Source organism: Henckelia pumila, chromosome 1 (genome assembly GCF_033568475.1).
Source record: "Henckelia pumila isolate YLH828 chromosome 1, ASM3356847v2, whole genome shotgun sequence".
Classification (NCBI taxonomy): Eukaryota; Viridiplantae; Streptophyta; class Magnoliopsida; order Lamiales; family Gesneriaceae; genus Henckelia; species Henckelia pumila.
The window spans coordinates 78,699,019-78,763,208 of record NC_133120.1 but is presented as its reverse complement, the minus strand read 5'-3'; the positions used below and the strand labels follow the sequence as shown (position 1 = coordinate 78,763,208).

General features: G+C 34.8%; 5 protein-coding genes, 1 long non-coding RNA gene and 2 other non-coding genes across 9 annotated transcripts; 4 read left to right on the top strand and 4 right to left on the bottom strand.

Moving 5' to 3' along the window:
- Positions 1-11,078: 11,078 nt before the first annotated feature.
- On the bottom strand, positions 11,079-12,411 carry LOC140887809 (uncharacterized). The gene is made up of 3 exons (XR_012152018.1): positions 12,124-12,411; positions 11,971-12,048; positions 11,079-11,854 (listed from the first exon to the last, which is right to left on the bottom strand). It is a non-coding gene; the product is annotated as an uncharacterized lncRNA (long non-coding RNA).
- Positions 12,412-15,106: 2,695 nt separating this feature from the next.
- LOC140875463 (uncharacterized) lies at positions 15,107-19,604 on the top strand. 2 transcript variants are annotated; one of them, XM_073279150.1, is made up of 5 exons: positions 15,107-15,271; positions 16,001-16,056; positions 16,170-18,491; positions 18,577-18,667; positions 18,827-19,604. In XM_073279150.1, exons 1-5 carry the CDS (start codon positions 15,160-15,162, stop codon positions 19,441-19,443), a joined length of 3,198 nt encoding a protein of 1,065 aa, XP_073135251.1. In that variant the 5' UTR covers positions 15,107-15,159; the 3' UTR covers positions 19,444-19,604. The 2 variants fall into 2 exon arrangements, with proteins under 2 accessions (XP_073135251.1, XP_073135250.1); XM_073279149.1 differs by having other exon boundaries at positions 15,998-16,056.
- A 236-nt stretch (positions 19,605-19,840) lies between these two features.
- Positions 19,841-19,913, top strand: TRNAK-UUU (transfer RNA lysine (anticodon UUU)). Its single transcript has one exon. It is a non-coding gene; the product is annotated as a tRNA-Lys (tRNA).
- A 21,879-nt stretch (positions 19,914-41,792) lies between these two features.
- Positions 41,793-42,683, bottom strand: LOC140865885 (uncharacterized). The gene has a single exon (XM_073270716.1). It carries the CDS (start codon positions 42,681-42,683, stop codon positions 41,793-41,795), a length of 891 nt encoding a protein of 296 aa, XP_073126817.1.
- A 1,769-nt stretch (positions 42,684-44,452) lies between these two features.
- On the top strand, positions 44,453-47,346 carry LOC140891557 (glucan endo-1,3-beta-glucosidase 7). The gene is made up of 5 exons (XM_073300113.1): positions 44,453-44,621; positions 44,712-45,376; positions 45,467-45,790; positions 46,143-46,437; positions 46,953-47,346. Exons 1-5 carry the CDS (start codon positions 44,564-44,566, stop codon positions 46,988-46,990), a joined length of 1,380 nt encoding a protein of 459 aa, XP_073156214.1. The 5' UTR covers positions 44,453-44,563; the 3' UTR covers positions 46,991-47,346.
- A 671-nt stretch (positions 47,347-48,017) lies between these two features.
- Positions 48,018-48,089, top strand: TRNAE-UUC (transfer RNA glutamic acid (anticodon UUC)). The gene has a single exon. It is a non-coding gene; the product is annotated as a tRNA-Glu (tRNA).
- A 2,506-nt stretch (positions 48,090-50,595) lies between these two features.
- LOC140865874 (uncharacterized) lies at positions 50,596-52,281 on the bottom strand. Its single transcript, XM_073270706.1, has 4 exons — positions 52,112-52,281; positions 51,938-52,029; positions 51,663-51,838; positions 50,596-51,558 (listed from the first exon to the last, which is right to left on the bottom strand). Exons 1-4 carry the CDS (start codon positions 52,279-52,281, stop codon positions 50,596-50,598), a joined length of 1,401 nt encoding a protein of 466 aa, XP_073126807.1.
- A 7,599-nt stretch (positions 52,282-59,880) lies between these two features.
- On the bottom strand, positions 59,881-61,448 carry LOC140876110 (uncharacterized). The gene is made up of 3 exons (XM_073279979.1): positions 60,980-61,448; positions 60,271-60,495; positions 59,881-60,087 (listed from the first exon to the last, which is right to left on the bottom strand). The coding sequence occupies exons 1-2, from the start codon at positions 61,265-61,267 to the stop codon at positions 60,271-60,273; spliced, it is 513 nt and encodes a 170-aa protein (XP_073136080.1). The 5' UTR covers positions 61,268-61,448; the 3' UTR covers positions 59,881-60,087.
- Between the last annotated feature and the right edge of the window lie 2,742 nt (positions 61,449-64,190).

Here is a 64,190-nt window from a genome sequence, read left to right as displayed (position 1 = left end):
AAATCACCCAGCACAACACTGAGTCCAACACTGACTATGGATGAACAGAATACAGAAGATCAGGATGATTTTGAAGATGAAATACAAGATGCTGGACATGATGTACCTAGAAAAATTCAGAAAAACCATCATACTTCACAAATCATAGGAGATGCACAAGGAAGGATGCAGACCCGAAGAAAAGAAAAAGTTGATTATCGAAAGATGAGCGGGTTAGTGTGCATGACTTCCGCATACTCTCAGGTAAGACATTCTTGCTTTGTGTCTAGTATTGAACCAAAAAATGTTGGTGAGGCTTTAAAAGATGAGTTTTGGGTCAATGCTATGCATGATGAACTTGAACAATTTGTTAGGAATGATGTGTGGATCTTAGTTCCTCCACTTGATCATAGTAATATCATTGGAACAAAGTGGATTTTTAAGAACAAAACTGATGAATCAAGAAATATTGTAAGGAACAAGGCTAGGTTGGTAGCTCAAGGGTATACACAAGTTGAGGGGGTGGACTTTGATGAAACCTTTGCACCTGTAGCCCGTATAGAATCTGTTAGATTATTGTTGGCTATTGCATGTCACATGAAAATGAAACTTTTTCAAATGGATGTAAAAAACGTATTTTTGAATGAAATTTTGAGTGAAGAAGTTTATGTAAGACAACCTAAGGGATTCGAAGATCCACATCATCTTGATCATGTTTCTAAATTGAAGAAGGCCTTATATGGATTGAAACAAGCACCTCGTGCTTGGTATGGAAGGCTCACGGAGTATTTGCTTGACATTGGATTCAAAAGAGGTGAGGTAGATAAAACATTTTTTGTTCAAAAAGTACAATGTAACATTCTTATCTGTTAAATCTATGTTGATGACATAATTTTCTGTGCTTCATCTCAAAAACTTGTAAATGATTTTGTTGAAAGCATGACTGCTACCTTTGTAATGAGCATTGTAGGTGAGTTGAATTATTTTCTAGGATTACAAGTGAAACAAATGAGTGATGGAATCTTCTTGTGTCAAAGCAAATATGCTAGAAACTTGATAAAGAGGTTTTGTACTGATCATGTTAGACATATGAAAACACCAATGGGAACTAATGAAAAAAAGTGCAAAGACAGTGTTGCTGACAGTGTTGACAACACTCTGTACAGAAGCATAATTGGAAGTCTGCTGTATTTAAGTGCAAGTCGATCTGATATTATGTTCAGTGTGTGTTTGTGTGCCCGATATCAATCTGATCCTAAAGTCACACATATGAAGGCTGTAAAACGAATTTTGAAGTATGTTGCAGGAACTTTAGACTTGGGGCTATGGTACTCTAACGAAACCAATACTAATTTGGTAGGCTATAGTGATGCTGATTGGGCAGGAGATGTTGATGAAAGAAAAAGCACCACGGGTGGTTGTTTTTATTTGGGTAACAACTTGGTGTCATGGTATAGTAGGAAACAGAACTGTGTGTCACTTTCCACTGCTGAATCCGAATATGTGGCAGCGGGAAGTTGTTGTTCTCAATTAATTTGGATGAATCAAATGCTACAAGACTATGGTCTTAAAAGTGAAACACCAATTGTGTACTGTGATAACTCAAGTACTATAGATATATCAAAAAACCCAGTACAACACTCTCGAACTAAACACATAAGACATCACTTCATTCGAGATTTAGTTGAGAAGGACATGATCCATATGGAGTTTGTTGGGACCAATAACCAACTGGCCGATATTTTTACAAAAGCATTAAACTTTGAGAGATTCTCCAGTTTAAAGAAATCTCTCAACATGTGTTCTTTATAAGCACTCACAGTTGTTGTCCTGAAGTGTTGCCAACACTGAAGGACAACACCAATCATGCATGTGCATTTTTAGGACTTTAGGCATACTGCATATTCATAATGTTCTATGTTTTGCACTGTTTGATATTACTGACTAACACTTTGTAGTTCTTCTGCCAAAGTTATTTTCAGATCACACTTGCCATGAAAAAGTGCGTTAAACCACGAAGTAGTTGAGGGATGTTCGTGTATTCCATGATCTTGTCTCATGTGAAAAGTGGTTTTAAAAATTAAAAAGCATGGTTTGATAAAATTTCAGTGACCAATGTCTTGAAAATCAAACAAAAATCGGAAGAAAATTGGAAAAAGCTACCTAAAAGAGTCCAATGAAGACCGTTCTTTTAGTGTGCAGGCTACCACTTCTGAATCAAAATAAAAAGAAGAAACACATGGCTCTGGAAGTGTGAAAAAGTTCAAAATATTTTGAAGACTACTGTGTTGTTGGGAAGTGTTGCCAATACTGGTGCTTAACACGTGCTGCACACACTTTGCATGCATCATTTTTGATCTAATCTCATTACATTCTATTTTAGACATAAATTAGGTCATGCATTTTGCATTTATTGTGATCATATCGTGCTCAGGGTTAACAGTTCAAAGACGAACAAAAATTGAAAAAATTGCCCAACTTGCTGAAAATTGAATTGATTGAGATTGAATATGTTTCAGTGGAGTTCAAACTCCATGTGGAGTTATTTATTTTTGGGGAATATTGATATATTCTTAAGTAAGAGTTTCAGGGTATCTTTAATTAATTAAATTTAATTTTCTTAATTAGAGAGATTTTTTTTACCCGTTGGAGAATTGTTACCGTTAGGAGGAGATTCTTAGTCTGATATGAGAGATATGGGCTTTTGATTTTTTTTTTTTTACCGTTTGAACCCCTTATCCCTATATATTTCTAAGCACTGTAGAAATTGATCTTATTGTCTTCAATCTTTTCTAACTCTCTCTACAAAAATTCTCTGAAACCCTTAATTTCTATATTGTTTATAATGGCAGGCAAAGCTTTCGATTCACATGATATACGATCGGAGATGGGTTATCAAGAGGAAGACAAGCCTTCGGAGCTATTTTCTGATCCTATTCTCTCGATTGTACCTGTTGCCATTCAACCTCCACCGTTGGCAGAAATTGCTCCAGGAGAACCCGAGAACGAAATCGACCTTGAGAATCCTCCTGATTTCTCAGTGTTGAATCGTGTGTTCCCAACACAGCCAATAGAGAGAAGATCAAAGCGTCAAGCGGGCTTCAACCCCGATTTCACTACCAATAAGAGATTTCGTGGTAAGGGGGAGACTTCACGTCCTATTTTGGATGATCCAGATTTCTCATCTGGAGATGATTCTGCAGATCAAAATTTTGAGGTGGTTGCTAGGACAAAAACCTCTGTTGCTGAAAAGGCCAAATCGAAGAAAGGAGTTTCGTCTAGTGGTGATGATTCTTCTGATGAAATTTCTACTGACGTGGCTTCTACTGAGAAAGAGCCATCTAGTGCTGCTGTTGCTGATGATACCACAAAGCCATCCACAGAGGCTCCAACTTCTACTGATGAGGAAATTTCACTGGCCACTTTCATGGCGAATATTCGGAAAACCAAGGCTAAACCAGTTGCACCTTCACAAGTTCCATTTGATGGTGATGAACCAGATGCTGAAATGTTGCAAGAGTTTGAGAATAACCGGCCCCAGGAGTCTGATAGTTCATCTTCTTCGAGTTCTGAGGAAGAAGACTATGAGCATGCTGCTTCTGATGGTTCTGGAAGTTCTGAGGAATAAGCTTCTGATGACAGTGTTGCCAACACTGATGACAACACTACTGCTGAATCTGACTCTGATATTGATCCTGCTAAGGCATACAATATTCAGTTTTATTCAAAGGAATCTGCTGATGAATGGGAAGCTCTGTCTGGAAAAGACTGTTGGGAAGAAAGAAATATTGATGAAGTGTCTTTCGAAAAGCAGAACTTGGTGACTTTCTTGAAACAGCAGAATTTATATTCTACTGTCACCACTGCCGGACCATTTTCAAGAAGATCTGTGTTAGAATTTTACTGCAATCTGAACATGAAGACTGGAGATGAAGAATCATTTAAGTTTGGAAGAGTGTACATCCGAGGAAAGGTGTATGATTTTACTCCTGTTTTGATCAATGAGCACTACAATACTCCTGATATCGATGATGATGCAGTTACTGAGGATATTGATCAAGTGACTAAAGTGATCACTGGAGGGATGGTTCAAAAATTTTCACTGCACCCAGACAGGTTGTCAGCTGCAAAGCTTACTTCTTTCTTTTCTGTGCTTCACAAAATTGCGATCAGGAATTGGACGCCATCTACCAATACAACAGTGGTAACTAAGCCACAAGCCCTTGCGCTGTTTTCCATTGGTACTCAAGCTCCTTTGGACTTTGGTAATTTGGTGTTTGAAAATATTATGACCTTTCGAGAAGGTGGTTGGAAAGCAACTAAGTTTCCGTTTCCTTCATTGATCTATGGTATGCTGGAATCTCAAGGCTTTCAGAAAGAGGATGATGAAGAGCTGTTTGGAGGAGATGAGCTTATCAAGATCGCACCTGGTTTGCTGAAAGGAAATAGGATGATTGATCTACCATGGACTGGTGCTGTACCCAGTGTCGCCAACACTGACTCTGTTCCACCTATGACCATTCATAACACTGCTGTGATTATGTTGAATGCTACTGCTATTCACTCTCAAATGGCTCATGCTGAACAGAAAATTGCTCAAGCCAAAGCTGATCTCGAGTATTATGAAGCCTTAATGGCTGAGTACAGACTTAAACTTGGACTACCAGGGCCCTCTGGACAAAAAAGGGGAGTAGGATCAAGTGCTGATCAAGCTGAAGAGGAAGCTGTTTAGTTATTTGGTTTTAGGATTTTTTTTCTTATCCTTATCTTTTATTTTTGTTATTTATTATTTTGCTCTGAGTTAGTAATATTTTTCTGAGTTGATTAGGATGTGCTCCTTATTACTCTCTGATATGATATTAAACTATTTGCTACTCTGATCTAGTAAGTGTTGAGAGTTGGTGTTGCCAACACAATCACACAACACTGTGTTCTGAGATGATTAAATTCAGGGGGAGCTTTAGTTACATAAGATAGGGGGAGTTATTTGCACTTGTTTGTGTGTTTTGTCCAGAAAGGCAAAAAGAGGGAGTTTCAAAGATCATGTTGTGCACATGTCTTTTAAATTATTTCCTTATTACATTCGATTTCTATCTTTGGGGTTTTGCCTTTCTTAGACAAGTATTAAAGTTGGTAATATTGATTAAATCTGATACGAAATATTCAATATCTAATGATATTTTGTTTCTCTGATATGTAGGTTCTTATTTATGGAAATAATTTGAAGTTCTATTTAAAGGAGTGCATAGGATCGATCAAAGACGACAATCAAGAATTAAGATAGTGAAATATAGAGAGCAAAATACATAGAGAAAGTGCTGCAGAAATTCTAAAGTATTGAAGATCAATCGTTGAAGAATTTCTGAAGTGTTCATCGCTACTACACTGTGTTGCCGAGTAGTGTTGAAAACACTGAAGAACACACGAGTGAAGTGTTGTTCAGAAAGTGTTTCTTTGGGTTTTCGTTTTTCGGCTTAGTACTTCCTATTGATGTTTTATTCTAGTTCTTACTAGTTTTTAGAAGTCTTTTATTTTCTCAATTTGTTGAGAAAAATAGTTTTTCATAAAACAATCACTAGTTGGTTTTTGTAAATTGATTTTATTTTTCTAATGATTATTTCACCATGAGACATCGCGCAAGTACTTGATACTTGTGCATAATTATCTATGTTATTGTTTACTTTTGCTATTAGTTAAATAATCTGCTGCACAGTGTTATCGTGAAGTGTTGACAACACTAACAGATAACACTCACTCAAAAAGTTTTCTGGTATTTTTGTGATTTTAGACTGTCCAAACCTAACAGTGTCCCTTCACTCACTCCGCTGGCCGAAGCTTGAATGCAATATGTAATGTCTATGTAAATAGAACAATTACGATTTTTCTCTATATCAACCTTCCGATCTCCTAAAACTCGTATAAACTTTTTTTTCGCATTCTTCAATGAGAGGCGAAGGTTCAAGTTCTTCATCACGAAATGATCAACTTGTCGAATCTTTCAACATCTCCATTTAAAGACTGAGAAAAAGATGTACGAAGACTTTATCTTTGAAAAATGTTTACATGGATGAAAATCGATGATATATAAAGAACATATACCTCCACGGAGAATATCATACGTCACAAGACTGGCGTCTACAAAGAAAAAATTTATGCTCAAGATGGGCACTTCAATTTTCGGAGATCCGTTTGTTGTTAGTGAAAGAGATTAAAGCTCTTAATTTAATCACCACCTCTGATGCATTTATTAAGTCCACATACAGACCTAGTCTTGTTCTTAAAAATAAGTCCACATGCAGACCTGATGCAAATAGACCTCAGACTCAAAAATGTTAACCTTCGATAAAAAAAAATTAAATTTCAATAAAAAAATCAATCAAAAATTAGATAAAAAACCTTTCTAACCCTCGTAGACAAGGTAATTGATATCTTTATCGTTGAACGAGTTAATTCACTCGTTTGCGATTGAAAAATGCGACATCTATTTGCCGAAATAAAAACAAGATCAGGTCTGGATGCGAACTTAATAAATGCAGAAGAGATGATTGAATTAAGAGTTTAAGATCTTTCATTATTAACATTAAAAGAACATTTTCTGACTTGAAAATGTCTCCGACAATGGTAGTGCCGATCCTGAGTATAAATTTTTTCTCTATAGACCAATCTTATGACGCCAAACATTCTCCGTGGAGCTACAGGCGTTTGTACATTTTCAATCTTCACCCATGTAAACAGCTCTAAAAGACAAAGTCTTCGTACATCTTCTTCCTAGCCTCTAGGATGGAGATGTCGAAGGATTCGATAAGTTGATCCTTTAATACTAAAGAACTTGGAACTTTCGACTCCAATTAAAGAATGCTAAAAAAAAGCGTACAAGAGTCTTAAGAGATCAAAAGATTTAGATTTGATTCAATGGTATCCGGATGGTATGTTTGTTAGACAACTCCAAATCAGAGAAGGAAATGACATTACTAGGGGTGAGAAATAATATCCAAATGTCGAAATACAATATATATCATATCGAAAAAAAATCGTATTTATCAAAAATTTCGGTATGGTATATGAGGTATTTCGGCATTTTCGATATTGGTATCGGTATACGTTTTTTTATAAGTTCGGTATATAGGTATATACCAGAATACCGAACATCATAATTAAATTAAATATTAATTAAATCGGTATAAACGCTATAAGCGATTTAAATTTATGGTGTTTTAGTTTTTTTAAATTAATGTCGGTGTAGATGGTATTATTTTGATATCGTATGAAATTTCGGTATTCTGAAATTTTTTGGGAAGAACGAAATGGAATTTATGTTACCGAAATGTCGGTATGATATCGGTTTTTTCGGTACCGAAATAATTGGCACGGTATGAGGTATTTTTTTAAAAGATAGGTATATCGGACCTATGGGTGGACACGAGTCGGTTTATTCGGTTTTCGGGTTATTCGGATCGGGTAACCAAACACTACCCGGTAGTGTTGAAACTGAATAAGAATGAAATTACAAATTTAAATAAACAAGCCGATCGAATTGCGTAGGTGGAGGAAGAGCCAAGAAACAAGGGCAGCGGCGAACTCCAGAGATAAAAGCTTCGAACTCCAGGAAACCGATCAGAGCCGAGGAAAAAGGAACTCGAACAAGGGCTTCGGCGAACTCCAGAGATAGATTGCTTTGAATAATTGAATCGATGGTGTCATTGTGTGTGTATTATCGTGGATGAGTGAACACTCCAAGTACCATGGAAAAACAGGGGCAGCGGCGGCTCTCTTCTCCTCGAATCTCACTTGTTTGTTGCGTCTAGTCTAGGTTGCAAAGCTAATGGGCCATATAAAATCAACAAATATTAACAATAACGGACTAACAGGCAACATCCCATATATTTTTTTAATATTATATTATGTTATATTATATTATATTATATATATAAAATAAATGGATACCCGATCGGGGTATTCAGGTAGTGTTTTACTACCCGAAACGAATAAATATATATCGATTTCGGTTATTACCCGAACTCGATTAAATACCCGTTCTACCGTTTTAGCCATCCGATCAGTTTTGAGTAGGAACTCAAATAACTCGATCCGATTGCCAATCCCTAATCGGATTGAACCAGCCCTAGTATTACTTTTGTAAAGGATGTTAAATCTCAATTAAAGCATTTGGATTTTGGCTTCTGATATTTCATTTCTATCAATTTTTTGGTTAATTTATATTTTTTGTTTTTTGTTATGGACGTAATTTTACGTGTTCAAATTTAGATGTAGATTTAAGTATGTTAAATAAGATCATATTCGTTATAATAATAACTTATAAATATAAAAATTGTAAAGAATACATTATAATGAATTATTAGAACATTGATCAAGAAAAAAATTATTGTTAATCAAAAATATTTGGGGAAAATATTCAAAGTAATCTAACTAAAACAAACAAACAAAATAAATTTGTGTAATTATTACTGATTCTCGAATGCAAAAAGAATAATGCGCTTGACGAAAAATATCAACCTAGCTCATGGGTATTATCCCATGGAACAAGTGTATGCATCTTATTTGTTCAAATCATGTTGGTCCCATATAATTCAGTGAAAACCACATGATTTGAACCAATTAGTGATTATCATCTACTCCATGGGATAATACCCATAGGATAGAATCTAACCTACCGTGCTTGACATACTAATTAATATTCTCTTTTAATATTATTATTATTTTATTGCGTTACTATATTCTAATATATATCATAAGCAATAATAGTGGTTTTTGTTGTTGATATCATAATAATGATGAATTGAACAGGCGCGCTAATAAATATGCGTCTTTTCACTCACTCCCAGTAATGTCATTTCCTTCTCTGATTTGGAGTTGTCTAACAAACATACCATCCGGATACCATTGAATCAAATCTAAATCTAACAGTATAAAAACTAAAAAAATAAAGAAAACTAGAAATAAAAAAGTGATTTGGGCTTGTAAGAAACAAAAGCGGAGATGAAAACGCATGATCCGATGTCTATACACAAATAAGACTCCTCTAATATTACCAACTAATTTCATACAGATGGAAACAATGTAAGAAATAATTTTAACATTGTATTTCGAAATATTTGAATATGAATTTGTGTTAGGAGGTTTCCATAACTACACCATATGTAATTGTTGAGCATCTTAAATATATTTATATATTTTCCTCAACTAAGATAAAAGATAAATAACGTCTATAATCATTTTTATATTATTCTTGCATTGAAAAAAATAATAATTTTATAAGTTATTGTAAAAAATTAATACATCGTATTTAGGTTTATCCCTTGTCATTACAATAATAACCTGAGAAAATTCAAATTTGGGAAATAATATTCCTAAATATCTATTTAAGCTTTATTGGAATGCGCATGTCAAGATTAAACTCGACTGCTATTTTGAGGTAATCGACTATGAAACCTTTCTTCGTCATTCCTATCTCGGCAACAAGCAAACACGAACCCATAGAAAATGGCAGAGAAAACGTTATTTTAGTCAACGAGAAACGCTATTTCTCCATTCTATTTTTGGAAATGTCACGTTGGATATTCAAATACCAATCCATGAAAATTTTAATCTTTTCCAACGATAGTTATTTGCATCAATTACCCTTGTAAAATATTGAAAATGCGCATTTCTCCCCTATGAAATTTTAATAGTCATCTTCAACCCCGACCTTTTAAAAAATTAGCACACTCGCCCCTTCAGATGGGTGATTATTGCGCACGCACCCCTCATGCAACTAAACAAAAATTTTAATATTTTTTTGCACCAAATACCAATGTGAAATATTAAAAATACATATTTAACCCTTTTAAAAATAATTTTTAAATTTATTCAACTCATAATACACAATTTTTATTAAAATGTAATTATAAAATATTTAGTAAACACTTTATTTTATTAATTTTATTTTTAATTTTTAATTTATAATGATTATATAATTATTTTTAAAAAAATATTATTATTTTATCTTGTTATCATTATTTTATTAAACTTTCTTCTTGTCCCCAACTTCTCCATTAAAAATACATTCAAACAAGATTTAAATACCTAAAAATACCAAAATATTAAATCAAAATGATAATTTCATGCATATTACTTTTCAATTTAGGATTATAGATTTTTGAACCAAAATCTAAATTTTTTAAAATGCATTACAGAATTTGTATTAAATAATAATATAAAATATTTATTAAAATCTAATTATATAATATTTTTTCAAACATTTTTAATTTTATTTTATTATATTTTTTATTTAAATTTATAATTTTTAATTAATTTATTGCTAAAAAAATTATTATTTTATCTCGTTATCATTATTTTATCAAATCTCTTTGTGTTTTCAACTTCTTCATTAAATATAATTCATAAATAATAAATAAGAATTTAAATATCTAAAAATACCAAAATATTTAACCAAATGATAAGTTCATGAATATTATTATTTTGATTTATAATTATAGAAGCATGTTATTTTATTATTATTTATTACAAATCGTGCAATACATATTCTCGAAAAATTTAAATATTGGTTCAATAATATATAATCCTAAATCGAAAAAACAATATGTTAAACTTATCAATTTAGAACTTTAGTTTAATATTTTAGAATTTGAAATTATTTAAATACTTGTTTATGAATGCATGTTTAATGAAAAATTTGAAAATACGAATTTAATAAAATAATGATAACAGGATAAATTAATAATTTTTTTAAAAAATAATTAATTAATGATAATACATTTAAAATAAAAAATAATAAAACAAAAAATGTTTGCTAAATATTTATAATTGAATTTTATTAAAAATGATATATTATGAATTGAATAGATTTAAAAATTATTTTCACATGAATCAAAAATGCATTTTTAATATTGTATTTTGTGCAAAAAAAATATCAAAATCTTTACCCAAACCAAATGAAAGGCGCGTGCGCAACAATCACTCATCTGAAAAGGCAAGTGTGCTAATTTTTTAAAAAGTCAAGGTTGAAGATGACTATTAAAATTTCACAGGAGAGAAGTTTGAAATTTTAATATTTCCCGGGGATTTTAGGTGCAAATAACTATATCCAAAGATACATCGAATAATTTTACACTCATATCAAATGTGTTACAGTCTAAGTAAATATCAACCAATTCCGACTTGTTTGTTTCTTATATCGACGTATTTAAATTCGCCTACAATGCGTAGCACAATATGCAAACATTTTGAGCAGTATACCCAACAAGATACGAAGGAAAATTGATTTATACCTTTGAATTTGTTGATTTCATCTGATTTATACCTTCGAATTCGTTGATGCTTTGGATGACAGAATCCTTGTTTGCTGGCTGGCTTTGTTCCTCTCAAATATTGAGATTCAGTTTGATATCGAATGGACTGGAATATGGTTCGATTAGTTGTAATAACTAACCAATTCAAAAGATCTAATCACAGTGAGAGATCTGCCATGGAAGGAAACAAAAGCAAAGGGCAAGAATAGAGAGAACGGAAAAAAAAAATTACAACGCACACCCGAGAGGATAGTCGGGAAATCTCCCGTACCATCTCCCCTCCAAACCAAAAAACCCCCCTTTTTTATTGAATGAGCGACCTGCCATGCGAGCGCACCCATCATGACAAAGGTCAACAACGACAAACGATCACCTCGTCTCTCTAGGAACATACAAACCTTATCCTCCCCTCTCCTTCACAACAAAGCACATAGATACTATCTTAGCAATAAGATGCACTCATGATGCAGTCTAACAGTTACTTATTACTACTCCAGGCATATCTGAGAAAGTCTGAATCCGTCGAGAGAATTCCGGTTCAAATAACATCTTCGTCGAATCAGGATCTAATACAAATCAAGGCACCAAAAAAACAAAATCACGTACTTCAGACACAGACAAAGAAAAGTAAAAATAAGAATCATACAACACGAAATCAAGGAAATCCGAATTGAAAACTCACCAGAAGCCATGGACACAAGGCTCCGAGAAAAACGGCCTTCGCGGCATAGAACTTCATCGATACAACCATAAATCACCTCTGCATAGGCCAAAAATATATTAATATATACCGTCATCAAAGACTATAGATACTACAAGAAGATCCATAAACTACCTTCATCGGACAGTCGAACTCATCGATCGAAATCAACAACGGAGCCGAAAAATGGTCCGTGGAAAGTATAAAATCGTTGGAAATCATTTGGCAAGCCAAAATTTTCAGATTCATGATCGAAACGTAGATCGTCGCACGATCTAACAGAATATGGAAGAAATTTTTACAATAGAGGATCAAAGAAGCGAAGATCTAAAGAAAAAAAGAACGAAGTAACTAGCTTACGAAGGCTTCATAGTAAGGCGGCGATAAGAAGAAGATAGCAACTTCCAAGGCAGGTGATGAGGAGCTGACAGAAAGAGGCATAATTTATTGAGGGGGTCAGATGATCCAACGGCTATGAATTACTTGGTCGGTGATATTTGAGCGTGTGGATACGTTATGTGTGTAATCGACGGCTGGGATTGGATCCCAATGAGAAGGAAATTTCTGGATGCGAGTATTTGACGGGGATTAGACTGATCGAATCGAATGAATCGGGTTTCGAGTTTTATTCTAACCGGATTCAAGATTATTGCCTGACAATTTATTTATCCCGCGTATGATTGGTTTTTTAAGAACTTTGCGAAATCCACAGGCCGGTAAACTGTACCAATTTGAAAATGTCATACTATAATCCACCCACTATCCCTGGTATTACGAAATCTATCCTATACAGTGAGGTAGATTGCACTTTCTTGACAATTCTACCCTTTGCCCTAGAAAAGAAGATTCACATTGCTCACACCATTTATTTCTCCATCGAGGACGCATCTATGTTTTTCAGGAAGGTATGACACTCTTCCCCTTCCGTTTTTGAATCAAAGGTTTAAACGATGATCTACTACGTTTTCGCCAAGAAGAACATGCGCATACTGCGCTTTTGAAATAGTGCATGGATTACAAATCTGCATAACTACTACGCTGTGGGTTGGAGACGAACTCTGTTTACTGTGCAAACAAGTGTACATCATGGAAGATATCTTGAATGTTTCACCATTTGAATCACCCGAACCAATCAATCTGCCCTTTTCTCAAACACTATTTTTAGATGTAATTTTGGTACATGAAGAAATAATTTGGTAACCATAATGTGTGTTCCACGTACACATTATTAATCTGATCACATCTACATAGCTCAGTAGTCGGTACATGGACTAGCTCGATGGGTAACCCACTGGTTTTTTTTTCGAAAATAACCCACTGGTCTTGAAATATAATCCTATGTCCCATTTTAAAATACAGAAAATCCACAAGTTCGAAAAGAAAAATATAGAGAGAATCCATATAATTTTTTTTTTCAAAAATACTAATATTTTTGTTCATAAAAGAATCAATAGATACATAATGTGCGAGCCATAATGATACATTACCACGTAAAAATTTGTAACTAGAGACAGGTCTCAAAGCTCTACGAGCTAATTCATGCGTCACACCATAGACATTCCTACGCGGTTTTGTCGATACTACCCCATTGGGACAGTGTCCAATGAAATATCTAATGGCCCATATTTTCTATAAGCGAGATGTTTATATATTTCGCGTGTATAAAAAGATAAGTTGTTGGATCTAACATATGAGCACTATAGACCGAACCGTCCTACGCATATGATTTAGAGATAACAAAACCGACAATTGAAAACAAGATAGAATCTCCATGATCACATCCCCTCCACACCAATATTCTCCACGGGCTAAATGACTGCACACACCGCCTATCAAGAATCCTAATAAATCACATTGGATAGTCCAACCTGCAAACAAAAATTCATCACATCTCGTATATATAGCAACTAGCTCCGCACCTTTCACCGAACCCGAACTCCAAATTCCACGAGACAGCTGTTATCATGCAATTGAAACCAGAGCTAATAGGGATATTTTTCCCGACACTTGATGGAAGATCTGATACCCACTTTAATCGAGAAAGATATTACGTGAGGTTATGATATGTAGATGAGAATGAAAGTTGAATTTTTATGGGATAATAACTGTGAAAATAATAAATGAAAACAAGGACGGATGATATAGAATCGAATCAGTTGTCATCTCCAAGAAGGGACAATATTGATTTATTTCTTTTATATTTTTTTTCAATTTAAATTAACAATAAAATGAAATGATATAAAAATAAAATAAAAAATAACACAAAAAAATTTATATACTTATCTCTTTGTTATTCCCTTTTAGTAATCTATAATATTAAATTTTAATCATAATAATCTTTATTATTATTTTGTAATTTTCATTCCTTTTAGACGCTATTTTAATAGTTCTTGTAAGAAAATGAGATCTCCAGTATAAACAAGACCTTTTCTACATGCAAAGCTTTTAAATTGACAACTATTAACCCATGCACTTCTCCATTAAAGACAGTTAAAGTTGCCAGTTTGCACAATAAATATAACTTTTACACCTCACATGCTCCGTTACTTCCAATTCAAAGCGCTCTTATCATCTTCGTGCAAGATAATTACATGGCAGCTCGAGCCTCCAAAATGACGATATATAGAGGAATGCTATTTTTAAAAACAACTATAATTTCCTCAAAAGTATCGAATCCTTCCAATTTCATTGATGGGCAGTGGAATTTGTGACCAAGAAAGCTTTATCCCTAAGGCTTGAATGAAAGCTCACCCTTTGTCATGCTTGGAGTGCAATTAAAGCAATACTTCCAAGTTTCACCCAGACCCAACCAATCCCCCACACAACTCAGTTAAAATGTCTCTACTCCTAATAAACCCTCACATGATGTTACTCTGTAAATGAGAAACAGATATTCTAAAAAAAAGTACATAAAAAATGATCTAATGTGTGTATATATGTGTGTGTGTGTAAGTGTGAAGTGTAATGTACACATCAATCTCATTTCAATTTCCTTCCCTAACAATCCATCTCACCCAACACTGACAGAACCTTCCCACCTAAGTGTCAAGAACAAACCTCCAACACAATCAAAGCATATATTCCACCATTTGATATACTCAAACTCTTCTCCAAATCTAGTCGAGTTTCTTCGCAAGTTCATTTCCCAGCAGGTGTAAAATAAGAAGAAACATGGCAGCAAAATCAGATTTTGCCCAGAAGCTGCTCCACGATCTTCGCGTGAGGAAGGAAAGGATGACCGCCACTCAAAACTCAAAGCCGCGACCAAGCCAAACGTCTAGAGGTAAATTGTGGCAGATTATGTGCCTTGCATGGATTTTTTTTACAATCGATCTGTTTCCAACAAGCATGTTCTGCTATATGAACTCATGCATCCATTCAGGAAGTTGATGAAGAAACAAATCTTCTCGGCAGGATTTCATCCAACCGAAGCCAAAAATTACATGAGAATTTAAAAAAACTATAGCAACATTCTGTTCAAATGGTTCGAAACAATATTTTGAACTGTAATTGCATTTTTACCCAAAAAGGAAACTCAACACTAGTCATTAAATACTCTTGTCTCTTTCATTGGTGTTATTTCTCTCTTTTGCTTCTGCGAATTGAGAGGAATAGCAGACAAAGATAAAAGTATCCCGAGGTTACAATGGCGGCTCTCCAGTCACAGGGTAGATGATTCTTGGATGTTCTTCGATAAAAAAAATTCATATTTTCATATAGGATCGTTTGACTGTAGCAAGATGTAAGTCTAGCTCATAAGTGGTAACACAAAATATATAATCTTTTTCATTCTTGTCAAATTGTGGGTTCACTTGTATTTTCGAATCTAAAGTAGTTTCTTAATGACATTTGTGTTTCTTTGATGTTCACGAAATTTTTTTTGGATATTGATCAAGTTTCCAAGCATGCAGTTTGGCTATCATTTCCTTAGCTTTTTCACATTTCCACAAGTGTATTGGATTTCTCTTGTGTTTATTCTAAATTCAAATCTCTCTTGTCTCTGAATCAGCAGATACACCAGGAAATCCAGGCCAAACTAATAGAGGTGCTAGACAAATAAATGGATATGTAAGTTTTGATTATACCGCGACACAAACATTTTTTTTATTTTCGCGATAAATGAAAGTTACCTGGAAGTAGATGAACCAACTCATCTACTTGGCATTCCCCACGTTCTGCAGGATAGTTCAAGAACCGGGAGCTCGACTAGAAGGTCTGGTGGAGGCGCCAAAGCAATCAGCACCGCGGAATCCTCCAATCAGATTGTTCTCTACAATGGAGGCAATAACTCAAAACAAGTGAGAGATCTTTCTATGGCCATAGCTTTCGCCTTTGAGAATGGTGGAAAGCTAAGCAAGATTGGCACTTCTAGTAGCAATCCACTGGTGAATTTTTTCCATCGATTCTCTTGGGGATCAACGGAAAGTGGGAAGATGGGTATAACAAGTTTCAGCAATAATAGCTATTCAACATATCAGTTTCCTAATGTCTCTCAAGTTCATATAACCGAAATAGCTAAAGGAGTGCAAAATATACACCAGATTTTAAGAGCTTGCTCAGATGGCCTTGCCTTCGAAGGGAACTCTATTGAAATTGGGAAGGAACTATTGAAAGGTGCCATTAATTTGGAAGAGTCGTTAAGAATGTTGGTGAACTTGCAAGAAGCTTCAAAGTACACAAATGGGACTGAAAAAAAGAATCGTATAAGGTTACTTGACGAAGATGACGACGATCAAGACAATTCGGATGCAACAGCAAACCAAAAGCAACTGGTTCGACCGAAGTTCTCCTTTGATAAGACAAGAAGGAATTCTCCTTCTGCCCAAAGAGCAACCAAAAGTGACACTCACCGGCATCTACTGGCGTTATCATATCTGGATGAGGCTACTAATCGACCTGTCTGCGACTCCAAAATGGTTCTTCATAAAAGATCTGCTAGCTGTGTCCCAGATATTGGTAGCCATTCTACGCAGGTGAAGCCAAGAAATCATTTAAGTTCCCCACACATTTCACAAGAAAAGGGAAGAATTTCAAATGTCGTCGCGAAACTTATGGGACTCGAAGAACTTCAACAGAAGGACAGCCCCACATGTGCACAAAAAGAACTGAGCACTAAACCAAAGGAGAAAAATGAAAAGGACAGGAAAGTTTCAGGCAGAAATCCAAAGTTGCCTGACCCCTTCAATGGAGACTGCAAGAATGGCGTAGTCCTCGGAGCTGAAAAGAGTTCACCACTAACGAACAACTCGGTACAAATCAGGGATATGAAGTTTAATCTCAAGGCTGAAAAGAGTCAAGAAACACCATATGGAAACTCCAAATTGAAAACTTCGGTGAGATATCAGAAAACGGCGAAAACAGCAGCAGTTGGATCGGATGCTGTGTCCGCAGCAAAACTAGGAACAAATGAGATGAACAAGCAAGAAAACCACACAACTCAACCAAATCAAGTAGCCAGATCTCAAACTTTCCAGGATAAACAGCAAAACCAAAATTATTCAGAGAAAGAAGAAAGTAAAATTTCAGGGATAAGCAAAAGCAATGTACTTCTCTTGGATAACAAGCCCCATCAGAAAGCAAAACAAGACGGTGTATTCCTCAAAGATGATGACAAAACAGGAGAAAATATAGAGTTCAAGGCAAGATCAAATCAACTGGAAAAGATGGATGCAAAGAAGGATCTCCCAAGCAATCTACGAAATACACAGGACAAACATACAACGTTTCAAACACCGGAGTCTAAAAAACCTGAAACTTCAGAAGACAAGAAAGTGCAAAAAGAGCATTCATTTATCCAACAAAATTTAACAGCCAAGAAACACAAGGGGTGTCAAGAGGAATCCATGACATCATCGAAAACCAACCAAGGTTCTACAAATACGCATAAGAAGCAATCAAGTCATAAAACTACACCCGTGAATGGGATATCGCCGACGAAAGATCCACCAAACAACAGGTATCAGAATGATCCTCACATAGTTGAAAATCACAACAGTGCGGCCAATCAGGAAGTGATCAAGAAAGAAGATCGAAGCCATTATTTATCTCCAAGCGAGCCAAAATGTGATGAGGCTCAGGCAAGTAATAGTACCCCAATTTGCACGCAGGAAAAGCCTATTGCTGCATCAGCCACACAAAAGAAGGCCAATTCCAAGAAACTTCAGAGAAGTAAAATCCCTCAGAAGATAGAAGTAATGACTAAACGGAATGATAACGTCAATGGATTGCCAAGGTCATCGAAAAAGTCAGCTAACTTGTTGCAAGATTTGAAGCAACGCCTGCAAAACAAAAGTAACAGCACCAAGAAATTGGAGAAACAAATGGATTCCCAGGTCAGAGAAGGAAAAGTAGACACTATGATGAATGGGCCATCAGAAATGAAAACAGAACCATTAAATCAGTTACACAAGTTACCAAAGGAAGCTGATCAGACGACGACACTGAGCTGTTTGGCGGAAGAGGACTGCCAAAAACAGAACACATTAACTTTAATGAGTGACATTGTGAGCCCAAGAATAACTTTATTAGAATGAAATTACATCTCACCATTGTGAAATGCTCACCCCTGGTTTCATTGGTATTTTGCAGATTGATGGTTTGCTCAATGATCACCAGAAAGTGGAACAGCTCAATACTTTAAGAGATGAACAAGAAATCAACCAGTGCGATCAAAGCAGTGGTAAGTATACTGTATTAGTTTCCAGTTCTTCTAAAGTAAGTTTGTTTTCCCTTTTCAAAAATAAAATCTATGTTCTCAAAGATTCTGTTACTCTACTTAGAATTCCTGCAAAGCAGGCTGGATTCGTATTTTTGATATATTGTTGCCATAACTTTCCAGCGGACCTTAAAGAAAGCATTGTCACAAGAGATCTATCCCAACTTTCGTGCAAACAATTTTCAGAGTCATGGAGACAAGAGCAGCTGACAGAAGATGAAAAGGATCTCAAGGAGATACTGATAAAAAGTCAGCTGTTCCTCAATGCTGCAGAGGCACTTTTCAAGCTCAACATACCTTTCTGCTTTCTTCATGCTGAGGATCCAAGTGTCGAAGTAGCGAACAAGAGGCTCGTGTTGGACTGTGGATATGAAGTCATGAACAGAAAGGCAAGGAGGCATCAAGTCACACATCACCCCTACACGAACACTACCGCAAAGCGTGCTACACCAAGGTCCTTGGATGATTTGGTCAAGATACTGTGCAAAGATTTAGAAGTTCTAAAGTTATTCAGCGGGAATCGGACCGGTGAAGCTGATGTAGCAGGCTACCTATGTAACATGCTCAACAGAGACATCCATAACGACGAACCGGATGTGAACAGCATGTGGGATTTCGAATGGAACAAAATGATGTACATGTTCCCTGAAAAGGAAGATGTCATAAAGGATGTGGAGAAGTACATGCTGAATGGATTGCTGGATGAGATCAGCAGCGATCTCCTCCTTGTAACTGTTTAGGCTTGATTGGTGGAGTATAATGGTTTTGCACAAATACAACAAATGAATGTAACACAAAACAAGGGAAAGAAAGGAGTGGCAATGCAAACACTGAACTAAGTTTCTGCATGGCTGGTTTGTAAATTTTGTATGTACTAGTTAGTAGTTACAACAAAATCCAAGAATACAGAGGAGTTTTTGCTTATAAAAATGAACCAAATTGTTTCTGCATTAGTCGAATTTCCAAATCTCATTGCTCGGAAAATTTCATCTCTAAGAGGAAAAACATTCATCCAAAGAACCTGGTCGTTGCACTAATTATGAGATCCGATACCTCGGAAGCGCATTCTCAAGAATGGATAAATCACTTGGTTCTTGGTCAACATTTAATCAAATAAATTTTAATTTTGTTACGTAAGCCGTCTTAGCTCAGCTGGTAGAGCGCATGGCTTTTAACCATGTGGTCGTGGGTTCGATTCCCACAGACGGCGTAACTATTTTTTGTGATGATTTTACTGAATTTGCTTTAAATTTAAATCTTCTAATTTTTTTTTTTCTAATAGTTATAGCCTATAGGGTACTGAATTTGCTTTAAATTTAAATCTCTGAATCTTTTTTTTTAAATTCAAATTTAAATCTAAATTTAATTATATTCTCCAAAAGTTTGGAGAGTGCTACATACTATTTTGTGATGATTTTTCCAATAGGGTACTGAATTTGCTTTAAATTTAATTAAATCTCTAAATCTTTTATTTTTTGAATTCATATTCAAATCTAAATTTAATTATATTCTCCAAAAGTTTGAAGAGTGCTACACTAGGGATGACAACGCATCGCGTCTAAACCTGACTTCGCATTGAGCCCGACGGGACGAATCTAGACCCAGCTAAACGGGTTCACATGCGAATTCGGGACGAGTCTTGGGTTTGACCGGACTGCCTGTCAAATATATATATAATATATATGTATATATAATAATAATTATATTTTTATATTAAATAATCAATACTGTATCCATAATTTGATTTTATAATATTTTTGGATTAAAATGATTTGATATTATGATATTTTTAATATGAAAATATATTATTATAATTTTATCTTGTTATTAATTATTAATTAAATAAAATTTGATACATTTTAATTTGTAAGAATATTTTTTGTTCTAAATATTATTAATATAAATTTGAAAAATAAATTTAATGATGTTTTGTTAATTTTTAACTTATTTAAATTTTTTATTTAATAAAATTTAAATTATATAAAATTTGGTGAGTCCAAATTAGAGTCTAACCCGATTGAACCCGCCGAGTTCGCAGGGCGAGACGGGAGTTTGCCCAAACCCGTCACGAACTTATCCCGTTGTCATTCCTATGCTACACTGATACTCCAAAATAGAATATCATTGTAGCAATGGAGAAGCAAAATTACGAAAACAACATCCTCAAAAATTGCATAATAGTTCTTTTATGTTTTTTTATTTTTCGGTTTATTTTATATAGTTAAATTATTTTATTAATTTTATTGTTAAATTTTATTTAATCTCTTTTTAATTTATAATTAATTTTAATTTTACTATATATAATAAACACCAAATGCAAATAATGAACAAAGTCATGACCAAAAAATACATAACACGAAATAAATGCATTATTTTAGAAAAAAAATCGAGTCGAATACATATTTAATTGTGTTATATTTAATAATACAATACGTAATTAATATATTATATAATTTATTAAAATCACTTAAAAAATTAAGTTGAGTTTAACAGTATATTATGCAATTATTTAATTATATATGTTTGGAAATTAAAAAAAATAAATGGAGTATTTCGTAACATTTAGAGGATAGGGGTTGGAGAAGATTTTTGAAAATAGATATCATTGTCTCTATTTTGGAGGATAGATGATGAAAATGAAGGATATGAGTTGAACATGACTTTATATTTATTCCTTATTAGAAAAATTAAATGTTTGCAATCCACAACATAATGTTTATGTACTCCTGGTTTTTTCAAGAATGTCAGGACAAAAAGTTGAAAATATGATAATGATACTATCTAGATGTTTTTTCTCAGATGAAATTCGGTACAAAGCTAAAAATATGGTACCAATAAATGATATTTAAGTATCAACCTTGTAAGCTGGTGTTATAATATGATTTTTGAGTACTCAAACATATTTGCAAGTTCTAGTGTTAATGACACATTTGTCTTTTTTTTTTGTATGAAAATCAGTACAAAACATTGTAAATATGATAATAATATATGATATTTGAGTATTAGTTGTTTTAAAACTGACACTACTATATGATTTTTGAGTACCTAAACATGCGTTGTAAATGTTGATATTAATAAAATTATTCAAAATTTTAAACTCAAAATCTTACATTTTTTTTATCATATTTAAACCATTTAGCGTTCAATATCATATATTAACATATTTTAAATATTTTGTACTTATTTTTACCCATGACAAAGACATGTAGGCCCAAAAAGTGCATACATAGATCAGTGCAATTACATATTATTTTTTTTTTACAGAAACTGAATGCAAATCTGAGTTTGAGGTTATAAAGAAAATTTACCTAATTTAAAAATATAGATAATGATAGTATTCAACTCTTGCAAGGAAAATAATATTTAGATGATGATAGGATCAAAGATGTGTTTAGAAGGGTGAACAAACACTTTTAAAATTTTCTTTAAAACACAGTCAAATAAAACGACTGGTCTTGATAGTGTTAGCTATACAAGACCAAATATTCTTAGCACTTAAAAACTGTTGAACCACAAATAGTGTGAAAACGGTCCAAGTGTTTTTATAAAGTTTATACTCAAATATATAAACGCAACAATATAAATGAGTGCGGTAAAATAAATGACACAAGATATATGGAAGTTCAAATATGATATCTTTCTACGTCTTTCCTTCCACTTGATTTACTTGAAGACTTTAATTTTGTAAATTTTTTTGTTACAGCTCACTTCAACTTTAGAAATTTTCCGTTGCCTAAATCAAAATTTTATTAATTTAATTCTTTACAAACGGTTGAAACAACAAGTCCCACGCCCGATATACGACAAACATATAGAAAAAATGATGAATCTGTATATTCAAAAAGTCGAGCAACTCCTCAAACTGTTTGACAGAAATAGTTTAGTAGTAGTTTACAGAAGCCCTAGATGATCATTTATGATATGATAGATGACTTTTGATGTGAGGGCTATTTGAGCAAAGGTGGATATTGTAAACTTTGGAATAAAGAGAGAATATTTTTTCTATATTTCATTCACAAAGTATGAATATATATATACACGTTTACAGCATCCTTTATGGCACAATTGAAGATTTAATAATAATTACTGATTGACTATCAATAAGCAGTAGAGACAATTAAGGAGAGATTGTGGGAGGAGGATTTGCATCGGATATTGATTTTCCTTTATCAAGCCCCCTCAAGATGGAGTCCCTTGAGGAGAGTCCAATCTTGTCACGAAGAAGTTGAAAGCGAGCACGCGGAAGAGGCTTTGTAAGTGCATCGGCAAGTTGGTCGGCGGAAGAGACATGAGTTACTCGAAGAAGGCCACTTTGAACCTGTTCACGGATAAAGTGATAGTCAAGAGCAACATGTTTCATGCGAGAGTGGAACACTGGATTAGCACAAAGGTTCATTGCACCAACATTGTCACAGTAGAACACAGGTTGTTTTGGAAGTAGGACACCAAGCTCGGTTAGGAGGGAACATATCTATCTGACTTCGGCAGCAATAGTGGCAACTGATCTATATTCCGCTTCGGTAGAGGAACGAGCAACACTGCGCTATTTCTTGGAGCTCCAAGAAATTGGATTGCGTCCTAGGTAGACAATGAATGCACCGGTAGAGGTAAAGTCATCTTTGTTACCCGCCCAATCAGCATCGGAGAATGCATGAAGTGTGAGGGGAGAGTTACGATGAAGGACAATACCATGAGCTAGAGTGCCTCCGAGGTAACGAAGTAACCTTTTTAACAGCACTCCAGTGCTCGGTGGTTGGTTGGTGAATAAACTGAGATAACTTGTTGACTGAGTATGCAATATCAGGGCGAGTAAGAGACAAGTATTGAAGACTTCCTACTACAGTGCGATACTCCGAGGGATCAGAGAGTGGCGTGCCACCAGTAAGTGTGAGAGTAGGAGAGGTTGCTAGCGGAGTGGCGACCGGAGTAGCTCCAGTCATATGGGTCTTGGTCAAGATATCTTGAATGTATTGGCGTTGCGATAAGAAAAGCCCATGTGGGTGGGGGAGCACTTCAACTTCAAGAAAGTAGTGTAATGAGCCAAGATCCTTGATTGAGAAACGATGAGACAGAGAGGTGATGAAGTCTTGAATGGCTGCGTCATTAGTGCCAGTAACAATGATATTATCAACATAAACCAGAAGATATATGGTGCAACTGCCACTGTTGTAGATAAACAGAAGAATTGCAAAAACCAACAGATACGAGGTACTGTCGTAATTCATGATACCAAGCACGAGGGACCTGTTTGAGGCCATAAATGGTGTAGTGACCCTGCATGAAATCACCTACTAACTGGCAACTAATAGCATGCATTAAACTTAATACAACAAAATAACTTAACAGAGTAACATATGCGAAAACAAAACCATAATTTACATATCAGCTTAGTAACATAAGCCAGGTTTAATACTGTAGTGATACAACCAAATCGAAAACTTAAACAGTAAACATTATACAGCTATATCGAATCCTGCTGTATAATAAAATCCTCAAGGCTCCTGCTCCCTAGTCTTGCCTTGAACTACCGGCTCCATCCATCCTGCGACCTGCCCCATGGAATAGGGTGTCCAAGACAACAACTAGGACGTGAGCGCTAAAGCCCAGTACATAGACATGAGTACACGTAAATATACGATGCATGTAACATGATGACTGGTACAGGGTCATCCGAAAAATCATGCTCAGAACCGGCGCCACATGAGTGCTGCCACCGCACGGATCAACCTCTGGGTGCAACCACACTCGTCTAGTACACCAGAGTAGACAGACATAAATGCCCCCGCCGTCGCGGTACTCTTAGTGACAGACTATCGAGTATAGAGCTGAGCGGCTCTATAGTCAGGTATAACAAGGTAGAGGCTCAACGTGTATATGCACATGACATATGAGTATAAAAAATGGTAAAGCATACATCATGCCATATAATAATGCCAAATAAATGCAACATATAAACATGTATACTCGCTGGAAATCTCAGTCAATGTGTACGTACCTCTAGGCTAGTTCAAGTAAAGTAGGATCCTAGGTTCCAAGCCTATATTCAAAAGTTCACCGTATCAATACATAACTTCTATAAGCCTTAACTAAGCTAATAAGTACTCCCAAAACTTAAATAGATTCCCGAACCATACCTTCGTCCGTAGTTAGCCCTTTGAAGTCGCTAGTCTCGGATGACTATAACCACACCTTGGTTATTCCAGAACCTCTATTATAACCGATAGGGCCCTCAAGTGTTTATCTCACACTATAAAATTGAAGAAAGAAACTCGGGAATTCGTATTTTAAAATGAAATCAAACGAGCCCTATTTATAGGCAAAATTCCCGGCCAGGATCGGAACTTCCGATTTCGGGATCGGAGCTTCCGATCCAGCTCATTGCGTGCATGCAGGACACGCCAGGATCGAAACTTCCGATCCAACGATCGGAGCTTCCGATCTCACCCTCGATCAACACTTGTCAAAACTCGCGACTGAGTCATCGAACATTGCTGGCAGCTGGAGATCGGAACTTCCGTTCCAGGATCGGAGCTTCCGATCTCTGTGCTTCCGATGAGCTTCCGAAGTGGCTAGGATCGGAACTTCCGATCTGGGTTCGGAGCTTCCGATCCGGCCCAAAGTCAAAAGCCCACATTCTCTTCCGAAGTTCAATAATACTCCGAAATTGATTAATTACCAACCCTTAATCATGTTTAACATATTATTATCTTAAAATGAGTTCTGGGTTACTACAAATGGCCTTTCGAAGCTTGCAAACAAAGTGAGGAGAATCCTGATCAACAAAGCCAGGTGGTTGAGTCATATAAACATCCTCAGATATAGTACCCTGTAGAAAATCATTATTAACATCAAGCTGTCGAAGTGACCACCCTCGGCAGGTGGCAAGACTGAGAATGAGGCGCACAGAGGTGGGCTTGACAACGGGGCTAAAGGTTTCATGATAGTCAACACCAGGGCGTTGATGAAAACCTTTTGCAACTAAACGTGCTTTGTACCTGTCAACAGAACCATCAGATAAACGTTTAGTTTGAAACACCCACTTACAACCTACAAGGTTATAAGAAGGATCAGGTGGTACAAGTTGCCATGTCCCATTATGAACCAAGGCATCATACTCGGCAGACATGGCCTGACGCCACTTAGAATCTTTGAGGGCTTCGGTTATCGTGGTGGGTTCAAGGTCTGATTGGGTGGATAGTTGAGCAGTGAGGTTGAGTTTGGTGTTAGGTTTAAAAACATTGTTTTTGGAACGGGTGATGATGACACGAGGTATGAGTGGGGTGGTAAAGTTAGAATCTGAACTACGGGTTGTATTATTGCTTTGGGTGTGGGTAGCGCAAGGTTGATGTTCAGTTATCATAGTGTTGGGTTCGAGGGTGGAATTGGAGGTGCCAATGGGAGAGGTCGAGGAGTCAGTGATCATCGCTGCTGTTGGAGTGTTAGTGGCCGGGAGAAAGGACACAGATGGACACCAGCTAGACATGGTTTGAGAGGACAGGCGTTCGTGAGAGAGGTGAAGGGACTGAAAGGGAAATATGGACTCGACAAATTTGACATGTCGTGATGTGTAGATGCGGCCAGTTGATGGTTCAAGACACAAATAGGCACTTTGTGTGATAGAGTATCCAACAAAGACACAAGGTAGGGAACGAGGGGCGATCTTGTGAGGAGTGTAAGGTCGAAGCCATGGGTAGCAAAGACACCCAAAGCTCCGAAGTTTACTGTAATTAGGGGGTTGGCCAAAGAGTTTAAAGTATGGAGATACTAGTTGAAGAGTCGGAGTGGGAAGACGGTTGATGAGATAAACAGCTATTTGGAAATCATATGACCAATAAGTTAATGGCATCGAGGCATGTGAGAGAAGAGTAAGGCCAGTTTCCACGATATGACGATGTCGCCGTTCGGAATAGCCGTTGTGCTCAGGTGTATGTGGAGGGGTCGTAAAGTGAGAAATGCCATGAAGAGTTAAGAAAGGTGCAAGAGCTTGATACTCACCTCCATTGTTAGAATATAGTGCAACAATTTTTGTTTTGAAATAATTTTCAACTAAAGCTTTGATCGCACAAAAATATCACGAACGTTGGATTTTTGTTTGAGTGGATAAAACCATATATATTTTGTAAAATGGTCGACAAAAATGACATAGTATTTAAATCCATTGATTGAGTGGATAGGGGAGGTCCAAACATCGGAGAAGATGAGTTCAAGTGGTGAGTGTGAGACAAGAGATGAGATGGAAAATGGTAATTTGTGACTTTTATTACATTGACAAGAGTTACAATTAAAGGTAGATGACTCAGATAGTTCGAGATTAAAACTAGACACAATATGCTTGTAAATAGATAAGGATGGATGTCCTAATCTATGATGCCAGACTGGAGAGGAAGACTTGGTACTGGAGAATGCAATTATAGAGGAGGGTTTGGATGAGGAGACCGGCCACTCGTACACTCCATCTTTAGCTTGACCTTGCAAGAGAGTTGTTCCCGTGGTGAGATCCTTTACACGAAAAGATGAGGGTAAGAACTCAATAGCAGTGTTATTTTGATGACAAAATTCAGAAACAGAGATAAGATTATTTTGCATGCTAGGAACACAAAAAACATTGTTTAATTTGAAAGGGTTATAGGGTGAAGGTAGTATTGTAGAACCCGTGTGAGTGATGGAGAGACCCGTGCCGTCGCCGATCATAATGTCATCAGGCCCATCATAAGGAGTACGAAGTGAGAGATTTCTTAGATCTGAGGTGACGTGATGTGAGGCTCCACTATCAAGAAGCCAATTTGATGGTGCGGTGTGAGTTGCTGCATGGGCTTGAGGTTTCCAAGGGGCTGCAGCACGCGATTGCAATTGTCTAGGAGCACGAGAGTTTGATGGTGGTTGAGCAGTTGGATAGGATTGCTTGAAGAGGGTACATTGCATAACTGTGTGCCCGGGGCCACGACACCATTGGCAACGACCAAGAAAAGGGCGAGGGGATGGGTGACCATTTCTAGAGCTGGAGAAGGCAGGTGCAGGAGATCCCATCGTAGGAGGGGGTCGTTGATGACGAGAGCCATAATTTCCAGATCTTGGTCGTGGGGCAGTGTGATTAGCCATTGCAGGAACTGGGAAGGAAGAGGAATGCTGTTGTTGGAGTATGATTTCTTTGTTGATCAGTTTCTCGTGTAATTCGTCAAAGGATATAGGAGTGTCACGCCCATTAACCACATCAATAACAGATTGGTATTCACTTCCTAGGCCATCGAGAATCTTTTCCAAAAGGTCTTCATGATCCATGGGTTTGCCGAGAGAGGTTATCTCATCAGCACGGGCTTTAATGAACTGCATATATTCAGAGACTGGTTTGGTGCCTTTGGTTGTTAACTTGATTTGTTCCTTGATTTGCTTGATGTGGCCCCGAGATGGTCGCGCATAGGTGTAGGCAAGGATATCCCATGCCTCTTTGGATGTACGTGATTGAGAAATCAGAGGAATGAGGGAAGGAGTGAGAGACCCAACAAGTGCTCCAAAAATAAGTTTATCTTGTCGAAGCCATAATTGAAATTCTGGGTTGGGCGATGTCTGATTATTGGTAGTGATAGTGGAGGGAGGAGGGGTGATTGACCCATCCATAAATTTGTAAAGATCATAGCCAATAAGGAGAGCTTCAAATTGGAGTTTCCACGACAAATAGTTGGTGGAGACAAGTTTGACTAAATTGCTGGTATTGATAATGATGAGGGCTTTGTTGGAACACGCGTTCTCTGATCACATGGATGTGATACCCGGAGCAGCGGAAGTTTTAAAAATTTTATTTTTCGATATGGAACGATTCCATATCGTGGGTATCAAATCTTAATGATTAAAATCTTGCAAGTAAAAATATAAATTCACAATTAAATATTTTTACCTCTTCAAGCTAAGGCTTGATTATGGACTCCAACAGAATTTAGTCTGCTCTTCTTGTAAATCCCGGGAACAGATGACTTGCTCGATCAATCTCCAGAATTAGGTCCACGAATATAAAACAGAAACCCTCTGATTGATTGCACTAGAAATCAATCAGATGTTTATCGTAGAGAATAAGCAGATTTGATCTGTTAATTCAGAAAGTGATTTTTCAGAAAAATCACAGACCGAATTTTCTCAAAAAGGAGAATAGAGAATTCGAAATTCCCTTAGAATATTATAAGTGTTTTTTCGAAAATTTCAATGATGGAATGCATGCAATTTTCGAACACTACACCTATATTTATAGATAATTTCTAGACTAGATTAAGTTATAATTATATTAGAAGTCTAACTCCTTAGGGCCCATAATCCATAACTTAAGCCCAACAAGCCAAGCCTGTTATTATAAAAATTAATATAAAATTCATCATGACTCCGATTGATAAACTGATTTCACCAATGTGCACAGAAACCATTTCTTCATCTTTTAAAGTCAAGATAATTTTTCTGAATCCGAATTCAGTGATTTCCAAAAATGCCCATCCATATATCATTTTAGGAAATTCCACTCCCTTTAGTTAAGAAGTCCAACTTCTCTTTCATTAAATTTAACTCTTTAAATTTAACTATCTCAACGGGGTTTAGTAATCCATTACTTGTGTGACCCTCAATGGTTTAGGGATACAGCTAGCCGTGGGCTCACAACTCCTTGTGACTCGGAACAACAATTTTCGACTTACCCATCGAATCATGGTAAGAGCGCCTAGCAACATCGCCCCATGATTTCCTAGGTATCACTGATAGTGCCTGCAAGAACCAGTAGATTTTGGTTAGCGTACAGTACAGTCCCTTCATCCATATATCCCGATCGAATCAACAGCCATTGGTACATCGAGAGTCGTTTGAGATTCGATAACTATGCAACACATCTTGAAGATCAAATAGTGACATCGCATGTGCTACTAGGAAACCAAGTAACCTAAATCACATCGAGTACTCTGGCCAGAGATTTGTCACACTAATATCTCCTCAGATCGAATATGATATCCACACTCGCAAGCGTGTGGTGAATCCTTGACAACAAAGCATCGACTCCTAAATGTGTCGTTACTGTACCCAATCCCGACACCTGATGACCCCATAGAGTCGGTAAACGAGTTAAAGTACAGTACTAGCATATAGAATCTCAATGATGTTTCAAGTAGTAAGGACTAATGGCGTACAACCAAAACCGCGGACTTATCCACTCAAATAATAATAACCACTTGGAAAGTTCGAATAGGGTAGTTCGATCATTCATCATATGAATATCCATTTGCATGCTTTGAACATCTCCATGTCCATTACCAATGAAACGTGGTACTTGGTATCACAAATGCTAGTCTCAATCTCGAGCGATCTTTATCCTTATTAGCGGACGGCTCAATTGACTAGGAACTGTTTAGAATATATAGTGACTATAAGATGTGTTTCATAATAGTGATCTCTCTTTATTCACTATCTCATCTTACTTACACTATAGTATATTCAAGGTCTTTATCAAAACAACAATAGTATATCACAATATAACAATATGAAGAAAGACAAAAAAAATGTCATTAATGAATGTAAATTATATTAAACAAAGATTATTTATACATAGAGTCATAAAAGCCCTTAGTCACAAGTTGGCTAACCGGGCACCCACTCTTTCAGGCTTTTGTGGGTTCCGATGGTAGGGTTATGATTTGGTGATTTGCATCAGCCATGATGTATTGATATGAAGTGAAAAGAAGGAGGCAATTACAGAATTTTGACTGGCTTTGATACCATGTAAACTTTGGAATAAAGAGAGAATATTTTTTCTATATTTCAGTCACAAAGTATGAATATATATATACACATTTACAGCATCCTTTATGGCACAATTGAAGATTTAATAATAATTACTGATTGACTATCAATAAGAAGTAGAGACAATTAAGGAGAGATTGTGGGAGGAGGATTTGCATCGGATATTGATTTTCCTTTATGAGATATGAGAGATGTAGAGTGCACAAGAAGTTATCAGGTGATGAAATCTTTGAAAAATTATTTGTATGTGTTGCATATGTTTCTCATAACTTTTTCATTATTTTGCAATATAGTTGAGAGTTTCTCAAATAATCACTTGATTTGCCCGTTGATACTTGAATGCATGTCTGTCTGAAATGGTTAAGATTCTTTTAACACGCTAGTTTGCTAATAAAATAGGAATGAGCGTTTTTTATATACTAATTCCATATCTGCGGGACTAATTTTTCTTTTGATTTATTGTACCTTGTGACTGAATAATTTAAAAGATATCTTCTAATAGTTCTTCGGACTTTGTAAAAATTCATCGACAAGCTAGGCTTTTGGACCGTTTGAAGCAGGAACGTAGCCAAAAAATATTTTAACACTGGGCTGACTGGTTCGATTATTTTCAAAAAATACCTTATTAATTATTATAAATAAATAAAGGAATTTTAAAGTGCAAAATTTTTTTGAATGAATCCAAGAACATTATAAACCCTACAAGTAAATATCTTGAAAACAAGCGTTATTTCTTGCATAGATAATAATAAAAATTAAATGAAATCATTTTTTTTTTAAATATCAGAAAACAAACTTTACAATTATTTTCAAGAAACTCATAATTACACACATCAATTAAATCAAGCAGTTCAAAAACAACAAAATCTAATTTAAAGAAACAAAAAAAAGAGATAAAAATTGAACTTTACATGAGAAGAAATTTGAATATAAAAATGACATGAATAAGAAGATGTGCTTCATATAATTAATTTTTTTCTTTAATTTTTTTTCTATAAATCAAACAACACAAATTTCACAAATATATTTCAAAAAATAGGATTACAAATATGTTTCAGAACATATGTTGGATTAAGTATTGGACAAAATAAATATTTAACATGGGCTAAGATTAATTTTAGCTTTAAATAATTACAAACATATATATATATATATATATATATATATATATATATTATAACTAACTCATACAAATTTTTTTTAACCATGGGTTGGAGTTGACCCTAGCCTTTGGGGTGGCTCCGTCCCTGGTTTGAAGAAGCGGTTGATCAAATTAAATTGAACGGTTTTATATGTTCTTTGTGGTTGAACAGTTGAGAACTTTATTCCGACGGTTGATTGTTCAGGCCTTGAGATTCCAACGGTTATGTTGAAGAGTGGGTGCCCTTCTTCTAGCCAACTTGTGGCTTGAGGGTTTTCATGACTCTTTTTGTAAACAATCTTTGTTTAATGTAATTTACACTCTTTATTGACATTTATTTTATCTTTTGTCATATTGTTATGTTGTGACGTACTATACGATGTTTAGATAAAGACCTTGAATATACTACAGTGCATGTAAGATGTGATAGTGAATATGGATGACTATCATGAAACACATCTTATAATCACTGTATATTCTAAACCAGTTCCTAGTCAATTGAGCCGTCCGCAATAAGGATAAGAATCGCTCGATAATTGAGACTAGCATTTGCGATGCCGAGTACCACGTTTCATTGGTATGAGACATGAAGATGTTCAAAGCATGCAAATGGATATTCATTGGATTAATGATCGAACTACCATATTCGGACTTTCCAAGTGGTTCTCACTAATTGAGTGGATAAGTTTGTGGTTTTGGTTGTACACCATTAGTCCTTACTACTTGATACATCATGGAGACTCTATATGCTAGTAATGTACTTTGACTCGTTTACCGACTCCATAAGGGTCATCAGGTGTCGAGATTGAGTGCAGTTATGACACATATATGAGTCAATGCTTTGTTGTCAAGGATTCACCATACGCTTGCGAGCGTGAATATCCTATGCGATCTAAGGAAATATTAGTGTGACAAATCTCTGGCCAAAGTACATGATGTGTTTTAGGTTACGTGGTTTCCTAGTTGCACATGCGATGTCACTATTTGATCTTCAAGATGTATTGCATGGTTATCGAATCTTGAACGACTCTCGATATACCAATGATTGTTGATTCGATCAGGATATATGGATGAAAGGACCGTACTGTACGCTAACCGAAACCCACTGGTTCTTGCAGGCACTATAAGTGATACCTAGGGAATCATAGGGCGATGTTTCTAGGTGCTCTTACCATTATTCGATGGGCAAGTCGGAAATTGTTGTTCCGAGTTACAAGCAGTTGTGAGCCCACGACTAGTTGTATCCCTGAACCATTGAGGGTCACACAAGTAATGGATTTCTAATTCCCGTTGAGATAGTTAAATTTAATGAGTTAAATTTAGCGAACGAGAAGTAGGACTTCTTATTGATGAATAGAGGGAGTGAGATTTCCTAAAATGACATGGGGATGCCATTTTTGGAAACCACTGAATTTGGATTCAGAAAATTTATCTTGACTTTAAAGTATGCAGAAAAGGTTTTTGTACGCATTGGTGAAATTGGTTTATCAATTGGAGTCATGATAAATTTTATATTAATTTCCGAACATACGAGCTTTGCTTGTCAGGCTTGAACTTATGACTAACGGGCCCTAAGTTGTTAGCAGCCCATGTTATTAATAAGTTATTCCAGTACAAAAATTACACACAACACTTCATAATTTTTGAAAACCTAGAGAGTTTCTCCCTAGGGTTGGCCGAACTCCCCCCCTCCCCTGTTCGAAAATTCCATGCTGCAATTTTCGAAATTGCAGTATGGTTTAACAGATGAAATCTGTTAATCTCTTCGTAGAAACTTCTGATAGACTTCCTAGTGCAGTCTGTCAGAGGGTTTAGATTTCTATTCGTGGACCTGATTCGGGAGTTGATCGAGGCATCGGTTCCTGGGATATACAAGAAGAGCAGATTTATCTGTTGGAGTCCATAACCTCAAGTTGAGACTTGAGAGGTAAAATTTAATTTTTTTTATTTTACGCAATTATTTTAATCGTAATGATCTGGCACACAATGATCTGGAATCGTTCCAGATCTGAAAATAAAATTTTAAAATCTTTCGCTGCCATGGGTATCAGATCTGACAGATCCGAGAACGTGTTCCAACATCTATAAATACAACAAAATGACGGTTCGTTAAAAATAATAATTTTTTATTTGTTATCATCAAAGCTAGATGATCCAACAGATGATTATTCAACTCTAAAGCACATAACTCGAGCAAATGGGTGCTAGTATGTATTTAGAGTGGTTGACCTGAACATGTTTCAATTTGATCGGAGTTTGAGAAGTTTGAATATAAATAAATTAATATTCTCAATCTTGCATGATTCGTTTAGAGGGAAAATTGTGGAAATGGACATGGTCAATATTATTATTATTTTTTAGAAAATGACATCTCCAAATATATTTGAAATAATATGTGTTTGTACTCCATGATCTACAAAAAAAGATACCATCTCATAAACCATATAATTATATAAATATAGATTGTGCATGAATATGTGAGATGGACGTTGCCCCCATACAAATATCTCAAATTGTCAAGTTATAAGTGATTTTTGGGCTGGAGTTAATTTATTGCGTTTGATTGATGTAATGCGAGAGCCAAAATTCGATCTGCTAACTTGTTTGAAATAAATGGATTGCTTGGTGTGGAATTAAAGTGGTAGTGGTGCCCAACCACCAAAAGTTGGTCCTCCTTTTATGCCATAATTCACCAAGCAACCAAAAATTCTACTAATATTCCACGAGAAGCAGCCCTTTTTGGCTATGTTTTCTTAATACATAAGAATCAGTTCATTTTATATGGACCTTTTTCGCCAGCACGTAACACTTTTTTCATGATATAATAATATTCTTTTTATAATATAATTTATTCTCACATATGATGGAGAAGATGGGAGCATATTTATATTCCGATGTTAGATTTAATTATATTCTCTTAATAGACATATATATGGTTAAAATATATATAATTAAAAAAAACACTTTCTATCTATACATTATACACACATATTTGTGAATCAAAAGTCGATTAATGAAAGTTTTTTTAAAAGAGAAATATTTGGGAAGAAGGATTTTTAAACAAGTTTTGAACTTGATACTAAGTCTTTTTATTTTTGCTAAAACATCAATGATTGAAGATAGCTTTTTTGGGCTAATTGCATTCACACTCCCTGTGAAAAATCTAAAAGGCATAAAACACCATTTGTAAAATTAATAGCATGTTAAATCCTATGTTTTAAAAAAATTAGCATAAAAACCCCTATGAGAGGATATAAATGTGCATGAGTTTGTATAACATAGGGGTGAAATGTGCTACATTTTAAAAAACTGAGGGATGCATTAGCCTATTAATATTTCTTATGGGGTTTTATGTCTTTTAAACTTTTCACAGGGTGTGTGAATGCAATTAGCCCGAGCTTTTTTTATAGTAACAACTGAACCCAAGATGTATAATGATTGAAGAGAGCTTTTTTTTCTTAGCACTAAAAAATCATACAGAATGCAAACCTAGACCCCGCCATTCAAATGTACATGACTACAACGGCTATTATTACGGTCAACGGAAGTTGTTTTCGTCAATCGGATGACATTTATATAGACATAATACAGCCAAATAAATGCTTGAAGAATTCTCTCGTAAGCCTTGGAGCTATTTATACTGAAACCATAACTGATGATGTAAGATATATGTAAGAATTTATCTTTGCAGGTTATTAAAAAATTCAAAACTAAATAATCTTGGATACTTATCGAAAATAATAACATAACAATTATTGTGCACAAGTCCATGGACTTGTGCGATGCCTCATGGCAAAATTATTACTAGGACAAAATAATATTCGATTACACAAACCAATCCTAGTAATCATATCAAAATAAAAATCTCAACACTTTGAAAAAAACTACCAATACTCTAAATTCAATTATTGATTGAATGACAACTTTAAAGAGTATTCGTAAATCAAAGTAAAAGAACGAGACAAAGAATAAGCAATTTGAGCAGTCTTGATACTCTTTAATCAATCCTCCTTTGCTAGAAGTCACGTTTACTCCTGTTGTTTCTGCCGTAGAACCTTACAAATCTCTTTCCTCCCAATTGCATATATTCTTGCTGCTTTGCAAAATAAATCTTTCTCTAAATCTTCTTTCCACTTTTTGTAAATCTCTAAATATCTTTGTTTCCGTATATACGATAGATCTTGTAAATCATGGAAACACAAATATTTAGTTAGTGAAATAAATATAATCATGCAAAGGAAACTTTTTAAAGAAAGACAAAACAAATATTGACTGAGTTACAAAAAATCTAAAACTCAGTATATCTTTCAAACTCCCCCTTTTTGTCTTTCTAATCAAAACACTTCCAACACTTCCAACTACTCCCCCTGAGTTCATGACATGAAAGCTCAGAGCTCCCCCTGAATCAAGCATAGGTATTTAAACAATAATGTCACGAAAGGAAATGTCAACAACATAAATCTAACAACATTATTTATCAATAACCATATTCTTAGCCAAAAACCAAGCAACAAAAGAAAGGAGTTTAGAATTCACTCAAAAATTAGCAATAGACAGTCAGCAAAAAAAACATTCAAAAAAGACTGTCAAAACTCTTAAAACTAAGCATCTCCTTCATTATCTGTAGACGCAGTGCCTGATGGTCCAGCTACATCCACATGTGGCAGCACAGTGTCCCCATCAACTCCACTATCAACTCCCCCTTTTTGATCAGAAGTAGACACGTCTAACAGAAGGTTATATTCAGATATCTGGTCTTCATAATGAGCAATGAGCATTTGAGCATGCAAAATCTGAGACTCAGCAAACTTGATACGGGCCTTCAAAAAACCACGAGACACGAGAAGAAAATCAGGTGGCGGAGGTTGAACCCAGCCAGACACTTTGATCGGCAACGAATCGGTGGGCAAGGATGGAGGCGGTTGAGCAACTTAAAATCGGGAGGATTTTCAACATCTATTTCATTACCAGGTTCGCCCGGAGCAATTTCTTCAAGGGGAACCGGTGGTTCCATAATAGGGACAATCGTCATGGTCACTTCAGTAAGCGAAAATGAAGGTACAAATGATGAGGAAGCAGGGGAAATGTCATCTTTCGAGACACCCATCTCGGACCTAATATCAAGAGAATCAAAATGTGAGTTTGCCATTGAAAGAACCACACACAGAAAGCGGACAGAAAGAGGAAGAAGACGATAACTTGGGAGAGAGAGAGATAAGGAGAAAGAACAAAACCCTAATCTGATTTGAAAGACACAAGAAAAGTGTCGTTAGATAGGGTAATTAAGGTAATTCAATTTTTTTCAGAAAAATACCCAACTAAGGAAACATATTATATAAGGTGAGAATCGAGTGCAATCAATAATAGATTAAAATTAAATCACTCTCTGTAAAAATTTAGAAACAGATTTGGTGAATCAATTTCAATTATATAAAATCCAAAAACACCAAACAACTTTGCTAGCCTCCATGTTCAACAAGGTAATGCAGATGCAAGACGAAAGGAAGCCAAAAAAAAAAAGAATGAAAAGAATTAAGAATGCAAAAAATAATAATAATGCAAGCAAGATGATTACGGCGGTGATGTGAGCATCTGATGTCATCGACTAAGATCAGTGTAGTATTTCAAAAATTTAGACGAGTTTTCATACTATTTGTTGCCGAACCAGATTATTATTGACTTTGAAGTGGTAGCCTGCACACTGAGTGAACGGTCTACATTGGACTCCCTCAGGAAGCTTTTTCCATTTTTTTCAAAAAAAATGAATGTGATAAACAATTGTGTTTTCACATAACAAATTAGCTCACAGAGAATTTTATCAAAATCACTTTTTACATGAAACATGATCATGGGATACATGAACATTCCTCAACTACTTGGTGACTTGAGTGAGCGATTTACACGGCTTAGTGTGAAAAAAAAAAAATTTAGCCAGAAACACTACACAGTATCCAGCCTAAGGTCAAACCAGAGCAAACAGAGCACGTAACAGTGAATGAGATAAATGCAACAAGAAAACAAAATGCAAGCAAGATGTTGTCCAAACACTGTTGACAACATCCAAATGAAACATGAGAAAGAAATTATAGAGAACATAAACCAAGAGACTTTCGAAGGGTAGAAAATCTCTCAAAATCCAATGTCTTTGTGAATATGTCGGCTAGCTGATTGTTAGTGCCAATGAATTCCATATGAATCAAATTTTTTTCAACCAAATCACGTATAAAATGATGCCGAATATCAATATGCTTAGTACGAGAGTGTTGAACAGGATTTTTAGAAATATCGATTGCACTTGAATTATTACAATATACAATTGGAGTTTCACTCTTAAGATCATAGTCCTCAATCATTTGATTCATCCATAATAGTTGAGAACAACAACTTCCTACTGCCATATATTCAGATTCAGCAGTTGAAAGAGAAACACAATTTTGTTTCTTGCTATACCAGGAAACTAAATTGTTACCCAAATAAAAACATCCCTCTGTTGTACTTTTTCTATCATCTAAGTCTCCTGCCCAATCAGCATCACTAAAACCAACCAAGTTATTGTTAGTCTCCTTAGAATACCAACTTCCCAAATCAACAGTTTCAGCCACATACTTCAAAATTCTCTTCACAACATTAAGATGAGAAATTTTAGGATCAGATTGGTATCTAGCACACAAGCATACATTAAACATTATATCAGGCTGGCTGGCAGTAAGATACAGAAGACTTCCTATGATGCTACGATACAGGGTGTTGTCACCACCTGTAGCCGCAACATCCTTACCCAGTTTCTCACTTGAACTCATTAGCGTTTTCATATGTTTTGAATGCTCTCCACAGAATTTCTTAATAAGATTTTTGGTATATTTGGCTTGACTCAAGAAAATACCATCCTCCATCTGTCTAACTTGCAAGCCAAGAAAATAATTCATTTCTCCAACCATACTCATTTCAAATGTAGATGACATGCATTCAACAAAATGATTTACCAGCAATTGAGAGGATGCACAAAAGAGTATGTCATCAACATAAATTTGACAGATGACAATATTACCTTGCTGCTTTTGAATAAAAAATATCTTATCTACTTCACCTCTTTTGAAGCCAATACTTAGCAAGTATCCTGTCAACCTTCCATACCAAGCACGAGGTGCTTGCTTAAGTCCATAAAGAGCCTTTTTCAGCTTGTACACATGATCTAGATGATTAGGATCTTCAAAACCCTTAGGCTGTTTGACATAAACCTCTTCAAGCTAAACACCATTAAGAAAAGTACTTTTTACATCCATTTGATATAATTTCAGACCCATATAAAAAACAATAGCAAGTAACATTCTGACAGATTCTATGCGAGCCACAGGAGCAAATGTTTCATCAAAATCTATCACTTCTACCTGAGTGTACCCTTGTGCGACCAAACGAGCTTTATTTCTAGTTATGTTTTCTGATTCATCAGTTTTATTCTTAAAAAACTCATTTTATACCAATTACATTTCCATGATCAGGAGTAGGAACGAGGGACCAAACATCATTTCTAACAAATTGCTCTAGCTCTTCATGCATAGTATTTATCCAAAACTCATCTTTCAAGGCTTCATGTATGTTTTTAGGTTCAATTTTAGATACGAAGCTTGAGTATCTTACCTGAGTGAAGTCAGACGAGTTACACAGTAATCCACTTAACTTTCTATAGTCTACTCGCTCTTTGTTGCAGGTTATTCTGTCATGCTGCACTTCACCAATTACCTGTGACATTAGATGATCTTTCTGAATCTTCCTCGGAACTTCTTTTCCAATAAATACAGAATCAGATAGTTGTTCTTCATCAGATTCAATCACTGGAGATTCGGATGTTCTGTTTTCAATGTTGGTAACATCATCTGTACCAACATTCTCAGCAGGAGAACGTGATACATCTTCCAGCAATGTTTGAAAATCATCTTCTGCTGTTTTTTCCTTGAAATCTGCAAGATCATCAAAAACAACGTTAACCGATTCCATAATAGCTCTTGTTTTCAGGTTATACAGTCTATAAGCTCTACTATTTTTTGCATATCCTAAGAACATGTACTTATCACTTTTCGAATCAAATTTAGTCAAGTGATCTCTATCATTCAAGACGTAACACACACAACCAAAGACATGAAAATATTTAAGATTAGGCTTTCTCCCCATGAGAATTTCATAGGTTGTTACACTTAAACCACTTTTGAAGTACACTCTATTTGAGATATGGCAAGCTGTGTTGAGAGCTTCGGCCCAGAAACGTTTGGCCATATTCTTTGAGCTTAGCATAACCCAAGCCATTTCCTGCAGAGTTCTATTCTTACGTTCGGCCACCCCATTTTGTTGAGGAGTCTTTGGTGCTGAGAATTCTTGAGAGATTCCTTTCCTGTCACACAAATTTGCAAACCTTGAATTTTCAAACTCTTTACCATGATCTGTTCTAATTCGACTTACTGCCAGATTATGCAAATTTGTCACTTTCCTGAGTAAAGAATTAAATTAATCAAAAGTATCAGATTTTTCACGTATGAATCTTATCCAAGCAAATCTTGAAAAATCATCCACAATTACAAAAGAATAACGCTTACCACCAATACTCTCAACTTCCATAGGACCCATAAGATCCATATGTAACAATTCCAAACAACGAGTTGTTCCATGATGTTCTATCACTGGATGCGCAGCTCGTGTTTGTTTTCCTTTTTGACATGATCCACAAACAAAAGGAATTCCAGAGGTAAGATCAGGCATACCTCTTACAGATTCATACTTACTTAGCTTCTTGAGTATGTTGAAATTTGCATGACCAAGTTTCTGGTGCCAAATATCTAGATCATTTTTCTTTGAGGACTTACAAACAGAATTGTCGACTAGCTGATAACAATTATCTGACGATCGAGTTCCTGCCATCACACAAACATTTGCACTATTAAAAACTTCACAAGAGTTCTTATCAAATTTCACAAGCAATTTATCATCACACAATTGACTAATACTAATTAAATTAGCATTTAATCCTTCTACATGAAGAACATTGTGAAGTTGTGGAATTCCATCCACTTTCAAAGTTCCTTTGCCAACAATTCTGCCCTTCGCTCCTCCTCCATAGGTTACAAAACCTCCTTCCTTATTCTCATAATTTGTGAGATAATCTCTTGACCCTATCATGTGGCGAGAACTGCCACTGTCAAAATACCAAGCTCCTGCAAAATCAGTTTTTAGTGAAGTATAAATTACAAAACATTTAGGCTTCACCTTAGGCATCCAAACTTTCTTAACAGAGTGTTTTATTCTGGTATTGTTGTGAGAAGTGATGTTGGGCACATTACTGAACAACATCGAGTCACCAGACCACTTTATAAAGTCCTTCTTCAGTTTGAAGCAATAAGGCCTTATGTGTCCTGGTTTATGACAATAATGACAGATAAAGATGGGTTTATTACCTTTCTGATTCTGAGTAAATATCTGCTTTGGAGAAATTGGAACAGGAGGTCCTTCTTTGAGAGATGATGAAGAGTTACTCTCTTTCACAAATACTGTAGGACTCGGAATTGTGTGCGAGGATTCACCAACTTCAAATGTACTTCCTTTGAAGCCCAATCCAGCTGTATCACTTTTTCCAGTCTTCAATAATTCTAAGAGTTTGTTTGAACTGGAATTGTATTTTGTCAAAGTTTGATTGGCTTTTTCCAATTCATCCTTTACAGTGCAAAGTTCCATGTCCTTTTTTGTAAGAAGAACTTCAAGTTTGGTCAGGGCACTTTTCAACTCCACATTTTCTTTAGTCAGAACGTTGTTTGCTTGATTTCTTTTCATCTAATCTTCATAAAGTTCTTGATACATAGAGTGAACATTTTCCTCAGTAGGTGTTGCTTCATCCTTTTTCTGTGTATCTTGAACAGCATTTAGACACAGAAACTTCAGATTTGCAGTCTTGTAACAAAGTTCTGAAATTGCTTTCCCAGTGGACACTTCGTGAGGATTAATTTGAAGATGTACTTTTACGACTGATGTTCATGCAATGAATTCTTTTTGTTCTTCCTCATCTTCGTCATCACTTAGTGAAGCAGTCAGTCCCTTCTTTAATCTTGTGAGGCACTCATTTGCATAGTGTCCAAACCGAGTGCATTCATGACATTTGATGGATTTGATGTTTCTGGGATAGCTCTTGAACTTAGACACTTACTTGTCTTGCACAGAAGATTGAATTTGATTCTTCACAGGAGATGGAAGAGCAAGTTGCTTTTGTCTTTGCCCGGCATCCTGATTTTCTTTCATCTTCTTCAAGTACGTGTTGAACTTCTTGGTGAGTAAAGATATGGACTCATCACCAAGATCTAATTTGGAAAATTCTTGCGTAAGATTTACTGCATCATCGTAGGATTCATTTGACACTTGAAGTGCAATGGATTTCCCTTTGTCCTTCTTTTGAGTGCTGGAGTTTAACTCAAAAATTTTAAGAGTGCTGATAAGATCAGTTAGTTTCATCTTAGATGTGTCTTTGACTTCCTTCAAAGCCCAAATTTTTCCATTGAATTTTTCTGCCAAAGACCGAAGTACTTTATTCATAAGAGCTTCATTTGCGATAGAAGCTCCAAGATAGTAAGCTTCAGTGGCAAACTGACGAAGACGGTGATCATACTCTGCAATTGTTTCAGTTTCATCCATTATGAGATTTTCAAATTTTGAGTTTAGCAACGTGATCTTTGTCCGTTTCACACTTTTCGATCCCTCACAATGTTCTTGGAGAGCCTCCCATGCATTTTTCGCCACTGTGCAATCAGCAATGATTCCATACATTCTCATGTCAACAATAGAAAAGATTGCATTCAAAGCTTTTGCATTATAACTCGAAATCGAGATTTCTTCAGTCGACCAAGTTGTTTCGGGTTTGAGAATATAATCGCCTTCAGGTCCAAGCGTCTTTGGAGGAGTCCATCCGTTTAGAATGCTTTGCCATGTTCTTTCATCTAAGGCTTTTATTGTGTAACGAATTCTGGATTTCCACATAGCATAATTCGATCCATCTAGCACTGGTGGTTTGAAAAGCGAGTTACTTGAAGCAGAATCCATGAAATTCCCTAAAAAGATAAAAAGAACAGGATCACTCTTAGTGTATCAAGAGAAGTCTCTGACGCCACTTGTAAGAATTTATCTTCGCAGGTTATTAAAAAATTATAAACTAAATAATCTTGGATACTTATCGAAAATAATAACACAACAATTATTGTGCACAAGTCCATGGACTTGTGCGATGCCTCATGGAAAAATTATTACTAGGACAAAATAATATTCGATTACACAAATCAATCCTAGTAATCTTATCAAAATAAAAATCTCAACACTTTGAGAAAAACTACCAATACTCTAAATTAAATTCTTGATTGAATGACAAATTTAAAGAGTATTCGTAAATCAAAGTAAAAGAACGAGACAAAGAATAAGCAATTTGAGCAGTCTTGATACTCTTCAATCAATCCTTCTTTGCTAGAAGTCACGTTCACTCCTGTTATTTCTGCCGTAAAACCTTACAAATCTCTTTCCTCCCAATTGCATATATTTTTGCTGCTTTGCAAAATAAATCTTTCTCTAAATCTTCTTCCACTTTTTGTAAATCTCTAAATATCTTTGTTTTCCTATATACGATAGATCCTATAAATCATGGAAACACAAATCTTTAGTTAGTGAAATAAATATAATCATGCAAAGGAAACTTTTTAAAGAAAGGCAAAACAAATATTGACTGAGTTACAAGAAATCTAAAACTCAGTATATCTTTCAATATACGTTACGGTTTCAAAGATAACTGATAGTGAGAATCAATTTATGTTATATTTTGAGCTCTTTTATTTATTTATTTATTTAATTTAATAAATTAGCACTTCTAGACATTTTTTAAAAAAATAATAAAACATTAGCGTGGACATCTGAATTCGAAACAAACAATGTTTCGTGTATCATTTTTTTTTTTTTTTTGTTTTGTTTTTTTGAATTTAGGAGTTACACACAAAAATCTTATATATATATAAATTTATATTGGGAGTAGCATTCTTGTTGTATGCTTGTAGCATAGAATGAGCTATTGAACTACCACTACAATAAAAACTTTTGATTCATTTAGACAATTAATTTAAAAACATTTTTGGTGGTTTATAATTTGAAAAATTAAATTATATTTTTAGACAAGATTTTTGTAAAATATTTCTAAAAAAATATTCTTCATTGAAGTATAATTTTTGGAGAATAATTGACAAATATTTTTTTAATATTTTTAGAATTGAGAACAATCATGAAAAACAAAACATATTACTTTTAATCAGTGTTCTAAAAAGCTCACTTAAACGACGCTTAATTTCGCTTAAGCTTTATATGCTTAAGCTCGATTTAGGGACCACTTTTTAAAACGAAAGATTTCATTTATTTTTTAAAATGAAAACATTTTTATAAATATGTATATTTATATTTTAGAACTTAAATTATCTATTAAATTATATATTTATGGTTAATATAACATTTTATTTAATGTTTGTTTTAAAATAATTAAAATTATAATAAAAAATAAAAACGTTTTTTCACGATTAAACTCTCGTTCTAAGCTCGCTTAAGCTTGAAAAGCTTGACTTTCACGCTTCGACGCACTTCATGATTTTTAGAACCTTGCTTTTAATAAGTAAAAAATAATTTAATATAATAGTTTTTAACAGTGTCCATCAAATCTTAACTTTTCCAAACCCAAAAAAATTAGGGAAAAAAAAACGTTCTTTATATTTACTTCATTTTTAAATCATATCTTATGTTCTTTCTTATTCATTATATATGTGTAGCGTGTCGTTCAAATAGAATCGGGGCAGCCCCCACGTCGTGGTTTCCTCTGCACACACTCTCCTTTTTCCTTCTATAATTCCTTATCGCTGTGATCAAATTACACAAGAAATTTCACTAACAATTCAGCTATGCCGACTATTCCCCTCTTCTTCTTCCTCCACTTGTTGAGTTTTACTCAACTTTCCAGTAAGTTTCCAAGAAACCAATTTCATTGAACTAATTTTTCAAGATTATATTTTTTGATATACTTTTTTCTCTGTTTATTTCGGTTGCCAGAAGCACAGTCATTCATCGGCGTGAACTACGGCCAAGTAGCCGACAACCTCCCCCCACCGGCGGCGACTGCGAAGCTCCTTCAGTCAACTTCCATCGGAAAAGTCCGTTTATACGGCTCCGACCCGGCAGTCATAAAGGCATTAGCCGGCACAGGAATGGGGATCATGCTCGGAGTTTCCAACTCCGACATCCCGGCTATGGCTTCCGATCCCAACTCCGCGAAAAACTGGATCAACGTTAATGTTCTTCCCTTCCACCCAGCCAGCAATATCATGTTCATCCACGTTGGCAACGAAGTGATGTCGTACAACGACCGGAATCTGATGCAGCAGCTGCTTCCGGCGATGCAGAATCTCCAGAATGCACTCGATTCTGCGAATTTGGGTGGGAAGATCAAGGTTTCCACTGTCCATTCCATGGCTGTGCTGAGACAATCGGATCCTCCTTCATCTGGGAACTTCGACCCCAGCATACAGGATTTGTTGAAGGGGTTGCTGGAGTTTAATGCTGCTACTAGCTCCCCTTTCGCCATTAACCCGTACCCGTATTTCGCGTACCGAAGCGATCCGCGGCCGGAAACGCTCGCTTTCTGCTTGTTCCAGCCGAATTCCGGCCGCGTTGATTCAGGGAGCAAGATCAAGTACACTAACATGTTTGATGCTCAGGTTAGCTAGTTGGAGTTTTTTGTCTGCTCCTGTATTTATTATCTACATTAGCTTAGCTGAGTTATGAATGTGTTGTATTTGTAATTGTAGGTGGATGCCATAAGATCTGCATTGAATTCTATGGGATTCAAGGGTGTCGAAATCGTGGTCGCAGAAACCGGATGGCCTTACCATGGAGATAGCAATGAAGTTGGTCCCAGTCTTGAGAATGCCAAAGCTTACAATGGCAATTTAATCCAACATTTAAGATCATTGGTCGGGACTCCGTTGATGCCCGGAATATCTGTCGATACCTATCTTTTTGCACTCTATGATGAGAACCAGAAGCCGGGACCGAGTTCTGAGAGATCGTTCGGTCTTTTTAAGCCTGATTTGAGCATGACTTATGATGTTGGACTGTCGAAAACTAGCCAGGTTACAACACTTTTAAGTTTATTTATTTGAAGCATTAATTCACTAGTATGTGCAACTACACTCTGTTTTCTCATATTAGTTGTTAGTCTTCTTGAAAAGAGATCGTGCATAAATGAGGGATTCGAGTACTTAAGAGGTTGAATTTTAGCTCATCTATTTACATATATGGGGCCAACTTGGTAGTTGCACCATCTCTTTAATTTTTTGTAATGTACTTGTACAATTTTTAGGTGCAGTTCATAGGCTTGGAATGTGTTCTGCTTAAATGTTTGATATTTTTGTTTTGTCCCCCCAATACGTGCATTTGGTCTGCATCTATAACTGAAACAAGTCGATCATTTTTCTTTTGAAGACTCCATCAACACCAAAAACTCCGGTGGCGGTGACTCCTTCACCGAAGCCCACAAACGATGCTTGGTGCGTGCCAAAGGCAGGCATTCCAGATGCACAGTTGCAGTCGAACTTGGATTATGCTTGTGGACAAAGGATTGATTGTAGTCCGATACAGCCTGGAGGTGCTTGTTTTGAGCCAATTACACTGCTTTCTCATGCAACTTATGCTATGAATCTTCTTTATCAAAAGTCGGGCAGAAATCCATGGAACTGCGACTTCACACAGAGTGCCACCCTCACTTCTACAAACCCGAGTAAGTATCGTTTCCGACTCAACCTAAATTGTTCAATAAACAGAAACGGAACGCTGTTAGCATAGTTACTTCACTCAAGAACCACAGTGAATTACGACACAGAGTTTAAAGTAAGTTGAGCCTACTCAATTCGAGCCCAACTATATCTTGACGACCTAGAGCTGATCAGATATAGTAGGTGTTGAACACCTCATATCTCATGAGCTCAAGGCCTTAACACCCTATAGTCAATGATAAAGGGAGACGAATTCTGATAGAGGCAGTCGCCCTCCTCCCTCTCTATTGTGATTACCTATACAAGTTACATTCATATGTTCTTCCCATATAATATATATAGATGAAAAATCACCTCTCTTCCCCCTTTATTCTTTTTCTGTCTCAGCCACCACATATAACGAGTCCTTTCACTCTGAAAAATGCAATCGAAGGCCCTCTAAACCGGTTGCACCATAATGTTTTCCAAGTTGTTATAGATCAATGTGCATAAAGTTTGATTCTTTGAATGGTTTGTGTAGGTTACAATAAGTGCACTTATCCTGGTGGAAGCACCTAAAGATGGAGGAATGAATTCTCGTACCTTAAAAATAAAAGTGAATCTGTGATGAGTTGGTGGCATCATGCACAAGAGAATATGTATATGTGTGAAAAATGGGATGTGTGTGGAGGAGGAATCTCATCATCTCCACTCAACTTTTATGTAAAGTTAGGAAGATGTATGTTTTATTTATTTAGTGTTTTTAGACTTAGGTGTAATGTTTCTCTATTAAATTAGGTTCTTGGGCATTTCAAGAATCATAGAGGAGCAGCTACAAATTATGTAAAAAACAATTGTTGACCTAGTCGACTCCTTATTTGTGGGATTAGTTTGGATCTAAATGGTTTTTAATTTGAAATATTTGAATCAAGTAATTGGAGAGTTTATTGAGTAATTATAATTAAACAATAATTATTTCATGCAAATTTGTTGTATTTTCACTTAATTTTTAGGTTAAAAATTGTATGTTGAGTTTATTGATTATTTCAGAGCATTCTAACCATCGTTTTATTATGATAACTAGGAGGAAAAGATATTTTAAACAACTTAAAATTGACTATTATTTTGAAATTTATTGTTATTTTAATAAAAAGGATTTTGATTCGTGTTGATTATAAATGAATAATTGATGTTGTCTCTAATCCTAAATTTTGTCCCAAATTTGGCATTCGGTGACAGGTAGACCATAAGTCATCAGCTACGTTATGTGTTTCAGAATTAAGCTTATAAATTGTTTAGAATCAATTTTACAACCGTTTAATTATAATAAAAATTAATTTAAAAGATGATTTTATCGAATTAAGATAAATATAATTTTGATATTTACAATATTTTAACAAATATTATTGAATGTTCACGTTTACACCTATATTTATTTGCACAAGGTTAGGAAAATTTTTGAGCAAGTAAGCTGATACAAATGCTATGTCCAAAATAAAATAATAAACACAATACAATGGTCTTTTGGATATTATTTTTACTATTTTATGGATTATTAGGGATATATATTATTACAATATATAAAAATTTGCAACTCATTAGCTAATCCATTGTCGTCCAGCGGTTAGGATATCTGGCTTTCACCCAGGAGACCCGGGTTCGATTCCCGGCAATGGAACCTTTTTACATTTCTTTCAAAATTTAACATTTCACAACATTCCACTGCGGGGCCCATTTTGACACGTAACTCCAAATGGGCCTTTTTTCCATTTTCTTTCAAAATTTAACATTTCACAACAGATCCCTGTGGGGCCCATTTTGACACTTAACTCCAAATGGGTTGGGTTATAATTTTTTAGCCCAACTATACCACCAAATTATACATAAAACCGCCGTCTCATCGCTTAAAATACGTAGGTTGGATTGATATTTTCATAAACCTTTTTAAAAAGCTGGCCGACTTCTGCTGCTAGTTCGTTTTCACTACTCTAATTATATTCCTAACTATCACAAAAACTTAGGGGAAAATCCATTTTTTGAGTTTTTTTTTCCAATTGAATCTAAAATCTTAATGGCTAGAACCAAAAGGTGATTTTAGCAATCAACTCTACTTTTAAATATTTTTTATTTAAAAAACCACTCGACGGAAACTTATTTCAATTATGCCTTTTCATTTTTTTGTAAACCATTTCAAGTTTTCACGCCTTGTCTAATATTGTAAGAAACAAACATCAGAACAATGAACATGTGATGATTGATTGCAATGGTCGTAATTGGCGATAAAGTCAACCTCTTTAGCAACGAGGGACTTCTAGGTTTTTGTTTTTTTTTTCAAAAAAAAAAAAATCATTAAAAAAAAATTTAATGGGTTCCATCTAGGCAATTTATTTGGTGATATACACTCCAGTAGATATTTGTTATACGAAGGACATTAAATTGTGAAAATTACCTTTTTTTTTTATATATATGTTTGATTTGTTACGATTTGGTTATCTATGTTTTCAAATTTCAATTTAAGTTTTTTTTTTGTAGCAGATTGTCACTTATCTGTCTTCGTGTATAATATCACTGTCACACCAACATTCCCAAAAAAAAAAATTACTAAAAAATAAAAAGATTATAGGACTAAACCGAAATTCGATAATATAGATTATCAAAATCGCAAAATAACAATATTACAAGACCAAGAGTTAATACAATTTTTGGATTAAATTAGCAGAACAAAATATATTATGCTGATCATAAATGAGTCTTACTTATTTCGAGACAAAACTTGATAAAAAGGACCAACTTCGTCCATAACGTACGTAAGAACCAATTTTAATTCGTTATTACGTAAAGGAAACACTACTCCCACTCTAGATTTCGAGTTTCCAAGCTAAGCAAAACACTCCTCAAGAATCAACATCATGGTTCCTTCGTTGCGAGAATTAATCATGCCACCCCCTCTTTCTTTCATTTGCATCACAATGATCATCATAGTATATGTAATATGTTGCTATTTAATCATCGATTTCATCACTCGAACTACTGAAGAAGACACGAGGTTCGAAGAATATTTGCAAGTCAATCACAGCCCCTACACCCATATTTCCGTGGAGGAATTGCAAGAAATAAGCTGTTTATACCACAAAGACGCAGAAACTTGCACCATCTGCGCCATTTGCTTGGAAAATCTTCGGCGCGGGGAAATTTGCAGAATCCTGCCGGCTTGTCACCACAAGTTTCATGCTCAATGTATTGATCCTTGGCTGTTGATGAGGCTAAACTGCCCGATTTGTCGGGTTTCGTTTAGATTGTCTTGAAGAATACGGTACGATAATGGTTTGAAATTTGAGAGTTGAAACAATGAATATTATAGAAATAGACATGTATTACTTTGTTATTATATGCATACATTATATATCCTTATATGTAGTCAAGCATACACTTCACATGTTTGGACTAACGATGATCGTAAGAATCCGTGATGAGAATAGATCATTAATCTTGCAAGTTATATATGTTTCATCATTAACACAACATTATGTTATATTGGAGTTGCAGTGTGGTCTATATTTCTTCAAAAAATTTATCATATATGTTAATTATTATTGAAAATATATTATTTTCATAAACAATCTGATAATCTTATTAGTTAGTTTGCTTAATAACTAATTAAAAATATAATTCTATTTTATGTTTATATTATTTAAGATAAATATGAATTAAAAAATTACATTTATTTATAATTAACTTATTATCATCTCGATATTCACTCAGTTGCTTTCTTACCCGGCTTTGTTGCATTTTTTTCCATTTGAAGCGAGCAACTTTTTTGCTTGAGTTAATTGTATAATAATATCAAACCATTAATGTTAGATATGATATACTTAAATTTATTTTATCATTTATATACTCTTTGTGATAGTCATCTAAATTAATTTATTAATGATTTATTAGTTTAATTTAATAAATGAATAATACATTTAAATTTAATAATTAATAGTTAATAACAATCTATATTTATAAGTTTCACTTAATATGTAGTTTTGTTTACGAAAATAACAATTTGATGATTAATATAAAAATAAAAGGTACAACGTTAAAGAAAAAAAAAATACAGTCAAATAAAAATAAAATACTACATAATTAATAATAAACATATTTTCCACAAATCTCATACATAGCATATCCAAACACAACTACTTCAGATCGCGTCTCTTTGCAATTTGTTCAACTATCTTCATATGCCAATGAAGTTGAATCTTCGTCATATCTCTAGTATCTTTCATAAGAAAATCATAATCTCTTTGTTTTAACTCGATTTCTTTTTGTTTTATCTCAGCTTCCTTCCACATCAGTTTTTCCATTCGATATTGTTGCATTTGTTCCCATTTTTCGTTTACTATCTCGTCTTCTGTGACTTCGGCTTCGATTTTTCTTTCCACCTTTAGTTGTTCGATTGGATGTGAACTTTCAGAATCGGTATCAGTATCAAGATTGATTGAAAAAGCTTGTGTCCTTGACTCAGAAGTTTTTGCTTTCTTATCAATATGGCAACCATGTGATTGAGAAGCTGATTTCGTAGACTCGGTTATGATCTTCCACACGTGTTCGTACTTGAACACTTTATTCTTGTGTTCCTTTTTCCACCTATCATGTGTGTCTGCTAATACATCAGCGTCACTTTCCCCACGAACTCGATTCTGGAATAAATTATCGTACCATCCTGAAAATTTGCGAACATCAAACATAATGTGATAATAATGTGCTTTAAATGACGTCCATTCCCTTGGAGATGTACCCACAGGCCGATTTTCATTGTAATAGACGGTGGTAATTTGCCAAAAATGTTTGCTCTTTTGTGCACTACCAACTTTTGGATCATTGGCAACAGTGACACAAGCTTTTGCAAGACATTTTTCCTCCTCCATTGTCCATGTTACCTTAACTTTGTTAGAAAGAACATTCAATTTTTCGTCGTCCTCTTCGTTATCTTCGAGGTTAATATTTTCTAACACGGGTTCCGTCAAATGTGGTGGAAATTGAGAGTGTAGCTTTGAAACTGGGGCAATGGGCTCCCTGTCGAATCCAGATTGTCTCACACTCGGCGGAATGATCGACGGTGGTGGAGGTGAAAACATTTGAGGAGGTGGCATCATAAACTGATCACACATTACAGCATAATAATCGACCGGAAACATGAAAAACAGAGCATTAAAAAGCCTGTTGATCCCGTAGTTGAATCAAGATAATCAACCTCACTCACCTCAGGATACATGATTTTCTGAATAATCAGCTGCGCAATCTTGTAGCCCATCTTCACTTCAAAATCCACATCCGAATGGTTTATCAATATCACCCAAACTGGCCCTTTGTAATCTGCACCAAACACCCCTGATCCCACTTCGATCCAACGGTTCCAAGTTAAACCCGGTCGCGGAGCTACGCAAATCAAGTAAAATGGAATCAACCCATTGATGAAGAAGGTCCCATGAACTGATTTATAGGAGATGCATTGAAATAACAGAGGTGGAATCTTACCAATTTGAGCATAAGTTCCTTGAGAAACAGCGATGCTTAGATCTGTAGGGATCACGGCTTGGCTTCTGGCAGGAACAGTAATGTCTGCAGAACTGTAATAGGAAACGTAGAAATTAATCATGCATTAGCATGAAACAATGGAAAGGAGAAAAAAGACCAGACGGTAACTGATACCTGGAGAGATCGTAGCCAGCAGAGAGGAAGGAAGCTCGTGAAGGGAAAATAGCTCTCTCGGAGAGCTTCTGTACCCTGAAAAACGAAGTGATTTCTGGGATTGGCTCGTCCCAGGAGAAGTCATGTTGTAGTTTTGGGATCTTCGGCCATTGATTTTGGGTTTCCGCCATTGTTGTTTTTCCCGGTGCAAGAACACAGATTCTGCGAAATGGCAAATCCTAAATGGTTTCAGAGATGTGGAGGGGATTCAAAGGAGGGAGATTTTTAGATTTCTCCTGCATACGGCGCCGAGGATTCCCGCCATTTTTCATTATTCAAATTGATTTCATATTTGAATCAACGTTTTCATAACCGGACCGATGATTAAACCGGTTTACTTTAAAAAAACGGTTAAACCGGTCGGACCGTTTTAACCCGTTTTAACCGGACGGTCGGACCGAAAAACCATTTATATAATATAATATATTTTAAAATTTTAAACCTAAAAGATGTATATAAATAGAAAAATATATAGATTTATCATAATTTGAAAACTAAATAACCATATAAATATATTCAAAATATTACTTTTAGTTATATATTTTTTAAAAATTAATTAATTAATTAAAAAAATCTAATATTATTACAATAATATTTTTTATGACGTACAAAATTTCAAATAATGTTGTATATATATTAAAATGTTAAATTAAGGTTTTAAATTTAAAAATATATTTTTTTAAAAAAAATAAAAAAAATGGGAAAATCGGTTGAACCGTTTCTTGACCGGTTTTGGGCCGATTTTTTAATCGGTTCGAAACCTGTTCGACCGGTTCTTGACCGATTTTAACCGGTTCTGACCGTGACAATGGTTTTTAGGAGCAATCCGGACCGGACCAGTGACCGGTTCCCGGTCGAACCGGTTGAACCGGTCGGTCCGATCTGGTTTTGAAAACATGGATTTGAATGGCAATAATTTCGCCTTATCGTTACATGTGATTTTGGGTAGAGGTGTCAAAATGAGTTAGGCCCGTCCCGCCATACAAAATAGGTGGGTTGGGTTGTCATTTTACCAACCCGCCTAGAGGTGGGCCGCCCCGCCCCGCCCCGCCCCGTCTAATGAATGGTTGGGGTGGGTTGCCGGTTGGCCCGCCAAAATCCGCCAAATTACACTTAGGCCTGTTGGGTCGGCATGCCCCGCCACTTAAAATAGGTGGGTTGGGTTGGTGTTTTCTCAACCCATCTAAAAGGTGGGCCGGCCCGATCCGCCCCACCTAATGGTGGGTTGCGACGTGTTGTGGGCTAATCCCCCGCTGGCCCGTTTTGACATCTCTAATTTTGGGTTCTCATTTCTTTTAATTGAAGTTGGGAGCCTCAGTCGTTAATTTTTTGTTTTCAATGTTTGAATTTTAGGACTAATATAATAGCTTTTATAACTCGACTAGTTCAGTTTTAATTGTTATTGGGATGGTTTTAGTTGTTTAGCATATGATGTTTGAGTTTTAATTTCATTATATTTTATGAAAATAAGTATATATTATATTTTAAGAATTATTGTTGGATTACATGATGGTTGAAAATTTGGAATTAAATACATGAGGCGCAAAACAATAGAGCAGCTGATAGTTTAGCAAAATTTACGTTGGATTGTTCTTGGTCGATATTTTGAAACCAAATGTCTGTTTTCTTTTCGTGGTTATTATCCATATTGTATTTTGGGACTCTAGAATGTAAACAATGAGTATTTCACTAAAAAAAAAAAAAACAATTTCCTTTAACTTCTGAGAATCAAAAGCTGATGTGACAGTTTCACGCTTCTCTATGGATATATGGATAAAAAGTTAAGGTGAGTGTATTTGATTTTAACTAAAAAAATAAAAATAATTACAAAATTACAAAAGAGGAAGGACTCCAACTTTTCGAGTCTCCCTAAATCGACAGACACATGAGCTATAAATCCGGTCTCAAGTCTCAAGTCTCAACCAAACCCACTTTTCAATACTAAACCAAATGATTTTTTTCATATAAACATCACCGAACCAAATTTCTTTATAATCCAATATTAAAATGAAACCATTTATAAAAAAAACAAAAACAAAAACTAAATTAAAAATAGAGCCATAGGCCCGAAAGTAGAGACTACAAGAGGTGATTTATTAGTTACCAAATACAATGTAAGCATATGCATAGCTCACGAGTCACAACTCACAGTGCATAATGGACATTATAAATAGTATTTAGGCCCGCAGAATTATTAATATTATTAAAAATATATCGGTTAACCAAAATTTTTAAGTAAAAAAATACTGAAAAAAACCAATTTAACCAATATTTTTCCAAATCAAAACCGAAACCCCGAGAGGTCGAAAACATTGGAACGTAGATAAAGGATAGTGCCAAAAATAAAAAAAATTATCATTAGAGTACATAACACAACAATGTTACAAATCTGACAACCATAAGTTGGCGCCGAGCCAGTAAAAGAGAAGGGAAATAAATGTAAACTGCACTTTTTTTTTGATCCAATGTATTTCACGCATTAAAAATTGAGCGTTACATGATCTAAAATGGCATGGGTTTCAAGTGAAATTCATAAGGAACCTATAAAATTTGGTTTGATTAGTTGACAATTATAATATATATATATATATATATGAGTGGCTAATAAATTCCAATTGCATAATATTATTTTTCGATGTCACATCATTACCTTCAATAAAAATAACTAAAATAAAAAAATACAAATTAACAGAGCGAGAACATAAATTGACCGACAACGTGGCAAAAAATAGAAAGTAGATATATATTTTCTTGATTTTCTATTTTTTCATATTTATTTTTAAAAAAATTGTTCTCTGGCCTCGTAACTGACATAATTTTTTGTCATGAAGTTGGTCAATTTATATTCTCGTTATATATACAAACAAATGGTAGAGTTTAACCTAACATATGAGTATTACCCAATGATAAATCTAATGTCTCATGATTTGCCACGTCAACAATAAATACATAACTAAATGTGAAATTTTTCGATTGAATTTTTGGAATTCGAATTTGAATCCGATGTCCCCTGGACATAAAATTACATGTGTCTATTACTCTATTATATCTATTCATTTAATTTCGGTCATGATTTCGAGTTTTGTGTTACTTCTATATTAGTTCTAGTTACTCTCTAAAATATTAAATAAATATAAAAATTTTAAAAAAATTTATAATTTTTAAGTAAGAGCGTCGTGAATTTTTATATATTAATTGTCATAAATTGATATTATCGTTATCTATATATCTTGATTATAACTTTAATAAGCTTTTTATTATTATCATTATTATTGATAATGTATTAACTATTATAAAATTCTAATTATATATTTTAAATAATCTAAATTTATATTTTTATAATTATAAAAAGGGAAAATTGCAAATTTAGTCCTGTATGTTTGTCACTTTGCAATTTTGGTCCTTTATGTTTTCACATTTCAGTTTTAGTCCTGTATGTTTCGATTTTTGGCAATTTCGGTCCTTTTTCTTCGAAAATGCTGACGTGGCACTGTACACGTCAGCTCCACATCAGCATTGAATTGGTGCCACGTCAGCGCCACATCGAAAAAAGGACTAAAATTGCCAAAAAAATAAAGATAGCGGACTAAAACTGCAATCTGAAAATATAAAGGACCAAAATCGCAAAGTGACAAACATACAGGACCAAAAAAGCAATTTTCCCTTATAAAAATAATAATTATTATTATAAAATTATCATACGCTTTTTTATTATTATCATTATTGTTGATGATGTATTAATTATTACAAAATTATCATAATATAGTTTAACTAATCTAAATTTATATTTTTATAGTAGTTTTTATCATTATTTTATAATAATATGATATAATTATAATAATATTTTTTTACTAATAATAATTAATTATTATTATTATTTTTGAAATAATATTGAATAATAATATAATTATATAATTATTTTTATATATATTATAATTATATAAGTTAATCTTAGTTTAGTTCATCTAAAAATGGAAAAGATTTTTTTAAAATATGAAATGAGAGGTGAGAATGAGTCGAGTGACCATTCTCATCCAAAATAAATGGATGTTTTCATTATGTTTTAAATTTTTATAACACATTGTGGGGTTGTGTATCGTGTGTGGTCTGTATTATGTTATATTTTATATCCACGAAAAATTCGAAAAATTTAAAGAATTATTCAGTTCCTTACAAAAGATCGTCAGAATATTTAATGGGGCAAAAATAAAAAATTGTAATTTTTTTTAAAAAAAAAACGTCAGCATCAGCTATGGTGGTCATTCCGTTCCACGACGGCTGAGAAATCGGAGATATTCCAAATAAAAAATAAAAAATAGCAAGACCGCGGAGCGGAATTATTTTAAATATAAATAAAAAATTATTGAAAATTCAAAAAATTAAAGGAATTTTTCGATTTCTTAAAAGGATCATAAAAATATTTAATGTGGCAAAAATAAAAATTTTGTAAAATCTATATTTTTAAAAAAACATCGGCATCGGCTGTTATGGTTGTTCCATTCCGCGAAAGGCGAGAAATCGGCGATATTACGTAAAAAAAAAAAAAAGGAAAAAATAAGTTTTTTAGTCCAGTAACTTTACTCCCTTTGGGTTTTGGACCATTAATTTTTCCGATATGGGTTTTGATACACTAACTTTGCATTTTCAGTATTTTTTGATCCAACTGCATACGTGTCAGCTTTTGATTGGTCCACGTCATCATTTTGGACCAATCAGAAGTTGACACGTATGCAGTTGAACCAAATAACACTGAAAATGCAAAGTTAGTGTATCAAAACCCACATCGAAAAAGTTAATGGACCAAAACCAAAATATGAACAAGTTAATAGACCAAAAAACTTATTTTCCAAAAAAAAATTTAGCATCATTCTGAAAACGATCGGTGCCAACCCTCTGCAACTATGACGACGAACCATGACATCATCAATAAACTATATTTTTTTAAAATATACCTAGTAAAGAGAAAAAAAAAAAAAAGAAACACAAAAGTTTTGATAACGTAATCAAAAGAAACGACTACCCGTTAAACAACAATGTTGTAAAACAAAAAGAACAGGTAATCACATTGGGGGATATGCCTTGATCACCATGCTTCGAACCGATGTTTTCATAATCGGATTGGTAATCAAAACGATAAATCATTAAAAAATGGTTCAATCGATACGACCGATTCCATCGAACGATTTGACCAGAATATTGTATAAATAATAATATAATAGTAATTGATATGTTTTAAATTTAAAAATTTTAATCATGATGCTCAATAATGCGATCTTTCTAGCCGAGCTAAGAGAGCTAGTCCGACCTGTTTGACCCTGCAACCAACATCAAGAGTGTTAAGAAGGGCCGAAAGGTGTTCCAACATATCCTCTCTAACGCTCAAGTCAGATGCTAGGACAACGAAATATAGTGAGTGGTGTGGCACACTTGAGATAATTGGAATCCCAAACAATAAAATCAAACCTGATATTTATAGGAGAGACCTCGGGATTCAGTGTCGTCCTTCCATAAATAGAACCCGAGAAGATTGGGACTGTAATCCCGAGAATCTTGGCTGAGATCTCGTCCAAATATTCCCTAAAGATAGAAGGTCGAATCTTTGAAGAGATGTGATATTGTATAGCTGACCTAAAATCTTGACCGGCCTAAGATTAATGGCAAGGGAGCTCTGTCGACCTGCCGACCTGAGATTTATGACAAGGGATCTCTGTCGACCTAACATCTTGGCCGACATGGGATTGATGGCAAGGGAGCTCTCCCGACCTAACATCCTGGCCGACCTGGGACTGATGGCGAGGGAGCTCTGCCAACCTGTCGACCTTACAACTTGGCCGACCTGGGATTGATGGGAAGGGAGCTTTGCCGACCGGCCGACCTTTCGAGAATATGGGTGAGAGTTATAGATGGCCTGAGTTGATCTCCTCCCGGGACCCGGGGTATTATTTAAATATGTATATAATAAGTAAAAACTGCAATTTTGGTTCTATATGTTTGTCACTTTACGATTTCGGTCCTCTATGTTTTTATATTTCAGTTTTAGTCTTGCATGTTTCGATTTGGAAATTTCAGTCTTTTTTTTCGAAAATGCTTACGTGACATTATGCACGTCAGTTCCATATCAGCGCTGCATTGGTGCCACATCAGCGCCACATCGGAAAAAGGACTAAAATTTCCAAAAAAAAAATAAAAATAGCGGACTAAAAGTAAAATCTGAAAGTATAGAGGACCAAAATCGCAAAGTGACAAACCTACAGAACCAAAAAAATAATTTTTTCATATAATATATATATATATACCACATTTTAAAATCTAAACAATATATATATATATATATATGATCAAAATATGAAATATAATTATTATATACTTCATAAGCAAAAAATAAATCAAAATAAGCTCCAATACTATTTTTTTTTTTGAAATCAGCTCCAATACTACTAAATACTATTTTTAAAAATTTTAAAACCAAATGATTATGTATATGTAACCAAAAATAAAAGTTTTAAATTTTAAGTATGGGAAATATAATTTTTTATGAGAAATAAAAATAATTACATTTATATATTTTTTTAAAAAAAATATTAGGAGGATTGATCGAACAGAGTTTGAACCGGTTAACCGGTTCAAGGTCGGTCCACCGGTTTTTGATTGGGTTTGATCGGTTCCAAGCAATTTAACCGGAAACAGTCTATAGAATTATTTCGGATCGAATCCGTGACCGGTTCGCGATCGAACCAACCGGTCCGATTTTATAAACATTGCTTTGAACTTCCATAGCCTCTGCTTTAAAAAAAATAAAAAATAAAATCCACAAATCAGAAACCCTTGTTCACCTCTAATTCCTTTTCGCCATAAAATTAGAGGGAAACCCACATCTTATTCAATGCAGAATTTTCTATTAATTTCAAAAAATAAAAATAAAACATGTGAAGAACAAACGAGAAAGAAACTTCGGCTCAATAAATAATCGAATCTTAAAAAAATTTCACGCAATCCATGCGTATCGGCGAGCTAAGTTTTACTCCAAAGTGCTCTCTTTGAATAACAAGATGATATTTATAAAGAGCGTCGTTATGTGCTTACACACGTACATACTTATTTCCAAATAAAATGAATGGATAATTTGGTGATTTCAAGTGTAATTTGTAACACAACGTGTAATCCTCCGTGTACATGTAGCATCACCCAAATGATATAGCCAAAAATAAAAAAGTAATGCTAGATGTACACCTTAGTGTACATCTTGATTTACATCTTACCTTATTAATTATAAAACTTTACTTGATCAACGAAATATTTATTTCTTATCGTGGGTAATTTTAATTGTATTTAATGAGTGAAATTGGAAGTAGGTGTAAGCTAAAATGTAAACTACATGATGTACATTTAACATTTTTCAAAATGGAAATATCATAAGAGTATTTTACGCAACAACGTTACAAAATCTCACAACCATAAGTTGGCGCAGTCTCAGTAAAAGAGAAGGGAAGTAAACGTGAGCTGTGTTTATATTGGATCCAGTGCAATTCAACCATTAAAAATTGGGCGTTACATGATCTAGAATGCATGTGTCTCAACTGAAATTCATATGGAACCTATAAATTTTGGTTTGATTAGTCGACCTTTATAATAATCAATATATATCATATATATAGATTTGTTGTTTTGGATTTCAAACTGCAAAAATACTGAAGTATGCTGCGAAAGGAAGAGCAAAAACTACTGTTTTCACAAGTAAACAGATGATTTGATTACAAGAACTGAGTGACACTTTTTATGTGGTATGAAAACTAGCGATGCAACACAGAATACATCTCGTGGATTACGCTGCAACGAAGACACAAAAGACGCGAGCTAACATAGAAAAAACGCAATTTTTTGTAGTAAATATATCATATATGCATAGTTTCTTCTCTTCTCCATATGCATTCTTGCTTCTGCTTCCTCCTCAATCCAGAACAAAGCAAGGAGAGTTATAAGTTTAAGAGACCTTTTCATGAAATAGGCTAATATACTTCGAGACCGGACTCTCCTCTCATATTTATCACTTGACATAAAGTTTTTTGAACCCAAAATTCTGCAAAGGATATATATAAGGAGTCGATGAAGAAATTAGCTACCTAAGTAGTAGATTGAACCGGAGACGTCTCGTAGAAATCCGTGGACGTGAATGACATCTTGGCAATCTCCAAAAGTGCAGCATCCCGCACACTGGATACCTCACTGGTCAAGTCCTGGTAAGCTGCCCCAAATGCGTCCCGAAAGAAGCTTGGCAGCTTAATGATACTGCTGTACTTGTATGCATTCCACATTTCTTTCACCATCTTTTCCCTTTCTTCCACATCCTATGAATCCCCAAAACACGAACCAAGATTGTTACTTGACCCCGACTGTTTGGAGTAATTGCACAAATCCACGAAAATTCTTATGGCGTGTTCGCATATATATAATCACTTGTTTTTAAAGGTTGTAAACACTGGAACAAAATAAATGTGCGACCATTAGTCAGCAACTGTATTTTGATCTTAAACTTATTATGCCCCATTTCGTCGAAATTCTAGAGGCAGTTCAACTAGCCAATGGATCAAATTTTAGCCTTCAATCAACTACTCATAATGTCTAAAATTAAAGTACTACCAAAAGACATGCTTCCTCTCAATGGCAAAGACAATTAATTATTCAGATCTAAAGTATACATGTATATTTTACATACTACATACACTTGAACATAATGCCAAAAGACAGAAGAAAAACAGGCCCATATAGTAAAGAAAAAATCAAACCTTAAAACAGTAACACAAATGCACAATCAAACAACAAGAAGTGTACCAGAACATCGAGATCGGAATGGGCGGAACTATCCAAATCACGTGAGGAGAGCTTAACATCAACAGGGGAGATTTTCAGAGTGACTGAGCCAGTAAACATGGACCAAAATGCAAGCAAAACAATAGCAGCCAATGCCCAAAACTTGTATTTGCCTCTGCCAAAGAGTTCCTCGAAACCTTGGCCATATTTCTTGATACTCATGAAGCTTGCAGCTGAACATGTGTTTCTACCACCACTGGTCGTTGTTGTTGTTGTTGTCTGGGACTTTTGGGATTCTTCGTCTTTCATTTCTACTTTGGTCGGTGGGCTTTTTATTACAATCAGTGGCAATTCAATCCTTCTATGTCAATTCAGTTTTCTTGAAGAATGGATGGAGAATAAACAGCACAAAAAGTGTAGATTTTAAAGTGCAAAACTATTAATAATAATTGATTGGGTTAAGTTGTTGGATTCCTCCACAGTACAACCCCGGATGACGATATTTTAATTTTATAGACCAACGTTAGTTTTTTTTTAATGAAATTTTAAAAAAAAATTAAAAAAAAGCTAAGAAATGTTATTTAAAAGATCTCTGAAACACATTGTTTTTTTTTCGTTTCTTTTATTTTCTTAAAAAATAAAGAGAATGTACATTTTTTTATATTTTTAAATCTAAGTGCGAGTGGCTTAATATGAAGGATAGTAAAATTATCACACGGCTGGCCGGTTGAGCGGCAGCTTCAAAACCTCCACCGACGGTGGGGTCTTCTGCATTAAAGTTTTGTACCATACTATGACATGAGATCCAATAGAGTTTATGTCACGGTTGAGTAGATGCTACCCACAGGGTACTATCCTGCAGGTGATGTGTAACCTTATGATTGATAAAAATTAGTGGGCTACCCACAGGGCACTATCCTGCAGATGATGTGTAACCCCATGATTGGTAAAAATCAATGGGTCCCACGTGTAACCCACTAATTTTGATCAATCATGGGGTTACACATCACCCGCAGGGTAGTGCCCTGCGGGCGGCATGTACTAAACCCTATGTCACATTATGAATAGTATTTGCCATTTTCGTAATTTTTGTTACATTCTTAATTTTGTTAGGTTCCCACAAACATCTCACGTCAAAACAAAACCATGGATATATCAATACTTTTTTTTATTTTACAATTAGATGTTCGTGCAAAACCGTTTATGTATCAGAAATTTTTTATTTTACAATTGAATTTTATGCGAACATCTTATATAAAAAACACACAATGTAGAACTCTTGTTAATTGTTATAATATAGACTCCCACCAAAAGATGTACTCAGTGATCATGCTAGTGACTACGTCTCATTATTCACATTGATTTTAGATGAAAAATCATATGTGATCGTATAATAAGGTAATAATTAAGATCGAAATAACCCTTTCCTTCTCGCATGAATTAGCTTCAAGAATCAAGATCATGTATAAAGAAAGTAAAATATTTAGGTTTCGTTTGGACATGTACTTATAAAACGTTTTTATAAAAATATTTTTTAAGTTGTTTTAAGAATAAATATTTGTTTGGACAACTATTCTATAAAAACATTTAAAATTTCAAAAGTCATGCTTTTCATTTTTTCCTTTCATGGTTCCTTGCTAAAAATATTTAAAAACATCTTTCAAGTGTTCTTAAAAAACTATACTTGGAAAATACTTTTGAAAAAATAGTTTTCAAAAACACTTTACCAAATTTTTATTCAAACACATACTTTAAGTTTTTTTCACTTATAAAACACTAAAAACGTTTTTAAAGTACATGTCTAAACGAAACCTAAAATTTTCCACATGATTTGTTGGGAGAAGACCGAAAAAAAGTAAAATATTAGTTTTCATTTATCCTGCAAAATTAAAATATTCAAACTGTAAACTGAATCTTGTAGTTTCGACTCCTACCAAATTATAACTCTTTTCTTTTTCTCCGGATACGATTATTTTTCCACTTTTAATAATTATAATATAATTATAATTTCATATTAATTTTTCAATGTTTCCTTTTTTTTTTTGGAGTAATTTTTCCTTTTGTTAGACTGGAAAATGGGCTGGCCTGAGCAGGCAAGAGATAAAGTAAGATCAAGAAAGTACTAGGTTGGGATCTCCTTATTATTGGGCCGTTTCCATCGCGGCCCATTTAGCAAATCAATATAAGCAGCCTGGTGCAAATGAGTCGAGCCGAATCGAGTATCGTACTACTCGAGCTCGAGCTCGACTTATATTTATTTACTCGAGCTCGATCAAGTAACTAATTTTATACTCGAACTCGACTTGTGTATATTTCGAATTACTCGAGCTCGAGCTCGAAAAATAAATATATATTTAAATAAATAAATATGAATAAATAAATAATATATATTATTATATGTATTATATTATATATATTATCGGGTAGCTCGCATATTTGATACTCGAGCTCGAGCTCACGTTTTAACCGAGCTGCTCACGAATAACTTGACTCGTTTGCACCCTAGCCTGGAATCATGAAGATACTACTTTTTGGCGTGTTCAATAACCGGTTACAAATTGATTCTAGACGATGGTTTGTATATAAACATCCTCGGTAACTAAAACTACATTGTGTGGCGGATTGGATTTGGAGGGGATTTGGTGGAATTTGAATTTGCAAATACCGTTTTGATGTTTGGTAAAATAAAATTTTAAAACGGGATTGATATTTGATGGGATTTCATGGGATTTCATTTAATTAAGTGAAATCCTTACAAAATTGGTCAAATTTCATGGGATTTCATGGGATTTTGGTTTATAAAAACAATAAAATTATTTCTAATGAGTTGTCGGTAGTTGGGAATTTGGCCAATAAATTCCCCACGACTTGCAATTCAGAAGACGCGTAAAACGCGATTTGCACGCAGTTTCCTTGCCTATAAATAGATAGGTTCTGAATCAGTTTCAAGCATCTCAATTCGAGTTCATTTCTCAGTTTATAACATTCAAGTGTTTTGAGTATATTTCTATATATATTTGTGAGATAGGTTTTCTCCTGTAAAAGAAAGTGAGTGTCTCTTTGGAAACACAGAGAGAGGTTGTAATTCTCCAAATATTATAGTGGAATATTTTGATCTTGCCCGTGGTTTTTACCCTAATAATTTTTTTGGGGTTTTTCACGTAAATCTTGGTGTCTATTTATACTTCAATTTACATAGTTTCTATCTCGTGATGCCACACCTGAAACCAAC

Excerpts from the sequence above, each read along its gene's own strand:
- LOC140891557 (XM_073300113.1), top strand. The coding sequence starts at position 44,564 with ATGCCGACTATTCCCCTCTTCTTCTTCCTCCACTTGTTGAGTTTTACT. Across the intron at positions 45,377-45,466 it reads CTAACATGTTTGATGCTCAG|GTGGATGCCATAAGATCTGC; the intron begins GTTAGCTAGTTG and ends TTGTAATTGTAG. Across the intron at positions 45,791-46,142 it reads GACTGTCGAAAACTAGCCAG|ACTCCATCAACACCAAAAAC; the intron begins GTTACAACACTT and ends TTTCTTTTGAAG.
- LOC140865885 (XM_073270716.1), bottom strand. The coding sequence starts at position 42,683 with ATGGATTCTGCTTCAAGTAACTCGCTTTTCAAACCACCAGTGCTAGAT.
- LOC140876110 (XM_073279979.1), bottom strand. The coding sequence starts at position 61,267 with ATGAAAGACGAAGAATCCCAAAAGTCCCAGACAACAACAACAACAACG. Across the intron at positions 60,496-60,979 it reads ATTCCGATCTCGATGTTCTG|GATGTGGAAGAAAGGGAAAA; the intron begins GTACACTTCTTG and ends GGGGATTCATAG.
- LOC140865874 (XM_073270706.1), bottom strand. The coding sequence starts at position 52,281 with ATGGCGGAAACCCAAAATCAATGGCCGAAGATCCCAAAACTACAACAT. Across the intron at positions 52,030-52,111 it reads GCTGGCTACGATCTCTCCAG|TTCTGCAGACATTACTGTTC; the intron begins GTATCAGTTACC and ends TTCCTATTACAG. Across the intron at positions 51,839-51,937 it reads AGGAACTTATGCTCAAATTG|CTCCGCGACCGGGTTTAACT; the intron begins GTAAGATTCCAC and ends TGATTTGCGTAG.
- LOC140875463 (XM_073279149.1), top strand. The coding sequence starts at position 15,160 with ATGGCAGCAAAATCAGATTTTGCCCAGAAGCTGCTCCACGATCTTCGC. Across the intron at positions 15,272-15,997 it reads ACCAAGCCAAACGTCTAGAG|CAGATACACCAGGAAATCCA; the intron begins GTAAATTGTGGC and ends TCTCTGAATCAG. Across the intron at positions 18,492-18,576 it reads TAACTTTAATGAGTGACATT|ATTGATGGTTTGCTCAATGA; the intron begins GTGAGCCCAAGA and ends GGTATTTTGCAG.